Source organism: Eretmochelys imbricata, chromosome 9 (assembly GCF_965152235.1).
Source record: "Eretmochelys imbricata isolate rEreImb1 chromosome 9, rEreImb1.hap1, whole genome shotgun sequence".
NCBI classification, from domain to species: Eukaryota; Metazoa; Chordata; order Testudines; family Cheloniidae; genus Eretmochelys; species Eretmochelys imbricata.
Window position 1 is genome coordinate 58,246,564 of NC_135580.1, and position 71,524 is coordinate 58,318,087.

The 71,524-nt window shown below is 47.0% G+C and overlaps 1 protein-coding gene across 7 annotated transcripts; it reads left to right on the plus strand.

Moving 5' to 3' along the window:
• Nucleotides 1-4,789: 4,789 nt before the first annotated feature.
• On the plus strand, nucleotides 4,790-32,715 carry LOC144270565 (interferon alpha/beta receptor 2-like). 7 transcript variants are annotated; one of them, XM_077827130.1, is made up of 10 exons: nucleotides 4,790-4,961; nucleotides 6,215-6,343; nucleotides 15,234-15,354; nucleotides 16,516-16,691; nucleotides 23,225-23,403; nucleotides 25,724-25,868; nucleotides 26,797-26,927; nucleotides 30,070-30,394; nucleotides 32,429-32,577; nucleotides 32,684-32,715. In XM_077827130.1, exons 2-9 carry the CDS (start codon nucleotides 6,289-6,291, stop codon nucleotides 32,539-32,541), a joined length of 1,245 nt encoding a protein of 414 aa, XP_077683256.1. In that variant the 5' UTR covers nucleotides 4,790-4,961; nucleotides 6,215-6,288; the 3' UTR covers nucleotides 32,542-32,577; nucleotides 32,684-32,715. The 7 variants fall into 7 exon arrangements, with proteins under 7 accessions (XP_077683256.1, XP_077683255.1, XP_077683249.1 ...); XM_077827129.1 differs by having other exon boundaries at nucleotides 32,429-32,709; XM_077827123.1 differs by lacking the exons at nucleotides 32,429-32,577; nucleotides 32,684-32,715 and having other exon boundaries at nucleotides 30,070-31,433.
• Nucleotides 32,716-71,524: the final 38,809 nt, after the last annotated feature.

Consider the following 71,524-nt stretch of genomic DNA (forward strand, 5'->3'; position numbering starts at 1 on the left):
TGAGTTGCAGGGGAGTGAAGACAAATCATGATGTCACTTCCCCACCTTATATAGTCACTGTCTATGGCAGGAACCCTTTGTCCAAGCTAAGTTCTCAGCCCAGTCTGTGGAAAAATACAGGTACCAAAATGGAGTTCAGTGTCATGTGGTCTGGTCACATGCCCTTGCATGCCTTGCTGAGTCATAGCACCCATTATTCATAGGCTGGCTGAAGGGTACCCAGGCGAGCACAAACCTTTTCCATGGTCCATTGTCTTTGCTGATGGGCTATTAGCACTGTCTAGCTCAGGGGTGGGCAAACTTTTTGGCCTGAGGGCCACATCTGGGTGGGGAAATTGCATGCAGGGCCATGAATGTAGGGCTAGGGCAGGGGGTTGGGGTGCGGGAGGGAGTGTGGGTGCAGGAAGGGGCTTAGGGCAAAGGGTTGGGGCAGAGGAGGGGTGTGAGGTTTACGAGGGGGTTCAGGGAAGGGAGTGCAAAGTGCAGGAGGTGGCTCAGGGCAGTGGTGCAGGGAGGGATGCAGAGTGTGGGAGGGGGCTCAGGGCAGGAGGTTGAGGTGCAGGAGGGGTGCGGAGTGTGTGGGGGCTCAGGGAAGGGGTTGTAGGGTGCAGCAAGAGGCTCAGGGCAAGAGGTTGGGGTGCAGGAGGGGTGTGGGGTGCACCAGGGGGGTGGGGTGCAGGCAGGGGGCTCAGGGCAGGGGGTTGGGGTGTGGGGTGCACTAGGGGGTTGGGGTGCAGGCAGGGTGTGGCAGGGGGCTCAGGGCAGGGAGTTGGGGTATGGGGTGCAGGAGGGGTTCGGGGTGCGGGCTGTGGCCTGGCGCCATTTACCTGGAGTGGCTCCGGGGTGGCAGCGGTGCGCACCAGGGTAAGGCAGCCTCCCTGCCTGCCCTGGTCCCAGCCCCGCACTGCTCTGGGAATCGGCTGGCACCACATCCCTGCGGCCCCCGGGGGAGAGGGCTCCGCGCGCTGCCTTTGCCTGTGGGTACCTCCCCCGAAGCACCCATTGGCCGTGGTGCCATGGGGGTGGCAATCCCACGGGGCAGATCCAAAGCCCTGAGGGGTTGGATCCGGCCCGTGGGCCATAGTTTTCCTACCCCTGGTCTAGCTTCTTCATTGTTGTACCTGAAAGGCTTATTGTGGGTGTTTCCAACTTCACAACATCTTTCAGTAACATACACTGTGACGTTGCACTCCATATGCTTTATGAAAATATGCTTATGAATGTGAATATGACATAACTGGAATATGCTTTATGCTAAATACCCATTGTAAGGTATCATTAGAAAGCTTGTAATCTACTGTGTGTGTTCATTCTATTTGTTTGCATGTATTATTTCTATGTCTGAATTAAGAAACATAAGATATAAACTTGTATTACTGATGTAAACATATTAAGTGGAAGCCATTAAGGATGCTTCAGAATCAATGAACTGTGAATGGGTTTATTTACCTGCAAGCCTTCCTGTGTACGTGTGGGCCAGCCTGTGGGTAATGAAGAATGAGGTCTCACCATGTCACCTGGTACTGAAATCCATCTTAAATCTTGTACTTTTCCATTTAGAAGGAGGGGTGGGGGCCAAGCGCATACAAAAGATCCTCGCCTTGTGCCAAAGCTATGAAAGGGGGTGGAGCAGGACAAAGAGGCTGTCAGTCATAAGAAAACCCCTACTCACCACCTGAGATGTCTGCTGGAACTAACAAGGACAGTACCGGGGAAAGGATTGGGCCCAGACTAGGAAGGAGTCTGGTCTGTGAAAGAAGCTTATTGGAACATCTATGATGGTGAAATATTACCTGTAATCAGTTTCTTAATGTATAAGGCTTAGACTTGTGTGTGTTTGCTTTATTTTGCTTGGTGACTTACTTTGTTCTGTCTGTTATTACTTGAAACCACTTAAATCCTACTTTTTATATTTAATAAAATCACTTTTGTTTGTTAATGAACCCAGAGTAAGTGATTAATACCTGGGGGAGCAAACAGCTGTGCATATCTCTATCAGTCTTAAAGAGGGCGGACAATTTATGAGTTTACCCTGTTTGAGCTTTATACAGAGTAAAACTGATTTATTTGGGGTTTGGATCCCATTGGGAACTGGGTGTTTGGGTGCTGGAGAGGTAACCTGCTGAGCTGTTTTTGGTTAAAGTCTGCAGCTTTGGAGGCGTGGACCAGACCTGGGTCTGTGTTGCAGCAGGCTGGCATGTCTGGCTCAACAAGGCAGGGTTCTGGAGTCCCAAGCTGGCACAGAAAATGGGCCTAGAAGTAATTTCAGCACATCAAGTGACCGTCCCAAGGGGATCTCCTGTAACTGAACCCATCACACACACATAGCAAAACTTCACATACAATAATAACACATACAAGTCAATGAGAAATTAACGTTTAGAGGATCAAAACTTTTAGAATGATACCCCACAAGACATACTTTGTACAAAACATATCCTAATTACATGACAGTGCTGAATATGGGGGCACCAGGCTATTGCTTTGGGGCACAGAGTCTCACAATAGAAACTTCTTGGGTTCTGCTTGTTCCACCTATTGTAGAAAAATCATGCCATTGTTTAATGACCTCGAAAGAAAACCCCTAGACAAGGCAGATATTGTGATATCTCTGCAAAATTCTACCCCAAGGCCAGTGGAACAGCTTTTTTCCCCCTTATACAAGTCATCATGTTAAATGTGTAGGCTCATAAGTTTTCATGACAAGTTTTCAAGGCTATAGTAACTCCATTTTTAAAAAAATCATGCTTATTGATTTGAAAGTCAGGACTATACAGAAGGATCCCAAAGCATTAGTGCAAATTCTCATTGTGAAACTGGCAAGGTTTTTAGATGCAAACTGGGGAGGCTGCTTGCCCTCAGGGTACAGTAATCAAGCTATGGTTTATGGTCCTGTAATGATGCCAATAAATCCGGTACCATTAATACGACTCTGGGAAGCTCTTTGAACTCTTTGAATAAGAGCAGAGATGAGTGGGTATTACTGTGCTAATAATGGGGTCTCGTACTGAAGGAGTCCCCTGAAAGTCGGAGGCGGTCAGCCAAATGGTGCCCCACCTTCAGAGGTGTCCTACAGCGGGGAGGGTGTAGGAAGCTTTCCTGCCCTTTGGTTCTGTCTAAAGGGGAGAGGGAGTGGAGGGGCCATGCCTGGGTGGGATGTGGGTGCAGATAGGATCCTTTGTCCATGGGTAGTGCTGGCCAGACCTGTTGGTCAAGTGTAGCAATAGGCACATCCCAGCACACTGCCCTCAGTGATCAGACAGTGTTATGCCTTGCTAAGCTATAATGCCTGCTGACCATCTCCACTGGGCTGTTAGACCACCTACTCCCCTCCACAGCATGGCTTAGCCTCACAAAGGGATAGCTGAGCCCTGTGAATATATAGGGATTCCTCAGTATTGCTGAAATGCCATCTGTGATGAAGTTGGGGATTTTTGTCGTGTTTTACATGAATATCATGCGTGTGCCGCAGCTTCCCTGTGTGCTGCATGTTTTAACAAGGTGGTGGGAGAAGGCTTGTTGTTGTAGAGGACCAGATGTTACCTCGCCTAGCAACTGGGACCCCCGGACAATGGCCTGGCTATGGAGAACCCTAACAACCGGTGACCTGGTGACAAAGAGGCCCACCCTAGCTTGGCAGTCAGCTAGTTCTGGCCAGTGGGAGGACAAAGGGATGAGGAGAGAGGACCCTGGTGACCTGACCAACCAGTTGGAGCCAGAGGGGAACAAAGGATGGAAGAGAGGGACCCAGCGACCTGTTTACTTGGGATGGAAGACAAAGGACAGGGGAGGAGCTGTTGGGGCCCCTGATATTGGATGCCCAGCTGGAAAGTGCAGGGTTTCGGGACTGGAGGGAGAGAGAGCAGGCAGAGCCTACCTGAATGCAGGGGAGACTTAGATGTACTGTGGTGTGGGAGGCCAGGTCTGAGGGCCCTGAGAGTTTCCTATGCTGGGTTCAGATGCTCAATAAACCCTCCTGTTTTAAGTTGGCTGAGAGTCACTCCGATCTAGAGATCAGGGTTCCATTATTCCCTCTGGGAGTGGAGGCCCCAGGGGTCCAGAGCAAGTGGACTCCCCGAGGGGGCCCACAGTGAGAGACAGGCGTGCTAAGGCTCGGAGTGGTGTGGTTCCAGGAGGCGGAGGGGCTTCACCCCTGAGAGAGAGTGGACCCCCAGGAGGGGCTGTCACACTGAAGGGGGTTCCCCCCAGGGACCGTATGGGGCCAAGAATGGGCACGACCTGTGAGTCCGTGACACAGCCATCTCTGGGGTGGAACAGGGCAGCAACACCATACAGCAAATTTTAAGGGCAAAAAATGTTGGACAGCTCTTAGAATGGTTTTGGCCAGGAATCACAAGCAAGGTATTGTAAACTCTTCACTGGTCCAACTGAAAACTCTCTGTCTTGTTAAACACACACATTTAATAAAATAAAAAAATGTCGTTTACCTTTAGAATGAAGATGCATTTCCAAATGAATGCCTGCTTGGACACATTCAAGCACGCTCAAGTGTTAGGCAGTATTAAAGAGTTAATAGACTGAGGATTTGCTGTGCTGTAGCCTTCTGCATGTGCCATAAATATTTGCTTTGACCTTACAGTGCTATTGAGAGGTGTGCCAGATTAGCAAGTGAAACTGGCAGCCACCATTGGATTTGACAAATACAACAAAGAATGTTAGGCTAGGCTGTATTGATTCACCACCTCCTGAGGGCGCTGCTGACCCAAAAGAGGGAGGCAATGGTGTGGATAGAATTAGCACTCTGTCCGCCTGAGCCGTGCATGAAACCATCAACAAGGAAGGAAGAAAAGAAGAGAGACGAAACCAGGAAAAGGACATGAACCGCAAAAGTCACTCGGTGCAGTTGTGGCAAGTTGTCGCCCAAAGCCTCTCAGAGCCCAGCCGTGGGGGCTGCTCGCTTGGAAGAGAGACAGATGAGACAGAGAAGGATCTGTCCTCAGGTATGTGAGGGGAGGGAGGGAGCCAGATGTAAAGGACTGTCTTGCCAGTAACTCAGGTCCTGCTTTGACAGAGCTGTTTTTGTTCTCCAAAGACCTGGGGAAATGTGTGTAGTACATACTGCAGGGGCATAGGTGCGGGGGGTGAGGTGGGAGGGTGCTGCCAAACCCCCTGGCTTGAAGTGGTTTCTTTGCTTTCGCACTGTGTGGTGTAAACAGCCTAATCCCTTTTCCAAAGTGTGTCGCTGCACCAGGGGATGTGTCATGAAGCCATCACAGGGCTGGGGGTCTCATATCTTTATTCCCTCCCCCTTAGCTCTGCTCTGCCTTTGAACCATCACTTCGGCAAGGAGGAAGCAATTTCCCCAGCACATGCCCAGATCACTGCAGACTCGCATCCCCGTCACAGGACTGGTTCTGCTGAGTTTGCAGCAATGGTGATTAGAGCTTCAGGCCCCAGCATGCTAAATCATGGGGAATGTGGTTGCTCAAGGCTCCTCTCTGCTGCAGGGATCCAGCTCAGCAGCCAGAGCCCCAGCTGCATACAACAGTATCTTCCCTGCTGCACTCCACTCTCCACCCCCTATTTCTAGCTTTGGCAGGTCCTGAGAGAGAAACCTTTGGTTTGTAACATTGTTATGTATGGGAAAGCCTTAGCTCTGCCCAACCCTGAGCTGCTTGGGAATTCCTCTCTGCTATAACTATTTGCAGTCCACCTGGAGAAGTTTGTTGAGGATTGTCATGCTACCTCACACCTGACTCAGCAGCAGCCCAGACTCCACACTGCTCGTCTCTTCCTTAGGATACACTTTCTGTCCTATGGGCAGCTCTAGGGAGACAGGAGCAGGCTCCACGTAGCAAATCACAAAGGTGAGGGCTGGAATGTGTCTGGCCTCACATCAGCCATCCCTGGGCCCGTGTGGCTTGAAGGCTAGCCTGCCTCTGGGTGACACACAGCAGCAAGGGTGCTTGCTGCAGACCTGTGTGTGTGACTCACGGCAAGCCAGTCGGTGAGTCACTCACCACCAGTGGTTGCTTCCTCACCATGGCTTGCTGGTTTGTGAGCCCTGTGCCTGCAGGGGGTAGGTGGCAACCACAGACACAGAGGCACGTGACATGGGCATGCCTTCCCCAGCCGTCTTGCTCTTTTCTGGCTGTGTTTCACTAGTCCTGGTTTCCAGTCCTCTCAGCTATTTGCATTTGGCACGAGTAACCAAGTGAGTGTTGTGCTCTTCTCTCTCCATTCCTCCCTGCAGGTGACTGGCTCCAGGACGCACATGTAGGACACAGGGACAGATGGACGTGGCTGTGCCAATAGCAGTGAAGGACCATGCGTGTTGTACTGAGTGTGCTTCTGCTCCTCTTTCGTCAGATCCTCCTACTGGGTAAGCTCCCTTGTGACACTGTGACCTGGCAAGAAGAGGGTGGCTATGGGGCACTAAAGGATTCACAATCCTTGGCAAAAATGTTTATGTAGCCTCGGGACAGCTGTGCAGTGCTGGCCCCATAGGATCTCCGGCTGTCAAATACCTGGAAAACCTAAAAGTAAAAGCCCAGTGAACAGTGCAGTGGCTTTGCTACTGAAGAGTCCAAGTAAAGGCCGACCTTTGCTATAAGCAAAACAAAAGATTTCTGACAGCCTGCCTTGTTAATATCCTAACAGGACAAGTCATTCAAAAGTCTGCATAGCTTAGAGCCTTGTTACTGATAAGCTACTGAGAATTTATTAGGAAAAAAATGCTTCGGTGAAAGCATGTGGCTGATGAGATAAAGAACCCAAACATCACAGTCCATGGGCCGTTTGAAACTATAATTAAACACCCGTGTGGGAAGCAGAAAGGAGAAACTGAATAACAATAGAGTCCTCTGTGTACATATGGATTATATACGTTATAGGGTGTGCCTACATGCATGATGTGTACACAGTGAAATCTTTTCCCACCTCCATAAAGAGATGACAGAATTTTTTTTGTCAAACTGGGTTTTTTTTCTTGTGCAAAATAACTTTTTGACCAACACACATTTCCTTTGGATTGAAATTTTTGATTGGTTGAAATTTTGCAGGTTTTTTGGCCACAAAACTAAAAAAATCATTTTTTTCATTTTGGGGGTTTTACTTTCCTTTCTCTCCTATTTTTCCACCTTTTTCCAGTGGTAGAAAAAGATAAAGATAAAGGAGGTTTTTTTTAAAAAAGAGAAAAAAAGAAAACCTACAATTTTTGTTGGTTTTCAGGTTTTAATTTTGCTGGGAAAAATTAAAAGTTCTGCAAAAAAATTCAAACGAAATGCATGTTTTATACTTTGATCTATATTTTTAACACAAAACTTATAGCATTTTTCGAACAGCTCTAATTCTAGGCAGACTGTGCACTAGGTTCCCCCCCACACACACTTCTAGTTCATTGTGCAGGCCAGCAAAGCAAGGCCAGGAAGCAGGGACACTGCTCTAGACTGAGATGTTGTTTACACTGGCACTTTGTTGGCAAAACTTTTGTCGTTCAGGGGTGTTAAAACCTTCCCCCCACTCCGAACAACAAAATTTTACTGACGAAAAGTGCCTCTGTGAACAGCGCTTTGTGGCAGGAGCGCTCTCCTACTGACAAAGCCGCTGCCACTTGTGGGGGGTGGAAGTTTTTTGTTTGCAAGACAGCTCTCTCCTGCCAACAAACAGCAGCTACACTGTGCACCTTTTAGCGGCACGGCTGTAGCGGCACAGCCATGTTGCTAAAAGTTGCGTAGTGTAGCCATTGCCTAAGACTGGTCTGAACACTGCAGGTTTGTCTAATCCCTCTGAGTGCCTTTGGGCACAATAGAATATTAGGTTGCTTGAACTTCAGCTTGAACCAAAATTAGGTCGAATTTATAGAAGTCAATTTTTAGAAAGCGATTTTATACAGTCGATTGTGTGTGTGTCCTCACTAAGCGCATTAAGTTAGTGGAGTGCGTCCACAGTACCGAGGCTAGCGTCAACTTTTGGAGGATTGCACTGTGGGTAGCTATCCCACAGTTCCTGCAGTCTCCGCCGCCCACTGGAATTCTGGGTTAAGCTCCCAATGTCTGATGGGGCAAAAACATTGTTGTGGGTGGTTTTGGGTACCTGTGGTCAGTCGCCCCTCCCTCAGTGAAAGCAACGGCAGACAATCGTTTTGCACTTTTTTCCATGCGGGCACCATACTGCTTTCAGCAGACGGTGCAGTAGGACTGCTAACCATCATCATTGAACGACCGCTTCCGCTGCCACTCTCCTCTCCTGCTCTCTTGGTGGTCTCGCAGGGCTGCTTCCGCTGCAACTCTGCTCGGCTGCTCTTGTCTCGCCATAATACAGCAAACATGCAGCCCGCTCAGCTGTTGTGTCCTGGCAGCAGACAGTGCAGTAGGTCTGCAAACCATCATCATTGAACGACCGCTTCCGCTGCCACTCTGCTCTCCTGCTCTCCTGCAGACGCCATACCATGGCAAGCATGGAGCCCGCTCAGATCACCGTGGCAGTTATGAGCATTGTAAGTACCTCGTGCATTATCATGCAGTATATGCAGTACCAGAACCTGCAAAAGCAGGCGAGGAGGCGATGGCAGTGTGGTGAGGAGAGTGATGAGGACATGGACACAGACTTCTCTCAAAGCACGGGCCCCGGCAATTTGGCCATCCTGGTGGCAATGGGGCAGGCTCATGCCATGGAACACCGATTATGGGCCTGGCAAACAAGCACAGACTGGTGGGACCACATAGTGTTGCAGGTCTGGGATGATTCCCAGTGGCTGCGAAACTTTCACATACATAAGGGCACTTTTATGAAACCTTTTGACTTGCTTTCCCCTGCCCTGAAGTGCAAGAATACCAAGATGAGAGCAGCCCTCACAGTTCACAAGCGAGTGGCGATAGCCCTCTGGAAGCTTGCAACGCCAGACAGCTACTGGTCAGTCGGGAATCAAAGTGGAGTGGGCAAATCTACTGTGGGGGTTGCTGTGATGCAAGTAGCCAACACAATCACTGAGCTGCTGCTATCAAGGGCAGTGAGTCTGGGAAATGTGCAGGTCATAGTGGATGGCTTTGCTGCAATGGGATTCCCTAACTGTGGTGGGGTGCTAGACGGAACCCATATCCCTATCTTGGGACCGGAGCACCAAGGCAGCCAGAACATAAACCGAAAGGGGTACTTTTCAATGGTGCTGCAAGCACTGGTGGATCACAAGGGACGGTTCACCAACATCAACGTGGGATGGCCGGGAAAGGTACATGATGCTCGCATCTTCAGGAACTCTGGTCTGTATGAACAGCTGCAGCAAGGGACTTACTTTCCAGACCAGAAAATGACCATTGGGGATGTTGAAATGCCTACAGTTATCCTTGGGGACCCAGCCTACCCTTTAGTGCCATGGCTCATGAAGCCATACACAGGCAGCCTGGACAGTAGTCAGGAGCTGTTCAACTATAGACTGAGCAAGTGCAGAATGGTGGTAGAATGTGCATTTGGACGTTTAAAAGCGTGCTGGCGCAGTTTACTGACTCGGTTAGACCTCAGCGAAACCAATATTCCCATTGTTATTACTGCTTGCTGTGTGCTCCACAATATCTGTGAGAGTAAGGGGGAGACGTTTATGTTGGGGTGGAAGTTGAGGCAAATCGCCTGGCCGCTGATTACGTGCAGCCAGACACGAGGGCGGTTAGAAGAGCACAGCAGGGTGTGCTGCACATCAGAGAAGCTTTGAAAACCAATTTCATGACTGGCCAGGCTACGGTGTGACAGTTCTGTTTGTTTCTCCTTGATGAAAACCCGCCCCCTTGGTTCATTCTACTTCCCTGTAAGCCAACCGCTCTCCCCTCCCCACTTTGATCACCGCTTGCAGAGGCAATAAAGTAATTGTTTTAAATTCATGCATTTTTTATTAATTCGTCACACAAAGAGGGGGATAACTGCCAAGGTAGCCCAGGAGGGATGGGGGAGGAGGGAAGCACCGGGTGGGGTGGGGCAGGGGAGGAGGGAAGGACAAGGCCACACTGCACTTCAAAACTTATTGAATGCCAGCCTTCTGTTGCTTGGGCAGTCCTCTGGGGTGGAGTGGTTGGGTGCCTGGAGGGCCCTCCCCTGCCCCGTGTTCTTGGGTGTCTGGGTGAGGAGGCTATGGAACTTGGGGAAGAGGATGGTTGATTACACAGGGGCTGCAGTGGCAGTCTGTGCCTTTCCCGCACCTCAACCATAAGCCAGAGCACATCAGTTTGATCCTCCAGTAGCCTCAGCATTGCATCCTGCCTCCTCTCATCATGCTGCCGCCACCTCTCCTGTTGCTCCAGCCATCTATCCTCTCGCGCGTCCCTCCTGTCCTCACGTTCATTTTGTGCTTTCCTGGACTCTGACATTGTCTGCCTCAACGCATTCTGCTGGGCTCTTTCAGTGCAGGAGGACTGCATGAGCTCAGAAAACATTTCATCGTGAGTGCATTTTTTCCGCCTTCTTATCTACGCTAGCCTCTGGGACGGAGATGCTAGTGGCAGCATTGAAACATTTGCAGCTGTGGGAGGAAAAAAAGGGAGATTAAAATTGAAAAAGACACACTGGCCTTTTAAAAGGAGGGGCTGATGTTTTCGGTTTAACATGCAGTACAAACCCAACTAACCCCCCACCACACCCAATTCTCTGGGATGATCGCTTCACCCGTCCTCCCACCATGTGGCTAATAGTGAGGATGATTTCTTTTCAGCCACAGGCAAACAGCCTAGCAGGAACGGCCACCTCTGAATGTCCTCTGAATAGAATTCCCCTATTTCAACCAGGTGACCATGAATGATATCACTCTCCTGAGGATAACACAGAGAGATAAAGAATGGATGTTACTTAAATGCCAGCAAACACTGGGACCACACGCTGCCATGCTTTCTTATGCAATGATTCCAGACTACGTGGGAAAGCGGGATACCCGGAGGAAGCACAGGCAGGAATGTCTGTGAGGGGAGGGCTCCTGCCTCATACTGAGAATGAGGGGCGATCAGCAGGTTATCTCAAGTGCTTATATACGAATGCACAAAGCCTTGGAAACAAGCAGGGAGAACTGGAGGTCCTGGTGATGTCAAGGAATTATGACGTGATTGGAATAACAGAGACTTGGTGGGATAACTCACATGACTGGAGTACTGTCATGGATGGTTATAAACTGTTCAGGAAGGACAGGCAGGGCAGAAAAGGTGGAGGAGTAGCACTGTATGTAAGGGAGCAGTATGACTGCTCAGAGCTCCGGTACGAAACTGCAGAAAAACCTGAGTGTCTCTGGATTAAGTTTAGAAGTGTGAGCAGCAAGAGTAATGTAGTGGTGGGAGTCTGCTATAGACCACCGGACCAAGGGGGTGAGGTGGACGAGGCTTTCTTCCGGCAGCTCGCAGAAGCTACTAGATCGCACGCCCTGGTTCTCATGGGTGACTTTAATTTTCCTGATATCTGCTGGGAGAGCAATACAGCGGTGCATAGACAATCCAGGAAGTTTTTGGAAAGCGTAGGGGACAATTTCCTGGCGCAAGTGCTAGAGGAGCCAACTGCGGGGGAGCTTTTCTTGACCTGCTGCTCACAAACTGGGAAGAATTAGTGGGGGAAGCAAAAGTGGATGGGAATCTGGGAGGCAGTGACCATGAGTTGGTTGAGTTCAGGATCCTGACACAGGGAAGAAAGGTAAGCAGCAGGATACGGACCCTGGACTTCAGGAAAGCAGACTTCGACTCCCTCAGGGAACGGATGGCCAGGATCCCCTGGGGGACTAACATGAAGGGGAAAGGATTCCAGGAGAGCTGGCTGTATTTCAAGGAATCCCTGTTGAGGTTACAGGGACAAACCATCCCGATGAGTCGAAAGAATAGTAAATATGGCAGGCGACCAGCTTGGCTTAACGGTGAAATCCTAGCGGATCTTAAACATAAAAAAGAAGCTTACAAGAAGTGGAAGGTTGGACATATGACCAGGTAAGTGTATAAAAATATTGCTCAGGCATGTAGGAATGAAATCAGGAGGGCCAAATCGCACCGGGAGCTGCAGCTAGCAAGAGATGTCAAGAGTAACAAGAAGGGTTTCTTCAGGTATGTTGGCAACAAGAAGAAAGCCAAGAAAGTGTGGGCCCCTTAACGAATGAGGGAGGCAACCTAGTGACAGAGGATGTGGAAAAAGCTAATGTGCTCAATGCTTTTTTTGTCTCTGTCTTCACGAACAAGGTCAGCTTCCAGACTGCTGCGCTGGGCATCACAACATGGGGAATAGATGGCCAGCCCTCTGTGGAGAAAGAGGTGGTTAGGGACTATTTAGAAAAGTTGGACGTGCACAAGTCCATGGGGCCGGACGAGTTGCATCTGAGAGTGCTAAAGGAATTGGCGGCTGTGATTGCAGAGCCATTGGCCATTATCTTTGAAAACTCGTGGCGAACGGGGGAAGTCCCGGATGACTGGAAAAAGGCTAATGTAGTGCCCATCTTTAAAAAAGGGAAGAAGGAGGATCCTGGGAACTACAGGCCAGTCAGCCTCACCTCAGTCCCTGGAAAAATCATGGAGCAGGTCCTCAAAGAATCAATCCTGAAGCACTTACATGAGAGGAAAGTGATCAGGAACAGTCAGCATGGATTCACCAAGGGAAGGTCATGCCTGACTAATCTAATCGCCTTCTATGATGAGATTACTGGTTCTGTGGATGAAGGGAAAGCAGTGGATGTGTTGTTTCTTGACTTTAGCAAAGCTTTTGACACGGTCTCCCACAGTATTCTTGTCAGCAAGTTAAAGAAGTATGGGCTGGATGAATGCACTACAAGGTGGGTAGAAAGTTGGCTACATTGTCGGGCTCAACGGGTGGTGATCAATGACTCCATGTCTAGTTGGCAGCTGGTGTCAAGTGGAGTGCTCCAGGGGTCGGTCCTGGGGCCGGTTTTGTTCAATATCTTCATAAATGATCTGGAGGATGGTGTGGATTGCACCCTCAGCAAATTTGCGGATGATACTAAACTGGGAGGAGTGGTAGATACGTTGGAGGGCAGGGATAGGATACAGAGGGACCTAGACAAATTGGAGGATTGGGCCAAAAGAAATCTGATGAGGTTCAATAAGGATAAGTGCAGGGTCCTGCACTTAGGACGGAAGAACCCAATGCACAGCTACAGACTAGGGACCGAATGGCTAGGCAGCAGTTCTGCGGAAAAGGACCTAGGGGTGACAGTGGACGAGAAGCTGGATATGAGTTAGCAGTGTGCTCTTGTTGCCAAGAAAGCCAATGGCATTTTGGGATGTATAAGTAGGGGCATAGCGAGCAGATCGAGGGACATGATCATCCCCTTCTATTCGACATTGGTGAGGCCTCATCTGGAGTACTGTGTCCAGTTTTGGGCCCCGCACCACAAGAAGGATGTGGATAAATTGGAGAGAGTCCAGCGAAGGGCAACAAAAATGATTAGGGGTCTGGAACACATGACTTATGAGGAGAGGCTGAGGGAACTGGGATTGTTTAGTCTGCGGAAGAGAAGAATGAGGGGGAATTTGATAGCTGCTTTCAACTACCTGAGAGGTGGTTCCAGAGAGGATGGTTCTAGACTATTCTCAGTGGTAGAAGAGGACAGGACAAGGAGTAATGGTCTCAAGTTGCAGTGGGGGAGGTTTAGGTTGGATATTAGGAAAAACTTTTTCACTAGGAGGGTGGTGAAACACTGGAATGCGTTACCTAGGGAGGTGGTAGAATCTCCTTCCTTAGAAGTTTTTAAGGTCAGGCTTGACAAAGCCCTGGCTGGGATGATTTAATTGGGGATTGGTCCTGCTTTGAGCAGGGGGTTGGACTAGATGACCTCCTGAGGTCCCTTCCAACCCTGATATTCTATGATTCTATGATTCTACGTGCTACTGGCCTGCCGTGGTAAAGTGTCCATGGAGAACGCAATAAAGCTGCCCTCCCCAGAAACCTTTTGCAAAGGCTTTGGGAGTACCTCCAGGAGAGCTTCATTGAGATGTCCCTGGAGGATTTCTGCCCCATCCCCAGATACGTTAACTGACTTTTCCAGTAGCTGTACTGGCTGCGAATGCATCGCAAGTCTTCTGGGCAAAGTAATCATTAAACATGCTTGCTTTGAAACCATGTATTATATTTACAAAGGTACACTCACCAGAGCTGCCTTCTCCGCCTTCAAGGTCCGGGAGCCCAGGTTGGGAGGGTATTGGATCCAGAGTGATAAACAATTCCTGGCTGTTGGGGAGAACACTTTCTCCGTTTGCCTGGTGTGCGCTGTCTTCAACCTCCCCCTCCTCATCATCTTCCTCGTCCCCCAAATCCTCATCCCTGTTGCGTGAGACCCCCCACGTTGCAGGAGTCCACGTACAGGGGTGGGGCAGTGGTAGGGGCACCCTCTAGAATTGCATGCAGCTCATCATAGAAGCGGCATGTCTGGGGCTCTGACCCTGAGCGGGCATTTGCCTCTTGGGTTTTTCGGTAGGCTTGCATAAGCTCCTTATGTTTCATGTGGCACTGCTTCGGGTCCCTGTGATAGCCTCTGTCCTTCATGCCCTTGGAGATTTTTTCAAATATTTTGGCGTTTCATCTTTTGGAACGGAGTTCTGATAGCATGGATTCATCTCCCCATACAGCGATCAGATCCAGTATCTCCCGTTCGGTCCATGCTGGAGCTCTTTTGCGATTCTGAGACTCCATGGTCACCTCTGCTGATGAAATCTGCATGGTCACCTGTGCTGATCAGCTTGCCACGGTGGCCAAACAGGAAATGAAATTCAAAAGTTCATGGGGCTTTTCCTGTCTACCTGGCCAGTGCATCCGAGTTCAAAGTGCTGTCCAGAGCGGTCACAATGGAGTACGGTGGGATAGCTCCCAGAGGCCAATGCCATGGAATTGCATCCACACTAACCCAAATTCGACCTGGCAATGTTGATTTCAGCGCTAATCCCCTCGTGGGGGAGGAGTACAGAAATTGATTTTAAGAGCCCATTAAGTCGACAAAAATGGCTTTGTTGTGTGGACGGGTGCAGGGTTAAGTTGATCTAACACTGCTAAATTCGACCTAAACTCGTAGTGTAGACCAGGGCTCAGATTGCATGGGTATAACCAAGAGCAGAACTAATGCTAAGTACTGTTGTTGCTGAGGAAATAAGACAATTGTGCAGGATAAATCCACATGCTGCAATGACATCCTTAGATGCTGAAATGTTATACTTTGGGCATCCTTCATATGCTGCAGCTGACCAATAGGAAAGCAGCACTCTCTTCTTGTAGGGTTATAATGCTATGGATCTGCTTTCCTCTGTTTTCATTTCAAGGGATGCTGTCTCCTCCACAGAATGTGACGCTAACATGTGAAAATTTCCATATTCTCTTGGTGTGGGAGCCCGGTTCCGGCTCAGGCAATGGCACCCAATACGAGGTTCAAAGTTACCAGCGGTATGTTACAGCGGTGAGCAGACTGACTCTTTTCCAGCCAGTTTTGTGTATTCCTAGGCCCATCTTTAACCTCTCTGCATTCTAGGGTTCTAGTTTCTTAACAGTCAGGTTATCCACCCTTCTGGACCCTTGCCTGGCTTCCCTCTTTTACCTGGGCAAATAACTGATTTTTAGGTTCCATGGCAGTTTTGAAAAATCAAACAAGAATTCAGTTAAATCCAAACCGAATCCAGGATTGCGATCATTTTCTACAAAATTGAAAAAAATCCATTTTGGGTCAAATGAGACATGTTTCATTTGACCCAAAATGTATATTTTCAAACATTTTTGAAGGGCTAGATTCACAACCTGGAGAGTGGTGGTGCCCTTCTCATAATGTGTAGGGTATGCACCTGGGATGTCCCCAGGTTCAAGTCTGTCCTCCATGGCTAATTATTTATTCAAAGTGGAACAGCTTCAACAGGAGAGACTTGCCCCAGATTATCCCAGAGCCCAGTGGTTAGAGCATTCTCCTGGAGACGCAAGTTCAAATCCCACTGCCTGAGGTGGAGAAGGAGGAATTAAACCTGGGTCTCCCATATCCCAGGTGAGTGTACTAACCACGGGGCTGAAGTTTATAAGGAGGGCACCACCAGCAGCCATTTTCTGAATGGCGTCTGAGTCCTGAATAACAAACTTTGGGCAGAAACCATTCAGACAGTTGTGTCCAATTTGGAAAATAATTTCAGGTTGACTGGAACTTCATTTTTCAGTGAATGAACTATTCGTCTGAAACATTTTGCCCAAGTCTAATATGGCCCAAGCAGCCCGACCAACAGCAGACATGTGAACCTCCCACCAGAAAGGGAGGAACTGAGCAGGAAGTGGAGGGCACTATGGCAGCCAGAGGGTTGTTTTTTAATTAAGTAAAAATATAAGCATATTTTCTATCCCTTTCCACGGGCCAAGATGGCAGTGGATGGGGTGGAGGTGGAGCAGAGGATCAGTCTTGGCTGCTCCCTCTTCAGTCCACAAGATTCCCACCTGACTCACCTGAGCAAGGTCTTTCCTTCTGGAGTCTCCCTGTCTGAGGGGGGATTAAATGGAGCTGGGAGGAGGTGGTGGGTAAGGGGTGCTGATGGCTCCTTCTTGTTGCATTACTGTGGCTACTTCCATGTGCAGCTCTTCTAACTGGACCAAAGTGGACACCTGTTGGAGGAACAGCACCAAATCATCGCACACATGCAAACTGTACTTCGAAGACATACACAAAATGTACTGGGCCAGAGTGAGAGCCATGGATGGAACCTGGGTGTCCAAATGGACCATTTCCAATGAACTGCAACCTTACAGAGACAGTAAGAACCTTTGGGAGCCCAAGGGCAGGAGGAGGGGCATAGCAGTGACTGTGTGGAGGGAGATTCCCCATGGGTTTGAGTTTCTGGAGATGGGTTCCTGTGCTCACTGGGGGAGCAAGATGGGAAAGGATTATGGGATGGTCAACACTGATGGGGAAGACAACGGGGTTCCAAGAAGGTAGGAATGATCTACCAGGGTGGAAGAGGATAGTGATTTAGGTCGCAGTGTTTTGAATAGGGCCTGGGGAGTACAGGAAAGATGAAATCCAACTTTTGGGAGAAATTTTGAGGCTTCTGTGTGTGTGTGTTCGGGGTGGGGAGGTTGGGCTGGATGGTGGTGGTGGTCACAATCACACCTGGCCTTGGAATCTGTGAATCTCCCTGTTCATCCCATTCTTTCATGGGCCATGCAGAGAAGAGGATTGCCTAATTGCTCATAACACTTCGACAATCATTACAATCTAATCTCATGCTTCAGGGCTTCAGCTGGTTGCCTGCAGGAGTTGGGAAGGAATTTTTTTCTTTGATGCACAGTTGTGTTCTGGTTGTTGTTTTTTCCCCACCTTCCTCTGAAGCATCAGAGATCAGTCATGGCTAGAGACAGGATACTGGTTGGGGTGGACCAGTGCTCTGAGGTGGTACAGAGAATCCTCTGTCTTAGATGCCTGGCTGGTGTGTCTTGATCACATACTCAAGATCTAACTTATCATCAGACTAGGGGTCAGGAAAGAATTTTGCCCCTGGTCATACTGGCAAGGATCTTGGGGTTTTTTGCCTTCCGCTGCAGCATGGGGCAATGTCTCACCTGATCAACTCCCTGCCATGGAAGGGCCTCAGGCACTGGTGGCATCTTGTTCTTTCCTGGTGCCTGGCCTCACAATGGTTTAGTCTCCTGAGGACTGAAATGCTTTGGTTTGACTGAAGTTGTTGGACTCAATACAGTGTATTTGGGTGGAATTTAATGGCCTGTGCTATTCAGGAGGTCAGATTGGATGGTGTAATGGTCCCAGCTGGCCTTACACTCTTTGAAGTTATGCAAGGGGATGATGGGGCAGTAGTGAGAGTGGATGGAGTGGTCAGAGGAGGGCAGGTGAAATGGGGACATGTTGAAGCCCTGCACGCAAGAGATTGAAAATAGAGGGAGAGAGAAGGGCTGAGAGTGGAGCTTGAGAAGTGAGAAGGAGATGGAGTCAAGGGGGCAAGGTTTACAGATTAAAAGTGGATAGTGAAAAATACCCCTCTGAGTCAGAGACAGGGGTGGAGAAGGAGGGAGCTTGGGCAAGTGGGGAGGAGAAGGCTGGGAGGGAGAAGGTTCTTGCTAGCTGGGTGTCTTGTCCTTGATGAATCCCATGAGATCCTGGGGAGGGGAGGGGTGAGAGTCCATGGCGGGGAACATTTTCTCTGGAAAGATGGGGATGCCTCTCTCTAAACTAATGCAGATTCACATTTTGAGTGTGACTGAAAGTGCTGAGATGCCCCCATGGTGACCAGAGCAGACAGCTAGACAGGGACACAAAAAACAGCTGCTGGGCAGGGGTAGACCTAGGAGTCCACGCAGAGTCATCCTGCCAGAAAGGAGCTAGCTGCTAGCAGAACTATGCAGAGTCCCAGTCAGAGAAAAGGACCAAGTGTCTTCCAAGCCATACTTCTGTGTCCCAGAGCGTCTCCCACACCCTACAAGGATATCACGGTGGAGGAGTGAACGAGGAGGGTTTGTACATAGCAGGTTGCCTGAGTCACAGCAGGAGAGGCTGGGGGAGGAGTTTTTTTCTGATTCTTCCTTGTAACTGCCTTTTGTTGTTTGTAATCCTCTCTGAGGTCACAACCTGCTCATATCTCACTGTCAATTCTGGGAGAGCTGGTTACTCCAGCCATTCTCTCCAGGTGCTTTCCTGTTTGTAGCCATTCTGCTGTGCCAGCTCTCTCAGGGAAGGCATGTATCTCAGGTGTTCCTCTAGGTGCATTTGAGGGCCAGCCAGAGGTGAATTGGGGCATTTTTGAACATGGATTCACCTTGCATGGCTTCATTCTCTGACTGCAGAGAAGTAAATTAGAGGTAGAGAACTGCCCAGCAAAAATGCTTTCACTGTAACCTGTAGGGAGCCCATTGAAGGGTGAAAGGTTAGTTCAGTTCCATGCCCATTCATTCCTTGGCCATTTGCTGATATTGCTGTTTGGAATGGTGGATTTACATTGTTGACGTATGTCCCACCATTAGGACCTGGACTGAGACTACCTCCTCATATCATATGGGCTGTTCATCAACTGTCAAATGATAACCTCTGTCACCAACTGTCAACCTGATCCTGATTTGAAAACAGCAACCTGGATGAGACAGGGTGCAAGCCATTTCCAATCCTAGAGAGACAAGGTGGGCGAGGTGACATCTTTTATTGGACCAACTTCTGTTGGTGAGAGAGACAAGCTTTTTGAGCTCCGTAGAGCTTGTGTTCAGGTCCTGAAGAAGATGAGCTCTGTGTAGTTTGGAAGCTTGTCTCTTTTGCCAACAGAAGTTGGTCCAATAAGAGATGTTACCTCACCAACTTTGTCTCTTCAATATCCTGGGAACAGCACAGCTAACAACACTGCAAATTACCAATCCTGTAACCCCGGACAGCTAACTTCTGATTCCAGAAGCTTTGTAGGTGATAGTATATCAAGTAGATGGAGACACCTTGGTTTTCAGATACTAGGTGAATATGTAGAGTTAGCAGCCATAATACTCTAATTTTTACCTTTTAATCTGAGTAAATTTAACATGGGAGTGAGAGTCTGGAGTTGCCACTTGAGGGATTTTGTCTGACAGTAGAAAAACTCAGCTGCTGTCATGATGTAGTGAGGCACATTGCAGTGAAACATGATGGTTTGTTGTATCATCACGTTGACATCATCATGGCTGGATGCAGGGAGAATGTCATCCTGTGACACAGCGTTGCAACAACATGGCCTTTCGTGGGCCTCAAAAGTGACTTCAGGATTTGTGAATGCTGGCAGGTCATCCAGAAGGCTTTCTGAAAATGTGCGGAAGCGGGTGCCACCCTTTGGTGCCAGGTGCCATATTTGTGTGGAGAAGTGCCTCTCTATTTTCTAGACAGAGTTGGAACAGGAAACTATCTGGGGCGGTAAAAGGAGCTCTTGAAGACCATAAGGTTGGAATTTATGGCTTCAACTATCTTTAAAGGAAAGGGCATAGGAATCCCGGCAATAGAGGATGATGCCCTTGGAGTCTAGCTGGAGAAGAAGATTGGGCAACCTGCAGTGTCTTTTCTGTGTCCAGTCTAGACAGAATTAGATATGGCCAATCTTCCTGCAAATCCTTGACTGACTTAGATTGTAACCTCTTTGGGGCCCAGACCAATTTTCCATTATGTACAGTGTAACCCACACACCTCCAGGGTGTGGTGTTCCATCCACTCTAGTGGCATCGAGACCACTTGGAGAGAGAGAAAGAGATGAATGAGTCTGCTCTACAGCCTTAGCTAAGAGCCAGTTGGCTTTTAGCTCATGCTGTAGAGGCTCATGCACTAACCTATAGAGGTCACAAGTTTGATCCCGCCTACCGGGGTCTGTCAGTGTTACAACAGTGCCTAGAACAATGAGGCCCCAATCCCAGAATAGAGCATCTGAGCACTGTAGTAATACCAATAATAATTAATAAATCCTGGGCACAAATACCTATAAAAATTATGAACTTGTGAATCTCAGTGAAAGGGAAGTGTTATGGTACTTAGCAGAAAATGTTTCAGAGAACACTGCCAAGCAGAATCAGGGACATCTCTGGACTAGAGCCATTTCTTAGCATTTAAAAAAATTCTTGTGTTTTTAATCTCTCCAGTGGCTTTTGAGTGTGCAGTTTCCATGTCCCGCATTATGTTCCCATTGGTTGGTTTTGGTTAAGACATTAGCAAAAGCTGAAACACAGTGGTTAGCACTGCAGTTGCCACTCTTGCTGTATATTTGCACTGAGCACGCTCACATTGTTGCATGTTGGTTGCTATGTGTAGTGTGTGTAAAGGCTGCATATTGAATAGGACTGATTAACTGAGGACAGGGGCATCACTGTTTGGGAAGGAATGGCAAAAGGATTGGGGTTTAAAAGTGGTTGGTGCCACTATTAACCGGGTTAATGCCTCTTTCCTTTGTTCCAAGCTTTCTACTATTGTACTCTGAGTGTCTCTGATGTTCAAGTGAAACAAAAGTGTAGTCGCTTTGGGAACTTCTTGTTTCATTGTAAAACTCATGACTTAATAGGGAAAAAGAGCTGGAATAAATGGACTGAAACACACTGGCTGAAAATAACCCAGTTAAAGGATTCTGTTACTGACTGAAACGCCTACTGAGCTTTGACAATGGTGCAAGGGAGTGCGAGATGGAGAGCTAGATTCGCTCCCCTTTCAACGGTGCTGGGTTGAACTCTCCAGATCAACCAAAGCTAAGAGCAGTGAGGGAGCCATAGAGACTGGATCTTCTGCCGGCCACGCAGTCCTTCCACATGATTTGTGGAATAGCCCAGGATGGGATAACAGTATGAAGTCCTAGGTAGGATGGAACAGAATAGCACAGAATAGACTCAGGGATTGGATTTCCCCCTTAGGAGCATTTGCTCAGGACAAGGCTGGAATTCATTGGTGGAGTAATGGAGGTACTGAATGATTACCCAGACTGAGTAAATTCCCCTCTTGCTCCAAGGCTGAGGATTTGTGACTGACACAGTGAATGAACACAAAGATGGAATTCTAGATACAATTTAAAGTTTTCTATTGCAAAAGGCTAGGGTTAGGGTTAGTCCAATTGAAAATAGCTTTTTGATGAACTGACAGTTTTTTGCAGACATTTCTAGTTTGGGATTATCAGTTTTCCTACCAAAATCTGAAAAAAAATGTAGAAAAATTTCAATGAAAATGGGGGAAAAAATCAATTTCATTGAAATGATACACTGGGGAAAAAATTATTTCCTAAGCTACTCTATTGAAATCCTGTCATCCCAGGAGCTGGGTGTCTCTTCAGGATTGAGCAGTCCTGAAGACCAAGTCCCATCTCAGGTGTCTATGTGCAGCCAGAGTTTGAGCCTTGGCTCTACTTGAAGATTTAATTCATACTATAACTCCAAGTCTGAGTTGTAGATTCCTGCTGGGAAAAGCCAGCCCATCTGGCTCTTGAGATAAAATGCACTTAACCCTTCCACCCAGCAAGGCCATGAGCTACAGCAGTGGTCTGAAACCTTTTTACACCCAAGATCACTTTTGGAATCTAAGGGCAACCCAGAATCTACCCCGCCCCTTCCCCGAAGCCCTGCCCCTTCCCAAAGCCCCGTCTCGCTCACTCCATCCCCCCACTCTCCGTCGCTCGCTCTCCCCCACCCTCACTCACTTTCACCGGGCTGGGGCAGGGGGTTGGGGTTCAGGATGGGGTGCAGGCTCTGGGCTGGGGCCGAGGGGTTTGCAGTGTGGGAGAGGGCTCTGGGCTGAGCCTGGGCAGGGTGCTGGGGTGCAGGAGGGGGTGAGGGATGCAAGCTCTAGGAGGCAGTTTGGGTGCAGGAGGGGGTTCTGGGCTGGGGCAGAGTGTTGGTTACAGGAGGGGGTACAATGGAACTGGCTCTGGGAGGGGGGGTCAGGGCTGGGGCTTGGGGCACAGGAGGGGGTTTGGGGTGCTGGCTTTGGGAGGGGGTTCAGAGTGGGACTTGGGGTGCAGGAGGGGGTATGGGATACTGGCTCCGGGAAAAGGCTCAGGGCTGGGGGTTGGTATGCAGCCTTTCGCTGGGCAGCACTTATTTCTGGCGGCTCCAGGTCGGGGGCGGGCGCAGCAAGGCTAAGGCAGGCTCCCTGCCTACCCTGGCCCCACACTGCTCCCAGAAGGTGTGGCCCCTGGGGGGGGGCATGGCAGGGGCATGTGGCTCTATGCACCACTCCTCTCTACAAGCACCGCCCCCGCAGCTCTCCCAGCCAATGGGAGCTGTGGGGGAGGTGCTTGCAGGCAGGACCAGCACGAGGAGGGAGACCCTGCCCCCCCACCTCTGGGGCCACGGGGCTGACCGCTTCTGGGAGCAGCGTGGGGCCAGGGTAGGCAGGGAGTCTGCCTTAGCGGTAGCCCCACTCAACTGCCAGAGATCGCATTTGACTGGGAGATCCTCTTGGATTGACCAGTCAATCGCGATTGAGCGGTTGGTGGCCACTGAGCTACAGAGTTCCAGTGGAATATTCAAAAATTCCTTGGAGACTTAAATTCCTTGGACTTTCAGGCTGCTTAGAGGCAGCAGTAGGCTTAATGAGGCCTGAGATGCGTGTAACCTGAGAAGCACAGAGTAGGTTAGCAAGAAACAGGTGCTAATGGGCGGTAGCCAACTGAAAATTTGCGATAGTTTCTGTAGCTTCCAGACATCGCATATGTCACCACCAGACAGCACTACTGCCAGACCTACCATGACAGCGGATGAACTTACCAAACTCTAGGACAGGAATCTACAAAAAGAAGGTGATTGGTTCTAAGGAAACAAGTAGCCTGACAGTTGTGCCTTTTCTCTTTGATTTTTACAGCGATTGTGGGTCCCCCTAACCTGACTCTTATATTGGTGAATGAGAATCTGACTGTAAATCTGTCCATGCCACTCACCCCTTACCGCAGGAGAAATGGCACTTACAAGTCAGTCCAGAAAGTGCTACCGAACTGGAAGTACCGGGTCAGCCTTTCCGAAAAGGGCATTCACATCAACAATGTAAGCAACATTCACAGTGTGACGGGAGGAGAAGAGGAGGTTACACACTTCTGCGTGATGTGAGGTTGGGCAGAGTGGTGGGTGATATCAGATATCGTACTGGGTGAACCTCACAAGGGGCAGGGGTTGGGTTTGGTTTGGTTTGGCTAGAAGAATGTCAAAGTTTGGATGCTTATTTGAGCTTCCTGAGTCAGCAAAATTGGGTTGGAAATCTTACGGGATCAGGATTACTGGTCCTTCAACTTCTGATCCCAGCTGGCACCCAGGGCCATCCCAAGCAAAAAATTTGCCGTCCCAAGCTCTGAGAGCGCAACTGTCCAAGGGGGGGAAAAAAGGGTGGCTGGAATGCCACCCCTGGAATTGTGCCACCCCAAACACGTGCTGCTTTCCTGGTGGACTAGAGCTGGTCCTGCTGGCACCCTTCCTGGTGGTGGTTTGCTACCTCTAGTTCTGGGACCCAGATGTTTGGAGATGGGCAAGAAACTACTCCTGCGAACATTTCAAAAGGGATTGAGTTTGTTTCTAGGACTGGGTTCTAGCAAAGGCTTGAGGATTGGGGTGGTTTCTTATTTTTCCAAACTAGTTCACCCATCCCTAATCAGGAGACGGAGAGGGAACTCTTGTAAGTGAAGGGCAGAGAGAGTGGAATGCCTTAGAAGCCATTAAATGGCATGTGTAAAGTGGGAAGACATCAAGAACAGAAATGCGGACTGAACTATGGATTAGGTATGGAAAGTACTTATTAGAGGTGATTAAAGACCCCTGAGTGATGGTGTAACACAATCTGCACTGGAACTAGCTGACAGGTAGCTGCAGAGAGCAAAATGCAGTCAGGAAAGGTCCAGAGAAAGGCAATGAAGAGAGACTGACAGAGCAGGAGTAGTTAAGTCAGAGAAGAGTCGTGGAAGAGGGGATGTGACGGAGATACATAAAGTAATGAATGAGAGGGACTGATAAATCAGACACTTCTATTTTCTCTTTCTCCTAATGCAAAGGGGACACTAAGTGGAATGAAAAGGCAGCAAGTTTCAAACTGACATAAAAAAGGCTTTTTTGCATAATGAACATATTGGATTCCTTGCCACAAGATACTGAAGCTAACAGCTCGACAGCATTCCAGAAAAGCATTAGACATTGTGCTACTGTGTTCATGGATAAGAAAAATGACTGAAATTACATTAGCTAAGATAAAAATGCACATGGATATTAACCTGCATAAACCAGCCACTAACTACCTCTTCTTAGGAAGAAACTGATCCCACAGCCATGTTATTGTGGAATTATCCATTGGGGAGGTTTTAGACCAGGGTTGGGCAAACTTTTTGCTTTTTTGCCCTTTTGTCCATTGGGGAGGTTTTAGACCGGGGGAGGGGCACATCAGGGACTAGAAATTGTATAGCGGGCCATGAATGCTCACAAAATTGGGGCGGGAGGTGGTGTGGGCTCTGGGGATCAGGAGTTTGGGGTGTAGGAGGGTGCTCTGGGCTGGGACCAAGGGGTTCGGAGGGTGGAAGGGGGATCTGGGCTGGGGCAGGTGTGCGGGAAGGGGTGCAGGTTCTGGCTGGGGGTATGGACTCTGGGGTGGGGCTGGGAATGAGAGGTTTGGGGTGCAGGAGTGTGCTCCGGGCTGGGATTGAGGGGTTTGGAGAGCGGGAGGGGGATCAGGGCTGGGGCAGGCTCCGAGCAGCACTTACCTCAAGCGGTTCCCGGAAGCAGTGGCATGTCCCTTCTCCGGCTCCTATGCAGAGGCATGGCCAGGCATCTCTGCACACTGCCCCATCCACAGGCACCACCCCTGCAGCTTTCATTGGCGTGCATAGGAGCTGGAGTGGGGCCGTACCGTGGCTTCCAGGAGCTGCACGGTGCGGCCCCAGCCAGTGCACTGGAGGGGGACTGAGCCGTGTGGTGCAGTCCCCAACCCAGTGCCCCGGCTGGAGCATCGGAGCAGGACCAAGCCTCAAGGTGCGGCCCCCAAGCCAGAGCCCCGGCCGGAGCATCGGAGCACGGCTGAGCTGCATGGTGAGGCTCGCGGTCCAGATCCAGCCCATGGGCCATAGTTTGCTCACCCCTGTTTTAGACCTTCTTTGGAAGCATCTGGTACTAGTCCCTGGATATTGGGTTAGATGGATCCCCTGGTCTGATCTATTTTGGCAATCCCTCTGTTTTTAAAATGACAGTAGCTTTCTGCTGAAGGATGTGTCATATGCCTCAGGAGTCAGGAAACATAGACACCTCACAAGGGTGACATGAGAGAATTTTTGCTCCATGGTGCAGTTGTTAGGCAGGTGCTATCATGGCAATGTCTCCCTCTCTCCTTAAGGTGTCCCTTCAGCCAGAGGGCAAGATAACTTCGCACACATTTGAGTTCCTGAAACCAAACACCAATTACTGTGTCACAGCCCGTGTGGTCCGACAGCAAAGCAAGGTGTCTGTGCAATGTATCAAGACTCCAGACAGTCCAGCAGGTAAGATAGCTTCAGGGCAGTGCCACTGCTGTATTCCCTGTTCAGACTTCTGGCTTAGATCTGGGGATGGATTGACTGGTCAGGGCCGTGGCCATCAAGGACAACAGAGATAGAGAGCCGAGTCTGTGAGAGGAGGGTGACCTGATAAGCTGCGTGATTGAATTTGGTGAATCTGCAGAGCCACATGAGCATAGAAAGTCATTGCTCCCACGGTGTAACATGGCTGGAGTTTTGCTAAGCATTCCAAACTATGTTGTTTCTGAGGGTAGCCACTTAGAGATGATAAGGAGTTAACTACAGATGGCATGTTGTGCCCCTCTTACCTGGATTGCAAAGAGCACTCAGGTGCTAATGTCCTCCCACCCATCCTGTAGCATGTCTGCCATTGAACAAGACCCAGCTGTGGGTGTGTTCCGGTAGCCTCCGCAAAGGAAAGCAAAGTGTGCTGATGCAAGAGTGACTTGCAGACACAAAGAGGAGCACAGCTCTCATGAAGGACTTGCCTATGGCTCAGCCACTAGAGCTGCTTTGGACCAGTTGCTCTCGTTGGAGATGGGGTTGGAGGTGCACATTGCTACATCTGCTCAGAGAACCTGGACACCAGTGAACTGGTACATGTCCAGAATTAAAATAATGAGGAGCAGGGGGAGTGCAGTTCTCCCTCTCCCCTCATTCTTCACAGCCCGCCCCCCCTCCAGCACCCCCGGTGGTGCAGCAAGGGCACCCTTTCAGTCACTGACCAGGCCCCAGCTGGCTGACGAGAGGGCGCAGGTAGCACCTCCTTTGGTGTAAGTGATGGGGGTGACTCGCACCGATTGGTAAGACCTCCATGTGGCATGTAGCAGTCCAGATGATCAGGCCCCGAAAGGTGGGTCAGTGTGAGCATTTCTCTCTCCCCCCTGCTTGAACTGTTCTTAATTCTTTTCAGATTTCCTTTGGGACCTTGTTCTTGCTCTGGTTGCCCTCCTCCTGCTGCTTCTGCTGAGCGCCATTGGCTTCTATTTCCTCAAGCTCTACATGTATTCAAGCGTCTCAGAAATGCCCTTCCCCAAAACACTGGTGAGTGAGCAACAACTCCTGTCAAGCATCAGTAAATGGCACTTTATTGTTACACTGCTGAGGCCATGCAGCAGTTAGGCTGTGCACTGGCTGGACATCCCAAGCCCTCTAATTCTTACAGAGCATGCCTCCTGCTCTGGAACTGGCAGCTCTTCGTTCTCTCTGCTGGGCTGTGAGTTTACACAGATACGTTTGGTCGAGATGAACAGTGATTGACTAGAGAATCACTGAGTGAATGCCATACCTAACGGAGAGCACTGGAGGGAGCTTCGGGAAGGAGACACGAGGGGAAGAGGTTTCAGAGTGGTAGCCATGTTAGTCTGTATCAGCAAAAACAACGAGGAGTCCTTGTGGCACCTTACAGACTAACAAATTTATTTGGGCATAAGCTTTCGTGGGCTAAAACCCACTTCATCAGATGCATGGAGTGGAACACACAGTAGGGAGGTATACATACACAGCATATGAAAAGATGGGAGTTTCCTTACCAAGTGGGGGGTCAGTGCTAACGAGCCAATTCAAGAGGGGAAGAGTGGAGAACAACAAAGAGGGTGAAGCTGAGATATTTCCTAAGTAGGGCTGTCAATTAATCACAGTTAACTCATGCGATTAACTCAAAACAAATTAATTCATTTAAAAAAGTTAATTGCAATTAATTACAGTTTTAATCACACTGTTAAATAATAATAGAATACCAACTGAAATTTATTATAAATGTTTTGGATAGTTTTTCTACATTTTCAAATATATATTGATTTCAATTGCAACACAGAATACAAAGTGTACAGTGCTCACTTTATATTATTATTCTTGATTACAAATATTTTCACTGTAAAAAGATAAACAAAAGAAATACTATTTTTTCAATTCACCTCATACAAGTACTGTAGTGCAATCTCTTTATTGTGAAAGTGCAATTTGCAAATGTAGATTTTTTGTTACATAACTGCACTCAATAACAAAACAATGTAAAACTTTAGAGCCTACAAGTCCACTCAGTCCTACTTCTTGTTCAGACAATAGCTAAAACAAACAAGTTTGTTTACATTTACAGGAGGTAATGCTGCCTGATACTTATTTACAATGTCACCTGAAAGTGAGAACAGGCGTTCGCATGGCACTGTTGAAGCTGGCACTGTAAGGTACTTACGAGCCAGATTATGCTAAACATTTGTATGCCTCTTCATGCTTTGGTTTGAAGATTGCACTATCTTTTGGTTTTTTACAGTGCAAAAATTTGTAATAAAAGTAATTATATAAAGTGAGCACTCTACTCTTTGTATTCTGTGCTGTAACTGAAATCAATATATTTGAAAATGTAGAAAAACATCCAAAAATATTTATACCAAATTTCAATTGGTATTCTATTATTGTTTAACAGTGTGATTAAAATTGTGATTAATCACAATTAATTTTTTAATTGAGTTAATTGCTTGAGTTAACTGTGATTAATTGACAGCCCTAGTGCTAACTACTTATGTTAAACATTTGTAAATTGCACTTTCATGATAGAGATTGCACTACAGTACTTGTATGAAGTGAATTGAAAAGTACTATCGCTTTTGTTTATCACTCACCATGGCCAACAAAATGGCAGATGACATTCAGTGTTGATAAATGCAAAGTAATGCACATTGGAAAACATAATCCCAACTATACATACAAAATGATGGGCTCTAAATTAGCTGTTACCACTCAAGAAGGAGATCTTGGAGTCATTGCGGATAGTTCTCTGAAAACATCCAGTCAATGTGCAGCGGTAGTCAAAAAAGCGAACAAAATGTTGGGAATCATTAGGAAAGGGATACATAATAAGACAGAAAATATTATAATGCCTCTATCTAAATCCATGGTACGCCCACACCTTGAATACCTCATGCAGTTCTGGTTGCCCCTTCAAAAAAAAAATTAGAATTGGAAAAGGTAGAGAGAATGGCAACAAAAATGATTAGGGATATGGAACAGCTTCCATATGAGGAGAGATTAGTAAGACTGGGACTTTTCATCTCAGAAAAGAGATGACTAAGGGGGGATATGATAGAGGTCTATAAAATCATGACTGGTGTGGAGAAAGTGAATAAGGACGTGTTATTCACTCCTTCACATAACAGAAGAACCAGGGGTCACCCAATGAAATTAATAGGCAGCAGGTTTATAACAAACAAAAGGAAGTACTTCTTCACACTGTACGGTCAACCTGTGGAACTCAATGCCAGGGGATATTGTGAAGGCCAAGACTATAATGGGTTCAAAAAAAGATTTAGTAAATTCATGGAGGATAGCTCCATCAGTGGCTATTAGCCAGGATGAGCAGGGATGCAACCCCATGCTCTTGGTGTGCATTAGCCTCTGACTGCCAGAAGCTGGAACTGGATATAGGTCTAGTTGGATGTCTATATTGGGGGAAGGGGGGCAGCTTCAGCCAGGACAACAGGACCTGGAGTGAGGGGCAAATTCCACACCTGCCCTGAGGCTTGCAGTTGGGGAGGGGGCAATACCCCCCCAACCCCCTCCTCAAACTGCATCCATGCTGGATGACAGGGGATGGATCACTCGATAGTTGCCCTGTTCTGAACATTCCCTCTGAGGCACCTGGCACTGGCCACTGTCAGAAGACAGGACACTGGGCTAGATGGACCATTGGTATGACCCAGTATGGCCGTTCTTACGTTTATGTTAGTGACAAGAGTGGTGTAAATGACTAGGCAGGAGGACAGGTTCACCCATGCCTCATTTTGAGACAGTCCCTTACAGAGGACAGTGTCAGATTGTTTTCCTGTTCCCTGCCAGTTTATGTACTGGAAGTTATTGTTGCAGTCATTTGTGTCTGCTGGAAAGTAGAGTCTTTTTAGCTGAAACTGATACATGTGTAGTAACTAGGAAAAGGGGAATGAGAATGAATTGCTGTGGCTGTTACTGGTGCTAACCATGAGAGAATCACTTTAGCAAACAAACCACTCCAAAAGGTTTCTCTTGTGGTTTATGATTTAACTGAGCAGTCCCTCACGGGATTGTTCCCTTCTCTACAGTTGGAGGTACTGAACATTATTCATGTGTTGATGAGCATGTCTGTGGTGCTCATTGCCATCATATGTGAGTCTCTGTTATTGCTTTGTATTGATTTGTTGTTCATTTTTGGCAGGCTATTCTGAATGAAGAGCTAAATGTGAATCTCTGGAACAAGTCACTTGCCCATGACCTCGAGGGTACCTCTGTCACTCTGATCTCAGTGGCTGGGCTTGCCTTCAATGATAACTCCCCAGTGGAGCAAGAAAAACTCCAAATCCAGCTACTTCCAGAAGGCTGCCAGGCCTGGGAGGAGGAAGACTACTGTGCCAATGGGTTTGGACCAGACTACTGTGAAAACATGGTCTCTTCCAGTTCCTCGGGCCAGCTGGAGTTTGCTGGCACTGTAGACTCTGAAGCCCCCTTGTCATCAGCAGGACAGATGAAGGATGTATATACAGGTGAGGGGAACTACAGGACTGCACTGGAGGTCCAGCTTCCTGTGGGCCAGTTGGTGTTTTCTGAGCAGCTATCTCCAGTGTCAGCAGGACTGTCCAGAGATGGTTATATGAGTGACAGGGGCTTCCGGACTTGCTCAGAGATTCAGATTCCTCTGCATCTCCAGGTTTATTGCAAGTACTCACCTTCAGTATCAGAAACCTGCAGTCTTTCACCATCAACCTTCAGCCTCAGAGACCTTAAAAAGAACACTGATGGCAAGAGGAGAGGGTGGCCACTCACGGACTGGGTTGATATTCCTCTCAGCTCCGTGAAACTGCAGGTCAATGGAGAAACACGAGACCACCTTGCTCCTTTTCCCACGCACTTGTACAGTCACACTGCTGATAAGACAATGAAGGACCACAAAGCAGATTTGGCAAGGTTGGGTCAGAGTGATGTAAAGCAGCAGGAATACCTACCTATGAGCCAAGAGCAGCATGGCTTCCCAGAGCGCACAGAGCTTAGCAATGACCCCAGTGGGGAGCTGTACCCAAAGGCTGATGACACTAAGATCACGACTTTCTCTAGCTATGAATTACACCCTCAAGTGCTTGTCCTGTAGCTAATGATACTGGAGCTGGGAAGAAGACATTAGTGTACAGGGAGATTTCCCATATGTTTATCCGCGTGCAGGGGATCTGATTCTGGACTCACTTGTAGTGGTGTGAATCAAGATTGACACCACTGAAGTGTTATATACATAAAACCAGTGAGATCAGACTTGGAACTGGGCCGAAACCAAAACCCTAGCTCCAAATCCAGGAACCTTCACCCCTGAACAGCAGCCCCTCAGTTGGAAGTTCACTGCCAGGGTGATTGGACTTGGCCATGTGGCCAATAGAGATAGTTTGACCTGTAAATTTAGATACAACCTTTTGGTTCAGGCCCACCTGCAGTAGAAACCAGTGAGACTCATGGTTTTGACTGAGTTTCAGTGTGAGTTTGTGGGTCCATCTGAACATGAAACTTAAGGAAAACATCGACACAAAGCAAAAACAAGGGAAAGGCTCTGAGTGGTTCCTGAGACCTGATTGAATCACATTTCTCATACAGCTTTAGTGACAGACAAACTGAGGGGGTGACTTTCTCTCTAGTATATGTATATATCTGATGTGAAGCTGGAAACGTTGAATGTACATTGTAAGTATCTCTTTCTTAGAACACTAATTTATTATGGAAATGTCTCTCTTCCATGCTCTGTCTTCTGCATCACACAAGACCAGTCCAGCTTTGCATACATTACACAAAGCTATAATATGCTGCAGCAAATGTATGAGAAATATACTAGGAAAATTGGGGGTTTCCCTATGGGGAAAGGGAGCCACTTGCTTTTCAGAACCTGCTTTATGTGTTGCCATCACCTGTAAAAAGATAGTTGTTTCAATAGCTGTTTTATAATAACGGTTGGTTGGTTTTTATTCCCTTCCCTCCTCCATAATTTTGGGATTATTTTAGGTTACAGTAATGGGTTCTGTTATCATCTTTTGCTGACTATCTGATCTGCTTCTGAGGTTGCACTCCAGATTAGATACATGGGGTGAAATCCTTGCTCCCTTGAAGTCAGATTTCACCCATGTTATATGCAATATGAACACTGATAGATTGTAAGCCCCAGAGCATAGTAAAGAGATACCTGCCAACTCCAGGCTGGTCGGGGAAAATCCAACAAGGCTCTGTGGAAGAAGGGGGTAGGGTAGAAATGGTATCAGAAAACAGGGGAAAAAGAGAAAAATCCTGGCTGTTGTGCATTTTGTTAACACCCTTGTTTTGATGAGAGTTTGGTGACTGATGCATGACTCTTCCCCAATATTTGAGGTGACAAAAGCACACTCCTTCTCCATAACCCTCTGTAGGAGCTTTGGGTGAAAACACCATCTCAGCATTAGGCACAGGGGCATTCCCAAGATGCTATACTAATTGATTCATCATCCTGCTCTCTGGCTTTCTCTTCTGCTCCGTCTGCCCCCTCCTCTCTGAAAACCCTTTGTTCACAGATGTACAAATGGCACCCGGCTATGTGGTTGGAATGCCCTTTTCCACTGATCCCCACAGCATCGATACCAGACCTCATTTCATTCTGAAATCTGGGGTTAGTTGCTTCATCTGAAGAACATATCGCAGCACAGTGTAATTATTCTAGCAGGTGAGATCTTGAAGACAGGGAAAGGGGGCTACCCAAAGGGGTCCTTCCTGACTCAACATCAGAAACAGAAGATGAAATCATCAAGTACTTTACCTTCCCTTGCCAGGTTTTCACAGCACTTCCATCAGCAAGTGCGAGACATGGGGCCCATCTTCTGGAAGTGAATTGCACTTGGGACACGTGCTAGGCACAATCTCCTTAGGTGAGAGTCTCAAAGAGACCTAAAGGAATCAGGAACCCATTTCCTTTAGACCCCATTGAAAATCCAGTCCCCATGGTGTCATGGTTTCCTAAGGCTACATCTGCACTGAAACCCCCCCACCTCCGGCAGCAGCGAGTAGGGGGTGTGAGAAAGAGTCATCCAGGTAGAGGGGAAAATACCAAAGAAACCTACCACAATAGCATTTAACTACAAAAAGGGGACCTACACAACAGTGAGGAAGCTATTTAAATGGAAAATAAAAGGAACAGTCACAAGAGTGAAATGCTTGCAAGCTGCACGGAAACTTTAAAAACAGAAAGAAGCTCAAACTAAATGTATATTGTCAAGCTTCCTTCCCCACTCTGAACTCTAGGGTACAGATGTGGGGAACTGCATGAAAGACCCCCTAAGCTTATTCTTACCAGCTTAGGTTAAAAACTTCCCCAAGGTACAAACTTTGCCTTGTCCTTGAACTGTATGCTGCCACCACCAAGCATTTTAAACAAAGAACAGAGAAAGAGCCCACTTGAAGACGTCTTCCCCCAAAATATCCCCCCAAACCCTATACCCCCTTTCCTGGGGAAGGCTTGATAAGAATCCTCACCAATTTGTACAGGGGAACACAGACCCAAACCCTTGGATCTTAAGAACAATGAAAAATCAATCAGGTTCTTAAAAGAAGAATTTTAATTAAAGAAAAGGTAAAAGAATCACCTCTGTAAAATCAGGATGGTAAATACCTTACAGGGTGATCAGATTCAAAACACAGAGAATCCTCCTAGGCAAAACCTTAAGTTACAAAAAGACACAAAAACAGGAATATACATTCCATCCAGCACAGCTTATTTTACCAGCCATTAAACAAAAGGAAATCTAACGCATTTCTAGCTAGATTACTTACTAATTTAACAGGAGTTGTAAGGCTGCGTTCCTGATCTGTTCCCGGCAAAAGCATCACACAGACAGACCAACCCTTTGTTCCCCCCGGGCAGATTTGAAAGTATCTTGTCCTCTCATTGGTCATTTTGGGTCAGGTGTCAGCTAGGTTACCTTAGCTTCTTAACCTTTTACAGGTCAAAGGGTTTTGCCTCTGGCCAGGAGGGATTTTACAGCACTGTAAAATACAGAAAGATTGTTACCATTCCCTTTATATTTATGACACACACCCCCAAATCACAGATAGGATGAAACACTGGCTGTGATTTCTTGCTGGAGCTCTAGGGGAAAACAGAGTTAATAAGACACATGCATCTCTGAATATACTACTAACTGTATAAAGACTGACAATATTTTCCACATCTTAAGGACGATTTGGACCAGTTGATTCTGGGAAACTTTCATGGGAGAGTGCATCAGCCACTTTGTTAGAAGCTCCTGAGATGTGTTGTATGTCGAAATCAAAATCGTGGAGAGCTAAACTCCACCGAATATGTTTTTTGTTATTTCCCTTGGTGGTATGAAGCCACTGTAGTGAAGCATGGTCGGTTTGCAGGTGGAAACGCCGTTCCCAAACATATGGGCGTAGCTTTTCCAGAGCGTAGACAATGGTGTAACATTCCTTTTCACTGATTGACCAGTGGCTTTCCCTCTCAGACAGCTTCTTGCTGAGAAACACGACAGGATGGAACTCTTGATTCAGTCCTTCCTGCATTAAGACTGCTCCTACACCACACTCGGACACATCTGTGGTTACTAAGAATGGTTTGTCAAAGTCTGGGGCCCTTAGTACAAGGTCAGACATGAGTGTCGCTTGAAGCTGGTTAAAGGCCTTCTGACACTCTTCAGTCCACTGAACTGCATTTGGCTGTTTCTTTTTGGTTAGGTCTGTCAGTGGGGTGGCGATTTGGCTGTATTGCGGTACAAATCGCCTGTAATATCCGGCCAAGCCTAAGAAGGATTGGACCTGTTTCTTTGACTTTGGGACAGGCCACTTTTGGATAACATCCACTTTGGCCTGTAGGGGGTTGATAGTTCCTTGACCCATCTGGTGTCCAAGGTAAGTCACTCTGTTTAGGCCTATTTGACACTTCTTAGCCTTAACAGTTAGTCCTGCCTCCCTTATGTGCTCGAAGACTTTTTGTAGATGTTCCAGGTGTTCTGCCCAGGAATCCGAAAATATGGCCACATCATCACAGTAGGCGACTGCATATTCTCCCAATCCAGCTAGGAGAACATCTAAAAGTTTTTGGAAGGTGGTGGGTGCTTTCCGCAGCCCGAAAGGGAGCACATTAAATTCATACAGCCCGACATGTGTGATAAAGGCTGACCTTTCCTTGGCGGATTCATCTAGCGGTACCTGCCAGGACCCCTTGGTTAAGTCCAAGGTAGAGATGAACTGAGCCCGTCCCAATTTCTCCAATAGTTCATCTGTGCGTGGCATTGGATAGTTGTCTGGGCAAGTTATAGCATTTAGCTTACAGTAGTCCACGCAAAAACGTACCTCCCCATCTGGTTTGGGAACTAGAACCACTGGAGATACACTGGCACTGCCAGAGGGGCGGATTACACCCATCTGTAGCATATCCTGGATCTCCTGTTATATAGCAGTTTTAGCTTGAGGAGACACCCAGTAAGGTTGGGCTCTAATTGGGTGAGCATTACCTGTGTCAATGGAGTGGTATGCCCATTCAGTCAGTCCTGGATTGGCTGAGAACATCAGCATGTAGCTAGTGCACAGCTCCTGGATCTGCTGTCGCTGCATACACCCAAGGGTCATGGAGAGGTTTACCTCTTCCACACCACCATCACTTTTCCCTTCACAGTAGACACCTTCAGGCCACTCGGCATCATCTCCTCCCTGGGCTGTAAACTGTCAAACCTTTAATTCTCTGGAATAAAAGGGCTTTAGAGAATTAATATGGTACACCTTAGGCTTTCAGTTTGAGGTGGGGAATGCTATGAGATAATTAACAGCTCCCAGGTGCTCTTGGACCGTGAATGGCCCTTTCCATGATGCTTCCATTTTTTGGGTCTGGAGCACCTTTAAGACCATGACCTGGTCCCCTACTTTGAAGGAACACTCTTTGTGTTATGGTATGTTTATCATACCAGGCTTTTTGCTCTTTTTGAGCATCCTTTAGGTTTTCTTTAGCAAGGGCTAAAGAGGTTCGGAGGTGTTCTGTAGGTTGGTTACAAAGTCCAGAATGTTAGTTCCTGGAGAAGGTGTAAATCTCTCCCATTGCTGCTTCACCAACTGTAATGGCCCCTTAACCTCGCGGCCATATACAAGTTCAAATGGTGAAAACCCTAAACTGGGATGGAGTACAGCTCTGTAGGCAAAGAGTAACTGCTGCAACACTAGGTCCCAATCATTGGCACGCTCATTTACGAATTTATGTATCATGGCCCTCAAAGTTCCATTAAACTTCTCCACCAAGCCATTTGTTTGATGATGGTAAGGGGTGGCAACCAAGGGATTCACCCCATGAGCTTCCCAAAGGCTTTCCATAGTTCCTCCCAGCAAATTAGTTCCTGAATCTGTAAGGATGTCAGAGGGCCAACCAACATTGGCAAAAATATCCGTTAGTGCCTGACACACACTTTTAGCCTTGGTGTTGCTTAGAGCTACTGCTTCTGGCCATCAGGTGGCAAAATCCATGAAAGTCAGTATGTACTGCTTTCCTCTGGGTGTCTTTTTCAGAAAAGGACCCAGAATACCCACAGCTACTCGCTGAAATGGAATCTCAATGATGGGGAGTGACTGGAGAGGGGCTTTGACCTGGTCTTGGGGTTTTCCCACTCTTTGGCACACCTCATAAGACCGGACATAGGTAGAAACATCTTTGCCCATTCCCTCCCAGTGGAACAACTTTCCCAAATGGTCTTTGGTTCTGTTCACCCCAGCATGGCCACTAGGATGATCATGGGCTAAGCTTAAAAGCTTTACTCTGTACTTAGTTGGAACTACCAACTGTCTCTGAGGGTGCCTGTCTTCCTGGCGTCCACCAGAAAGAGTTTTCTTGTATAAAAATCCTCTTTCTACAAAAAACCTGGATTGATTAGAAGAGCTGAGAGGTGGTGGGTTGCTCTGTGCCGCCATCCAAGTTCCCTGGAGGCTTTCATCTGCTTTCTGCTCAGCCTGGAACTGTTCCCTTGATGCTGGAGACATCAGTTCCTCATTGGATTGTGGACCTGGGCTTGGTCCCTCTGGAAGTGATGGTTGTTTCCGTTGACTGTGAATGGCTCTCCGCTGGTGCACTATGTTGGGGTTCAGGCTCTGGCTGAACCTCTTGTGTAGGGTTATCTGCTGCTGCCGGTGCAGGTTCAGTGGGGCCCTCTGGTGTTGGGGTTGAAAGTACTGGATTCAGTGCTGGCAATGGTTCTGGTGCTGGTTGTTCCGCCGGTTCTGGTTTTGAGACTAGCTCTGTCTGGGTCTCTGTGACTGGATCCACTACTGCTGTTGCAGATGTTGGCATGGGGTCCAGTTCCATAACCTCTGACCGGGTCCTGGTAGAAGTTTCCGGAACAGAGCTAGGTGTGACAGCTTGTTTAGCCTGGCTGTGGGTGACCATTCCCACCCTCTTGGCTAGCTTCACATGATTGGCCAAGTCTTCTCCCAACAGCATGGGGATGGGATAATCATCATAGACTGCAAAAGTCCACGTTCCTGACCAGCCCTTGTACCGGACCGGCAACTTGGCTGTAGGCAAGTCAAAAGAGTTTGACTTGAAGGGTTGAATCATCACTTGGACCTCTGGGTTGATTAAATTGGGGTCCACTAAGGAAGCATGGATAGCTGACACTTGTGGTGTCCCTCCACGCGGTGACCTTCTTCCCGCCCACACTCACAGTTTCCCTCCACTCTGAGGAGGTATCTGGGAGGTATCTGGGCCTGAGGACCTCTGGTGTGATTCTGTTGGGTTTCTTGGGGCAGTTGGCCTTTACATGCCCCGGCTCGTGACATTTAAAACATTGTCCAGCTGATGGGTCACTGGGGCGAGGTGGGTTGCTGGAGAACGGTGTGGCGAGACGATAAGGTGTCTGGAGTGTTCCTTGGCGTGTAGTTGGGGCCTTGGGCTGCTCCCGGTAGTACAGTGTGGTCTGAGGGTGTCCCTTCTGATATCTGCTCCAACTGTGACCAGGGTTGTTCCTCTCTCCCCCCTCCACCCATTTTGTTCCGGTTTTCCCTGCCTCTCTGGAGGTCTGGGGCTGCTCGTATTGATCAGCATAAGAAGCAACATTTTCTCCTGAGTCCATTTTCTTATCACATAAACGCTGTTTTATATCCTCCTTGGACATATTCAGGAATTGCTCCTGAGTCGTCAAATCACACATTCCTTCAAGACTAGTTACACCCCTTCCTTTGCCCCATTTATCTAACAGATCCTTCATCTGGTTTAGATAAGCCACATTACTTAGTCCAGGTCCTCTCCTAAGGGCTCTAAATTTTACTCTGTAAGTTTCAGGTGTAACTTTAAATTGCTTTAAAACCAAATCCTTAAATTTACCCTAGTCAGAAGCCTCCTCAATAGGCATTTTATTGAATATGTCCAGAGCTCTTCCAGTCAATTTTGCAACCAATGTGGTCATCTTGTGAGCTCCAGGAATTTGATGGAGTGTGCACAGTCTCTCAAAGGTGAGAAAATATTCAGCAATATCACTGGATTCATCATACTGTGGACATAGTTGCTCCCATTTGTGGATTGTTGGGGAAGGATTGTTTGGGTTATTCGGTATATTCTGCTGAGCCTTTGCCTTCTCCATCTCCAGTGCATGCTTCCTCTCTTTTTTCTTCTCCTCCTTTTCTTTTTCCTTTGCCTCCATAGCTCTCCTGTAGGCATCCTCCCTTTCTTTTTCTTTGGCTGCCATTTCTTTTTTTTTTTTTTTTGCCTCCATTTCCATCTTTCTGAGTTCTACCCGTCTTTCATGTTCCTTTTGTTTTTCCTCAGCCTCAAATCTGGCTAATTCCAACTTCTGTTGAACAGTGCAGTCTGTCATCCTAACCTCTCTGTTTTTAACTAACTTTACACCCGAGAGTTAGAAAGAAAACAAAACAAAACAAAAACTGGCTTGTAAAATTTTGCTGTGCTATAACCATTTTTTTTTCTTTTCTGATAGCTGTTCTCAGCCTACAGAAAAATCCTTTTGTTATGCCTGCTGCTCTGTCCCCCAGGTGGAGAGACAGAATCGACAGCTGCAATCACTTTTACAAAACCTTTAAATATCCTGCTGTGCTTCTGGTTCAAAATGATCTCAAAATGATCCCACCACTCTGCCACCATGTCAAGGTTCCTTCTGAACTCTAGGGTACAGATGTAGGGACCTGCATGAAAGACCCCCTAAGCTTATTCTTACCAGCTTAGGTTAAAAACTTCCCCAAGGTACAAACTTTGCCTTGTCCTTGAACTGTATGCTGCCACCACCAAGCGTTTTAAATAAAGAACAGAGGAAGAGCCCACTTAAAGATGTCTTCCCCCAAAATATCCCCCCAAACCCTATACCCCCTTTCCTGGGGAAGGCTTGATAAGAATCCTCACCAATTTGTACAGGTGAACACAGACCCAAACCCTTGGATCTTAAGAACATGAAAAATCAATCAGGTTCTTAAAAGAAGAATTTTAATTAAAGAAAAGGTAAAAGAATCACCTCTGTAAAATCAGGATGGTAAATACCTTACAGGGTAATCAGATTCAAAACACAGAGAATCCCTCTAGGCAAAACCTTAAGTTACAAAAAGACACAAAAACAGGAATATACATTCCATCCAGCACAGCTTATTTTACCAGCCATTAAACAAAAGGAAATCTAACGCATTTCTAGCTAGATTACTTACTAATTTAACAGGAGTTGTAAGGCTGCATTCCTGATCTGTTCCCAGCAAAAGCATCGCACAGACAGACCAACCCTTTGTTCCCCCCGGGCAGATTTGAAAGTATCTTGTCCTCTCATTGGTCATTTTGGGTCAGGTGTCAGCTAGGTTACCTTAGCTTCTTAACTCTTTACAGGTGAAAGGGTTTTGCCTCTGGCCAGGAGGGATTTTACAGCACTGTAAAATACAGAAAGGTGGTTCCCTTCCCTTTATATTTATGACATATACCTCAAATAAAACAAAAAATTATGAGAACCAAAAAAAATGCCACTATGGCTACACAACAGAGTAAAAGAGCGATACAGAAAAACAGCTTTTAAAATTGGAAGTCAAATCCTACTGAGGAAAAGAGAAAGCAGCATAAATTCTGGCAAGTCAAGTTTAAAACTATAATTAGTCAGGCCAAAAAATATTCAAAGAGCAACTAGCAAAAGAAACAAAAACTAACGGCATTTTTGTTTAGTACATCAGAAGCAGGAAGCCTGCCAGACAATCAGTAGGGCCACTGGACAACTGAGATGCTAAAGGATCACTCAAGGAAGACAAGCCTGTTGCCAAGAAGCTAAATGAATTCTTTGCATTGGTCCTCACTGCAGAGGATGTGAGGGAGATTCCCATATCGGAGCTATTCTTTTTATGTGACAAATCAGAGGAACTGTCCCAGATTGAGGTGTCATTACAGGAGGTTTGGGAACAAACTAATAAATTAAACAGTACTAAGTCACCAGGACCAGATGGGATTCACCCAAGTTCTGAAGGAACTCAAATGTGAAATTGCAGAACTACTAACTGTGGTCTGTAACCTACTGTTTAAATCAGCCTCCATTCCAGATTACTGGCAGAAGGTAATGTGATCCCATTTTTAAAAAAGTGCTTCAGAGGCAATCCTCGCAACTACAGGCTGATAAGCCTAACTTCAGTATCAGGCAAATAGATTGAAATTATAGTAAACAACAGAATTATCAGACACACAGATTAACATAATTTGTTGGGGAAGAGTCAACATGGCCTTTGTAAAGGAAAATCATGCCTCATCAATCTATTCAAATTCCTTGAGGGGATCAGCAAACGTGGACAAGTGGATCTAGTGAACTTGAATTTTCAGAAAGCCTTTGACAAGGTCCCTCACCAAAGGTTCTTAAGCAAAGTAAGCAGTCATGGGATAAGAGGGGAGGACCTCTCATTGATCAGTAACTGGTTAAAAGATAAGAAACAAAGGGTAGGAATAAATGGTCAGTTTTCAGAATGGAAAGAGGTAAATAACAGGGTTCCCCAAGTATCTGTACTGGAACCAGTGCTGTTCAACATATCCATAAATGATGTGGGAAAAGGAGTAAATATTGATATGGCAAAGTTTGCAGAGGATACTAAATTAATCAAGATAGTTAAATCCAAAGCAGACTGTGAAGAGTTAAAAAGGAATCTTACAGAACTGGGTGACTGGACAAGCATATGGCAGATGAAATTTAGTGTTGATAAATGTGAAGTAATGCACATTGGAAAACATAATCCCAACTATACATACAAAATGATGGACTCTAAATTAGTTGTTACCACTCAAGAAGGAGACCTTGGTGTCATCATGGATAGTTCTCTGAAAAAATCCATTCAGTGTGCAGAAACAGTCAAAAAAGCAAACAAAATGTTAGGAACCATTGGGAAAGGGATAGAAAATAAGACAGAAAATATCTAAATGCCACTATATAAATCCACAATATGCCCACACCTTGAACACGGTGTGCAGTTCTGGTGGCCCCATCTCAAAAAAGATTTATTAGAATTTGGAAAAGCTATAGAGAAGAGAAACAAAAATGTTTAGGGGTATAGAACAGCTTCCATATGAGGAGAGATTAAAAAGACTTGGAGTTTTCAGTTTGGAAAAGAGGCAACTAAGGATATGATAGAGGTCTATGAAATCATGCATGATATGGAGAAAGTGAATAAAGAAGTGTTATTTACCCCTTCACATAACAAAAGATCCAGGGCTCACCCAGTGAAATTTAATAGGCAGCAGGTTTAAAAAAAACATAAGGAAGTACTCCTTCCCACAACCTGTGGGACTCATTGCTGGGGGGTGTTGGGAAGTCTAAAACTATAATGGGGTTCAAAAAAGAATTAGATAAGTTCGTGGAGGATACGTCTATCACTGGCTGTTAGCCAAGATAGTCAGGGAGGCAACCCCATGCTCTGGGTGTCTCTAAATCAGCAATAGTCAATAGATGGACCGTGGGCCAAATCCGAACCACGAGATGCTTTTGAATGGACCCCAAAATCTTTTTATTTACTTATTGTCATTGTTATTTTTTAAAATTATTTTCTCTGGAGCCTGAACCTTGATTATACTTTGACCAAGAAATTTGGACCTTGACAAAAAATAATTGACTATCCCTGCACTAAGCCTCTGACTGCTAGAAGCTGGGACTGGAGGATGAAGTGGATCACTCGATAATTGCCCTGTTAAATCCCTCTGAAGCACCTGGCATTGGCCACTGTCAGAGACAGGCTACTGGGCTAGATGGACCATTGATCTGACCCAGTATGTCTGTTCTTATGTTCTTGAGTCTGTAAGTACGCATCAACTGACTCAGGCTTGCACTGTGGGGTTAAAAAGAGCAGCATATAGACATTCCTGCTTGGGCTCTGAGAGCCAGTGAGGGAGGAAGATCTCAAAGCCCTGGCTCCAGCCCAAGCGGGAACATCTACGCTGGTTTTTTTTAGCCCCATAGTGTAAGCCTGTCATCCCAGGTCTGAAACTTGCTGCCACAGAGTGTGTTTTTTGGTGGGTTTTTTTTGCAGTGTAGATGTACCTTAAGTGATTAATAAGCACTGAGTCACACATAAGAATACCATTGGTTAGGTAGCTGGTGATGCCTCTGTTGAGGTGTTCTGCCCCTGTGTACAGAGTGGATTACCTGTGAAATATAGTACATTATGAAGAATAGAAGTGCATAGGGAAAGCCACATTGGCCAGACCTATGGTCCCTCTACTCCAGTATCCTTTTTCCAACAGTTGCCAATGCTGGGTGCTTCATAGATTCAGCAAGTCCAAGGCCAGAAGGGCCCACTGGGATCATCTAGTCTGCCCTCCTGTGTGACAGACCAGAGACTTGCCCCACGGTAATTCCTAGGGCAGAGCTTTTAGAAAAACAGCCCATCTTGATTGAAAACTTGTCAGACAAAGGTACTGGAAACCTCTCAACACCTTTAATTGTGCAAGACCATAGAATGGCGCGGAGCGGGGCGGGGAGGGGGGGAGATTTATTTATATAGAAGCTTGTTAGCTTTTTTATTTAAATTATACTAAAAAGCTACATAATTAAATATATGTATATATGACCGTAACCAGATAACATCAATAGATGCATAACGGACTGTGAAGTCATTATAGAGCAGTTTTCAGAACAGAGAAACTTTATTCAGGTTCTTATCTTGTCCATCCCTGTGGTATCGGAACATCTTGCTGAGATACATTAAAGGGGTGTTTAGTAGCTGTCGTGTGGTTCTCTCTCTCCCCCTGGGGAAAAGCCATGTGAGGACTTTTGAAATACTGAATTATGCCTGATGTGCTCTTGTGCTTCTGTGAGTGAGGCTGGCTGGAGACATGCTCTTTGCAGGTGGAACGGAACCTGGCAATGTCTGTGATGGTTGTTAGATTCCCCTCACAGCAAGCTCCATACCTTTGGGCTAGTCCCTGAGAAAGCTCAAATAGGCTTTACCGTTGTGAAAGACAACTCTGTCATGCAGAAGAGTGCAGTAGTAGGCAATGGGCCTCGTCTCAGAGTGGGAGAGCTCTTGGGCCCAGATCATTAAGGGTCTTGAAGTTCTGTTTTGCTGAGACCATTGCCCCGCATGCTGACCAATATTGTCATTGTTTCCTTCCAGGCCCCCGCGGGATGTCTGCATCCATCTGTTGTCTCTTGTCTTATGCTTAGATAGTCAATTCTTTGGTGGCAGAAGCTGTCTTGTTATACAGTGTTTCTACAGTGCCTAGCACAACAGGGTCCTGGTCCATCACTGCGCCTCCTGGGTATACGATAATACCAATAACAAGTAATAATAACCTTAAGATAAAGACATGGCAAATGATCTAAATGCAGACATAATGCAGAAAAAGGGCATTTCTCCAATTAACACAGTCAGGGCTCTGTGTGCCATAGACCTAAGGAAACCCAGCCCCAAGTAATATTAACAATTGTTATTATAGCGGAACCTAGAGACGCTAGTGAGCGGAAGCCCAGTTGTGCTAGGTGCTGTGCAAACACATAGTAGCAGATGTTGTCAGTTGGCGTGCGTGTAGGCTCTCGCCGTGTGCTGTACCAGCCCTGCAGATAACCTGCTCTGCGGAGAGCTGGCTCTGCAGACATCGATCGCACTACTCAGAAAGACCGCAGACTCGGTTTATTGGTGAAGGTGCTCAGCCAGATTCATTGTCATTGAGGCCTTGCCCTAGAGCCCCGTGAGCGCTATAGGCACACTAACGCACGTGCCCGCGATCAGTGGACCAGCTCAGTCAGCGGCAGGATTTCTGCTGCTCCCTCAGCTGGACAAACGTGCCCCTCCTGTGATTGCTCTTTTATACGACGATACAAACAAGTTACATATCACAGTCCTGACGTGGTTAGTTACTCACCCTACACCTTGAACCTGCTGGTATGAACAAAACATCCCCAGTCATCAGGGGTGAAACTAACTCAGGACCCTTACTGGGGCGGGGTCTTGGGTGGAAGGGGCGGGGCTGGGGGGTCAGCATCACTCAGCCAGCCCAGCCCTTCCAGGCCAGCTGGCCTGCACTGCCTGGGGCTCCCATGGTGATTTAAAGGGCCCGGGGCTCCAGGTGGCGTCTGGAGTCCTGGAACTTTTTAAATTGCCGGTCCCAGGGCAGCTGCTTCCTTTGCCCCCACCCCTCCCCACCTGTCGGCGGCCGAGGGAGGGAGCAAAAGGGGCAGGGGCGTTAAAGCACTTTAATGTGGGCTGGGTACGGGCCAGTGCAGGTTCTTACCGGTACGCTGTACCAGCCCATGCCAGCTCACTTTCACCCCTGCCAGTCATTACCCTGTCCTCCCATCCTTGTGTGGCTCGGGGTCAGTGTGTTCCTGTGCAGTTGCCCAGGATTGTGTTTATGCTGTTACTTGAGAACTCTAGGGTGGGACGTGCCTGTGCTAGCCCTCTGGAATGTGTTTACACGAATACTCAGTGCCTAGCGCCTCGTCGGAGTGCCTGTGTTTTAGCAACGCTGAACCGTTCTTTGCCAAGTTCATGTACTGGTCAGTGAACTTGTGAGCAAGCGTCTGCTCTATGACAGGGCCTGACTTTGGCTCCTAGCATGGCCTGGCTTTGCTGACTGTGGTTCAGGCAGGCCCTGTGCTCCAGGCTTTCTCTCATTACGATAGCAGACAGTCCACGACCCAGGGAGCCTTCACTCTAGATCGACAAGACCAACATGGGGTAATAAGGGAGACACAGGCCGGACTCATTCAAGGCCATATAACAGGTCAGATACCAAGTCAGGAATGGAATCCAATTCTCCTGGCAGTGCCCTATCCACTAGCCTACACTGCCTATCATGCTGCCTGAAGCCTGTCCCCTGCTCCCGCTGGGGTAGAACAGTATGACTGATTGTCTCATTTCTTCTTAAGGAAACCTAGAGAACCACATTCTCCGAACATAAAATTGACGTTCATTATATTTTCCCCATCTAATTAAATTTCCCCAGCCCACGCTGCCAGAGTGAGATTGCCAGGGCATAGAACTTAAAATGAGGTAAGAAGAAAAACAGAGATAGCTTGGAAGGAGAGAAACACTTTCCTTTTAGCTCATCATTTCAAGTCAATCTCTACAGAAGTCAAGTGCATACAGTGGCACCTAAGAATGTGTTACAGCAAAACAAAGGACAGGATTTAAATATTAAGATATAATGGTCCAGCAACAGCCTTATTAGAATCTACAAGCTAAATTCACCCTGGGTGCTACTCTATCAAAGTTAGTGGATCCACCAGTAAGGAATCTGCCCCTATGTGATCTCTATGGAGCTGTGTTATATCATCCTTTAGCTTTTTCTAACAGGCAGGAAACCAATTTTGTGTCCCTAAACACATCTTTCTTGGGGGGATGGGACTCCTCAGTTTTGCTAAAATGAGACAAAATGCCTCTATCCCCTTTGCTCAGCAGGATTTCTTCATGTCTGGAAACACCCAGCCCTGAACTAATCTACAAATCACAACGAAAAGCTGATGGAGGCACCTTCCCAGAGGCCCCAGGTTGTGGTTTATTAGCTGCAGTTGTGAGATGGCAATTTAACAAGGTTTCTTTCCTGTCCTTGATCAGAATTTCTGTATGAACTGACAGAGGCTAGTTTAAAACACACACACTAAGTGCTTGGGTGCGCACAGACATACACCTGCTCTAACTCTCTCAAACAGAAGGGCGTTTGAGGATAGCTGATCTAGTGTCTATTATTATTGTTTGTTTTTTTGTATTGGTGGAGTGTCTGCAGGAACCCAGGCCGAGATCAGGGCCCCATTATGCTAGACTCTGCACAGATACCGAACAAAAAGGTAGTCCTTGCCCTGGGGAGATTACAATCAATATTTCTCCACATCACAAAGTCACCATCCAGGACAGCATGATTGGCCATATCTGCCCCGCCCTGACAATGACAAGAAAACAAGGTGCTGCAAGTCAGGACTGAGGTGCAGTAGCAGAACTGTGTGAGGCCCAGGGCAGGATGAGTAGGGGTGCTGCAGATCACAATGGATGCCAGGGAAATAATAAACATGTTGCAGGTGACTGTTCTATTTCTGCCTGGGAATACAGATCTACCCTGGATACCACTTAGAGCATGCTGTGTAGCCACATCTCCAATGCCTTTGCTCAGGGGCTGAGCAGGGCGAGAGCACTGGTGCTGTTGGCTGGGATCCACTCCAGGACAGATGTGTAGGAAGCTGCTCTGATGTGTGTGCTGGCAAAGGGAGCCCCAGGTTCTCTGCACTCTGAGAAAAGTTTCCAGCAGCAAACTGAAACCCTGAGTTCCATTTCCCCTTCATGAGCACAGGCATAGTCATTTCTGAGCTGCTAAATCTGGCGAGAGTTATTCTCACTCACCAGCTCTGTTATATGATTTGGGGGTGGCCATTGCTCTGTCTGTGGCTGTCATTCTGAAACTCTTTTTTGGAGACTGTGCTGCAAACAATACTCATCCTTCTCCTGTAAATGTCTGTTTTCTTCCATTCTGGATTGGCAACTAAGGGCCACATTTTGCTCTCATTGAAGTCAATGACAAAATTCCGATGAACTTCTGTGGCAAGAGACTTGGGACCTAAAATAATTTTATTCCAAAAAAAAAAAAAAAAGGCAAGAAGAACTTTCAGCGGATCTCATCCTCTCTTGCCTCATTAGAATGAAATATTACAGCTGGATGAGTACTGCAGAACACACCAGCGTACGCCTTTTGTACCACTTATGGATGCACCACTGAAGCCCAAAGGGTCAAATTTTCAAGAATAAAGAGCCAGTTTTTCAAATGTTCAGCACCCACAGTTGATGCCAGATTTTCTAAAGAGCTCCGCACCCAACAGCCGCCTGACATGTTGAGCACTTCTGAAAATCTGTTCCTGATTTGGGATGCAGAGCTCTTCTGAAAAAACTGGGCAGCGTTTGCTCACGTGTCAGTGACTTTGCTTTGGCCGTGTACATGCCCCATTTGTGTCGACTCTGCCAGCGATCATTCTGTCAAGTGTTACTTATTATGCAAACCAACTTCCAGGAGCATTAGATGAGCATCTGACAAGGCCCTGCTCCCTCCTCATGTCCTGGCCACCTGGCCAGTGGCTTGGCATGAGCAACTCTAAGGCTGGTAATTATGATAACAACCTTGCAGAACCTCTGTGTGTGTGTGTGTGTGTGTGTATGAAAGAATGTGTGAATAAATATGAAATTGAATGGAATGTTATAGCTATAACTAACTGCTTACTATGATTCTTTCTGTATTCACAATAAATGTGGCATTTTGCCTTTTCCCCTTTAATAACATCCTGCTGGTTTTTATTTTATTGGTATAACATGGGTATGGGCTGAGAGGATGCAAGGCAGTGTCAGTGTTGTGAGTGTCATTCTGATGGTGGAAAGACCTTTCTGAACTGCTCAGAGATGATTAAACTCACCAACAATGCCCATTACTAACCTTGGAATAACCAATGCATTTGACGAAAATCACGAGCTGCCCACAGACAGTCGATGAGCAGGAAACAAGTCAGGTTCTGGTCTTAGTTACACCCATGTAAATTTGGAGTAACTCTACTGAGGTCAGTGTGATTTACACAAGTCCCACTGAAATCAGAGAGGCTCAAATCTTCTGAAAAATAGTTTGCTCGGAATTAATCATGCTGCTCTAGAAATCAGCCTGGGCTGAAGCCAGATGTATGTCTTGTGCTGGGTGAGACAGTAATTAAAAAGCTTTTTTTTAAATAGCATTGGTTTTCGTTCAGTCATCAGAGGGGATTGTGACAGGTTTGGTCACAGAAACTCCCTCAAGACTGTCACTAGATGTGCTGGGATATCACTGAGAACAAACCCCCCTGCCAGAGAAGGCTTTCCTCCACTCCCATCTTGCTGAATTTAACACTCCAGTCAGCTTCAGCACAGACCCAGAGGTTGGGCCACACCTCTCTGCAATTCACTGGAACTAAGTTTCACTTAGCTCAGGGGCTTCTCAGTTAACAGTGACTTTCCCAGCACCCAGTATTCAGTATTTCTGGAAGTCTAAATCCCAAATGAATCCATTTTACTCTGTATAAATCTTATACAGGGTAAACTTATAAATTGTCTGCCCTCTGTAACACGGATAGAGAGATATGCACAGCTGTTTGCTCCCCCAGGTATTAATTACTTACTCTGGATTAATTAATAAGCAAAAGTGATTTTATTAAATATAAAAAGTAGGATTTAAGTGGTTCCAAGTAATAACAGACAGAACAAAGTAAGTTACTAAGCAAAATAAAACAATACACACAAGTCTAAGCCTAATACATTAGGAAACTGAATACAGGTAAATCTCACCCTCAGAGATGTCCCAATAAGCTTTTTTCACAGACTAGACTCCTTCCTAGTCTGGGTCCAGTCCTTTTCAGACCAACATTGTGGCTTATGGCCTGGGTCAGTAATCACGCACACCCCCTGTAGTTACAGTCCTTTGTTCCAGTTTCTTTCAGGCATCTCTTTGGGGTGGAGAGGGAGTGTGGGCTACATAGCTGGAGAGCAAGTGATTGCAAATCAGGACTCATGAGTTCAGTGTCTGGCTCAGCTACTGACTTGCTGTGTGAGCCTAGGCAAGGCACGTAACCTCTTTATGCCTCCATATAGACCCAGTCCACAGGCTTATTCTGAGGTTTGATTAATCCTGAGGGCAGCATTCTGAGATCCTCTGAGGAAGGGTTCAATATGAGTTTGAAGTATTAGAATGTTCAGCAGGTCCTGGAGATGGAGTCCATCCCAAGTGGCTATAGTTGCAGCATGGAGCGTGCACCACATAGCACAATTCTCTGGCTCCTTTTCAGCAGAGAGCTGGTAGTTGCCTTTATGTGCTACATGCCCACTGGAGCTCCTGACAGCTACTCAGGCAGCGTTGTCCCTACACTCAGATTTTCAGTCCTGCACCTTCATCTTCCAATTTCAGATTGGTTGGTTCCAGGGGATCCACCAGGTACAACACTGAGTGCCTTTATCAGTGTGCCAGTGTGCACAGGCACTTTCTGAGGTTACCTGTAAAATTGCAGCAGGGTGGAATGTGATGGCTGTGGTATCAAATGGATGATCAGATCTGTGGGTTTCTCTCAAGTGATGGATGTGTGTGAGCTGTACCTGATTCTGGTCTCACTTGTACCAGTGAAAACGAGAAGAAATGCTGAAGCCAATGTACTTCCGGTGTCAGGGAGATCAGAATCTGGGCCTCTATGTTTGACAATTGTACAATAATTTATCTGTGAGATGAGAGTCAATGGGACTTAGGCACTTCAACGTTCTGCCAGTATAACTACTGATCTGAGGTTTTTATGTGTTGCCCCATCAGGGTAGTATCAGAGCGCCTCACAATCTCCAACAGCCTCATAACCCCGGTGAGGCAGGGCAGGGCTCTTACCCCATTGTACAGATGGGCAGCTGAGGCACAGAGAGGCTAAGTGTTTTGAACATGGTCACACAGGATGTGGCAGAGCCAGGGATTGAACCCAGCCCAGAATATCTAATCACTGGAGCATCCTTCCTGTGTCAGTTAGGGTGTCATTTTTCTAATGAAATAGTTATACTGTTACAAGCTGTAGTGTGGGTGCCTTATCCTGACACAGCTTATTCCCCTGCCTTGATGGGAGTAGCTCTACCAGTGTAAAGCACCTTTTCACCAGTGCAGCTGCATCCACACCAGGGGGCTGTACCACTTTAACTATATAACTCATTAAAGTGAGACAACCTTCTAGAGTAGGCAAGATGTCAGGCTTCTAAATCACTTGGGTGTGTTTGCAACTGTTACTCAGTGGATTTAAATCTCCCAATCTGTCACCAGATGTATTTTCAGTCCTGAAGTAGAAACCAGAAGAATAGGCATGGTGGCTGCTGTCTCCAGACATTTATCTTCACCTGAAGAGGAGGACAGGCTGACTGAAAGAAAAATGAATGGCATAACAGAGACCAGCCACCAAGGGTTGTCATAGACTTTATGCTGCAGACTTAGAGTCTGATGGGGATATTTCCATTGCCCATTAGGGAATGACAGCTAAATATATGACCAATACAGGAAGCAACTCAACAACTTTAGAAGTCAAGGTGAAAGTACTATCTAAAATTCAGACTTAAAACATCCAGCCAATCAGGTCTCTGCCCTGCCTAACCATACCTAACCCTTGATATCAACTCAGATTAAGAATTAAAACTGAATTCAGGTGCAGCAAGAATAGCTGGTTGCAAGCAAGCAAAACTAAAACAAAAAAAAGTCAACTCTTGGCATCTTGCCAGGATACAAAATGGCTGGTCTATAAGCAAAAGAAAAAAGACATTAACATACAGATTTGGTAGTTAATAGAGGTGTGTGAAAAATGTGAGTAAACACATTTCCCAACAAGAAAAGGAGTACTTGTGGCACCTTAGAGACGAACAAATTTATTTGAGCATAAGCTTTCGTGAGCTACAGCTCACTTCATCGGATGCATTCAGTGGAAAATACAGTGAGGAGATTTATATACACAGAGAACATGAAACAATGGGTGTTACCATACACACTGTAACCAGAGTGATCACTTGAGGTGAGCTATTACCAGCAGGAGAGCGGCGGAGGGAGCGGGGGGGACCTTTTGTAGTAATAATCAAGGTGGGCCATTTCCAGCAGTTAACAAGAACGTCTGAGGAACAGTGGGGGGTGAGGGTGAGGGGGATAAACATGGGGAAATAGTTTTACTTTGTGTAATGACCCATCCACTCCCAATCTCTATTCAAGCCTAAGTTAATTGTACCCAGTTTGCAAATTAATTCCAATTCAGCAGTCTCCCATTGGAGTCTGTTTTTGGAGTTTTTTTATTGAAGTATTGCCACTTTTAGGTCTGTAATCAAGTGACCAGAGAGACTGAAGTGTTCTCCAACTGGTTTTTGAATGTTATAATTCTTGATGTCTGATTTGTGTCCATTTATTCTTTTATGTAGAGACTGTCCAGTTTGACCAATGTACACGGCAGAGGGGCATTGCTGGCACATGATGGCATATATCACAATGATATATCACAATGGCCCACCTTGATTATCACTACAAAAGGTTTCCACCCGCACCCTCCCGCTCTCCTGCTGGTAATAGCTCACCTTAAGTGATCACTCTGGTTACAGTGTGTATGGTAACACCCATTGTTTCGTGTTCTCTATGTATATAAATCTCCCCACTGTATTTTCCACTGAATGCATCCGATGAAGTGAGCTGTAGCTCACGAAAGCTTATGCTCAAATAAATTGGTTAGTCTCTAAGGTGCCACAAGTACTCCTTTTCTTTTTGCAGATACAGACTAATACGGCTGCTACTCTGAAACCTGACATTTCCCAACGTTTCTGAATTTTGTTCCCTGTGTTTTTTTTTTAAATTAAAATTTGCAATGTTGATGATATTTTTCATTCACAAAGTAGAATGCAGAAATTTTCCACCAGCTCTGTGTTGCACTCTTGAGTCCATGTTTATCATTGCTGTTTGGTGGGTTATTTAAGTGCCCAGCTGAATGTTAGAAAAAAATAATATTAAAAGATGGGGATGGAGAGAGATGAGCAGTGCAAGAAAGAGGCACTCTCTCTTTCTCCCTGCATAATCTGTTTGCAGAGAAGCTAGTGCAGAGAGAGCTAGGTGAGATGCTAATGTGATCTATTTCTCTAGCACCTTCTGTATGCAGAGCTCAAAGCAACTTAGACACATTAAAGAATTAATCCCCAAAGCCTGCTACCTGTGGGCTAAATCCATATTATTATCCCCATTTTGCAGCTAGGGAAACTGAGGCACAGATCATTTTATGTGACCTGCCCAGGCTCATACAGTGTTTCAGTAGCAGAACTGGGTATAGACCCTAGATCCCTTGATGCTCAGTTCTGGGCTTTAACAACTAATGTGTCTCATTTGGGAAGCTGGCACATGCATGGATCTCTCGCTGATGGAAATTCGGATGGATTACTCACAAGAGCTGGGGAATTACCCGAGCCCTATGCTCACTATATAGACGAGGTAGCTAATGGTGTGTGTGCTTTATTCAACAGAAGCATTAACAATGGAAAAAAGACAAAAGGCTGATGACATTTCAGTGTAACCTTTGAAGAGCCAAAGTTTCCGAGGAGATGTATAGGCTTTCTCACTTTCTCAAGCTGCATCCATGCTGCGCTCAGTTAGAAGCACGCTGCGCTGCACAGAATTTTCCAGCAGCTGTAAGATTAGTGACAACAGTAAAATGAGGCATGCATGGTGCCAGTGATTAATAACAGTTGTGCCTAGCACTGTGAGACAGATAGCAGCTGCCAAGGTTCCTGTGGTTTTATTCAAATGGGGTGCTGAGGTTGTAGGGGAGGTTTCTTTATATCCAGTCTCAGCAGCCGCATGTTTCCAGGACTTAGCGTGTCAGTGTGTGGCGAATTTACCTGTAGGCCAGGGGTCTGTCTGAGGAGGCTGGTCCAACTGCCCCAGAGCTCTGTGTCTGTGCTGCAGGGATGCTGTGTGTATTACAGAAGGCATCAGATCTGCAAGGTTGAATGGGATCATCACATGTGACTGCTGATACAGGGTCTGAGACGTTGCAAAGGAGCATCGATACCAATCCTGCTGAAACATGGCAGCAGCTCTGCTGGTACTTGGGCTCAGGGCTGGGGTAAGGCAATTCAGGGCCCTCGCTGCACCATGATGTGGGGGGGTTCCATGGCTTCACTGTGTCACCCTATGTCATTGTCCCCCTCCCCACATCTGCAGGGGTAGTGGCCTTCCTCCCTCCCACCAGAGCCCTCTTCTCCCCCTAGGAACATCAGCAGGGTCACCTGCCCCTCACAGAGAGGCAGGCCCCCAGTACTTAGCCCAGCAGCTGGAGTGCTTCTCCAGGCCCAGCCACACACACAGTCCTCTCTTGGACTGCTGTTTGCTGACCCATCACCATGTCTGAGTGTCATTAATATGCCTTTGAGAGGCTAGGGCTGTTCACACCCCTCAGCGCTCACACCTCTGAGAGCTCTCAGTTCACACTGATCCAAGCTATCAGCTTTGGGTTCACACCACACAGAGCTCTGGGTTCATGCCTCTCAGAGCTACTGGCCCTGGGTTCATGTCCTTCAGAGCTAGCAGCTCTCGGTTCACTTCTCTCAGAGCTACCGGGTCTCAGTTCACACCCCTCAAAGCTACCGATTCTTGGTTCATGCCTCTCAAAGCTACTGGTTCTGGATTCACGCCTCTCAGAGCTACCGGCTATGGATTCATGCCTCTCAGAGCTACCGGGTCTTGGTTCATGTCTCTCAGAGCTACTGGCTCTTGGTTCATGCCTCTCTGATCTGTGGGCTCGGGATTCATGCCTCTCAGAGCTATCGGCTTTGGGTTCACGCCTCTCTGAGCTACTGGCTCAGGGTTCATGCCTCACAGAGCTACCGATTCTCACCCAGACATGGGCAGTGATTAAAGTGAGGGCTCTCACAGGGGATCGCAGACCCAGACTGTGGGTTGTTTTTTTATGTTTGAGACAGATGGAAGCTGCCTTGTACTGCTCCACTCAGTGAGTCAGTTCTGCTTCCCCATTAACACAGGCTTTGTCTTCACCACACACCACCCAGCCCCAGGTACTGTCTCCCCACTGTCTGACTGTCTGGGGGCTGGGAGTACTCCAGGTTCGGGTGAGGCCCCCCAACAGTGGCACCCCCTCCACCAGTGGGGAGGGAGTAACCAGAGCTGGGTGGCTTGGGATGGAGCCAGAGTCTGTGTCAATGAGGAACAACACAGGAGCCCATGCACCAGGTCACAAAACCACTCATTGGTCCCACCACCTCTCCGTTACTGAAGGTGGGGTGGGTTGGGGCGCACCTCTGCCAATGGGGATGCAGTAACCAGAGCTGGCAGTATAATGGTGGCGCCCCTTCCCTGCTGGCATGACAGAGGAGTAGCCAGGCCAAATTTGAATGGTATTGGACCTGGCGCATGGGGTCATGCTGTGCCCAGTCTCTGTCTCTGCTCCCTCAGGGATTACTTTTGGCTAAGTGGATTGACACACACATAACATCTTCTCAAATGGTAGGTGTTTTAGACAGAAACAGCTTTGAAAAATAATCCAGTAGCACAACACACATTGCAGCAGAAGAAATTATGATAAAAGACAGGACAGTAAGTTAAAAACCTCAGTAAATATTAGTAATTCCAGCCATGCAGAAACAACTACCCAAGTGTTTAGGACTGCATATTATATTTCAAAAATAAAGTGACTTTTGCTGATCATCCAAAACTAGTAGTATTCAAGAGGCTAATGGAATTGAAATAGGTAGAGTTCTGCAAAGCAACATGATGCTGTAAACATTATTGGTCATATTGCTCTAGAAATAAAAAAGAAACTTGTTAGCCACATAAGGAAAGGAAAGGAATTATCTATAAGGAAAGGAACTATCTATTTTGATGAAAAGAAAGCATGGCCATCAATAATGTCTCTTCTACGCTGATTATTTATCTGTGTGGCCTATTTGGAAATGAAGATAATCCAATAACTATATTATTTGGTTTGGTTGAGCTTAGTGAAATGACAGTTGAGGATATCAAAGGTTACCTCCTGGCATATTTTGAAAGTTGTGGTACAGAGAAATCTCTTCTTCAAGAAATCTGGCTAGGAACGTGTTTTGATGGAGCTTACATAATGTTGGGGATAAATAGTAGTCTGGTGAAGCTAGAATTAATCATCTTGGTTGTTACCTGGCATTGTTTGGCTCACTGACTTGAGTGGCTATTGAAGATACAGTTAATGAAACTTCTGGTGTCAACCACTTCATATTTTTGGTAGGATCTCTGTATTTACTTTACAGCCTGTCACCAAAAGACAAAAGAGCCCTTGAAAGATATGACAGTGAAACTGGATCTGAATTGCCAAAGATTGGCAAAATTCTTGACACCCATTGGGTGGCATTAAGTTTTAGGTTTCCGAGTAACAGCCGTGTTAGTCTGTATTTGCAAAAAGAAAAGGAATACTTGTGGCACCTTAGAGACTAACCAATTTATTTGAGCATAAGCTTTCGTGAGCTACAGCTCACTTCATCGGATGCATACTGTGGAAACTGCAGAAGACATTATATACACAGAGGCCATGAAACAATACCAGCAGGAGAGTGGGGTGGGAGGAGGTATTGTTTCATGGCCTCTGTGTATATAATGTCTTCTGCAGTTTCCACAGTATGCATCCGATGAAGTGAGCTGTAGCTCACGAAAGCTTATGCTCAAATAAATTGGTTAGTCTCTAAGGTGCCACAAGTACTCCGTTTCTTTTTATTAAGTTTTAGAACCACGAATGCCACCTGGAACTCCTATTCAGCTTCATGTAGGCGCTTTGAAGAAACCCCCCAAGACATGTCTCAAGACAATAGAGAGAGAAGCAAGTATGATGGCCTTAAGACAAAGATAACATCTAATGCAGTTTTGAAAGACTTGGGAATGTTGAATGATACTCATCTAGAATGCACGGAACTAGCAGAGGTTTACAGAAGACTGATGTAAGTATTGTGACTGCACACAAGTTGTTACTTAAGCAAGTAGACATTTTTAAAGCCATGAAAGAACAACCAGGTGATTATTTATTCAAAGCACAGAAAGTAGCAGACACACTATGTATCAATAAATGCCATGCAATATTACCAATAGTTTCCATCAACATAAAGAAACAATTTGCCCCAGAGACGGACAGAGAGCTCATAGCCAGTATAAATGTTCTCGATCCAGTATTCTGGCCAACTGGAGAACAAAGTGGTTTGCACGGAGAAAAGGAAATAAAGGAACTCTGCTGTCAGTTTCAGCTGTATGTTCATGAGATTTTGCAAGCCTCCTGAACTTGCAAAGATTTTGGAGTGAAACTATGTCTTGATGCTCTGAATAGCCTTTTAATTTGTGTGAAATTACTGCCTGCCATCAGTGAATGTGGATTTAGTGCTATCAACAACTACTTCTTCAAGATCATCAATTCATGTTGGCATACTGACATCCTGCAGGTGACTCAAGCTTAATGGTCCTCCTGTAGCATGCTTTCAACCACGTCTGGCAAAAGGAAGACATTCTGCAGCTCAGAAGAACTGTATGAAATGGAAGAATACATCAGACAATAATGCTATTCATGAAGAATTTTCGAAGTTGTTTTGTTAGGTTATGTTGGACAATCGCCACTGTTAGCAAGAACAGGTTAAAATTTAAAAATCTAAACTAGTTATCACCTCATTGCAGGGTGGATTGATTTAAGCTGAAGACATTTGAATCACCAATTTTAATAATGATTTTAATCAGCAAGTAGGAAACCTTGATTTAAATAAATATTTTAATTTTATTTTGTATTTGTACTTTTTAGTTATTTTTCTAACAAAAGGTTAATTCTCATTGGTTGGTAAGCATTAAAATATAATGATTTGCAACTAAATATAGCCTTAACACTAAATTTGATGCTTCTTTTGCTACGCAGGAGTGTATACTATATCTATACACATTTATTTAAGAAATTATATAACTTAACTTACACTTATTCAGATTCTTATTTTTCACATTTTTTATAATGTTACAAAATGTGATGCATTTCTTATTTACTAGATGATGATTAATTTTTTACTTGTGTTTTCTATCAAAATCTATTTGGATGGAAATTGAAATTCAATTAGAAATGTTAAATAAAACTCTTAAATGTGTTGGACACAAAAGAATAAAACATTTATCAAAACATGTTTTGCATTTAAAACTTACTGATTTATTAAACAAAATATTATCTATAGCTAGGGAATTTAACTGAATTTTCTGCTCACCCTGCCTCAGTGGAAATTCTGGTGCCCATCTCTCTCTGCATTTAAAATCAATAAAAATAAATAGGTATGAATTTTTTCATGCAGTAAAAATTGAATGTGATTCTTATGTAATAAATGTATGCATACAATTGTGAATTATCTGTATCAAGTGCATAAAAATGTATTTTGGCTGGGATCATGACAGGCCTCCCACATTTTTCAGGCCACTCTAACAGTATTGCTAACCCCAGAAGTTCAAAAATCAAGAGATTGGTCCCAAATTCAGGAAATTTTAAAAAACCTGATTATATTGTGATTTTTTGGGGATTTGTCATTTGATATCTGAACTTGTCCTGCCTATCCTCTGTGCATGTGAGCATCCATGTATGTGTGCGTGCGTGACAATCCCTACTGCCCACTCTCCCACATTTATTGGACAGGCTGATTTGGCCCTTGCTGAAGGAGTTCTCACCCCACATAGTTCCCCCTCCTTCCCAGCTGTCTCAGAGCTCGGTTCCTATATTGCCCGCAGTGGGAAATCCAACTCCCCCCCCGCCCTTCTCTGTTTGCATTTTGGCTGACATCTCCCTCTGCATGTTTGGAGTCACTGGGGGAGTTTGATTCACCTGCTCTGCCCTTCCCAGAGAAAAAGCTGGATTTGGTTTAAAGTAACACAACCCAAAATACAGGCTTGCACATTCCCACAGTCAGAATCCCAGAGCCATCTGTGGTGGCCATATTGACTCAGGCCACAGGCAGAGTGCTGGGGTACACCACATCCACACCTGTTTGCCTGCTAGCCCTGGTAGGGTACCGTCTCCATGTCCTTCCTCCCAGCTCCCAGGGTATGCCTTGACCTTATTCTCCTGTGTGAGCCAGAGGCCTTTGTCCTGGGCACCAAGCTTCTATGGCTCCAGGCCTGCCTCCTGCACAAGCAGCCTTCTCCACATAGCCTTCATGTCTCTGGACCTCTAACCAGTGACCACCGTGGCTACCACTGCTGGACTGTTTGCATGGTACTGTCTCCTCAGCCCCCAACACACCCTGTAGGAGGAAAAGGGAGCTTTCCTTGCTCCTTGTCTGGAGGGGCTACCCCATCCCCCCTCAGATCAGATAAGCGCAGCATAGCCACCACCTCCGATTGGTGCTCTTTCTGCAGTGGTTCCTAATTCCTGCTCCTGTCTCTCTTGTTGCTAATCTTTTTTCTTGAAAAGATTTGAGACACTTGTCTCTATGCTTTTCCTTCCACAGAACTTGCTGTCACTGCTGTTGGCACTTATTCACACTGTCACAGATCCCACACACACTACTACCATATTAGAATAATAGAATCATAGAAGATTAGGGTTGGAAGAGACCTCAGGAGGTCATCTAGTCCAATCCCCTGCTCAAAGCAGGACCGATCCCCAGTTAAATCATCCCAGCCAGGGCTTTGTCAAGCCGGGCCTTAAAAACCGCTAAGGATGGAGATTCCACCACCTCCCTAGGTAACTCATTCCAGTGCTTCACCACCCTCCTAGTGAAAGAGTGTTTCCTAATATCCAACCTAAACCTCCCCCACTGCAACTTGAGACCATTACTCCTTGTTCTGTCATCTGCCACCACTGAGAACAGCCTAGCTCCATCCTCTTTGGAACCCTCCTTCAGGTAGTTGAAGGCTGCTATCAAATCCCCCCTCACTCTTCTCTTCTGCAGACTAAATAAGCCCAGTTCCCTCAGCCTCTCCTTGTAAGTTGTGTCCCAGCCCCCTAATAATTTTCGTTGCCCTCTGCTGGACTCTCTCCAATTTGTTCACATCCTTTCTGTAGCAGGGGGGGCAAAATTGGACGCAATACTCCAGATGTGGCCTCACCAGTGCCAAATAGAGGGGAATAATCACTTCCCTTGATCTGCTGGCAATGCTCCTACTAATGCAGCCCAATATGCTGTTAGCCTTCTTGGCAACAAGGGTACACTGTTGATTCATATCCAGCTTCTCATCCACTGTAATCCCCAGCCCCTTTTCTGCAAGAACTGCCATTTAGCCAGTTGGTCCCTGGCCTGTAGCATTGCATGGAATTCTTCCATCCTAAGTGCAGAACTCTCCACTTGTTGAACCGCATCAGATTTCTTTTGGCTAAATCCTCCAATTTGTCTAGGTCACTCTGGACCCTATCCTTATCCTCCAGCATATCTACATCTCCCCCCAGCTGAGTGTCATCTGCAAACTTGCTGAGGGTGCAATGCATCCCATCATCCAGATAATTAATGAAGATGTTGAACAAAACCGGCCCCAGGACCAACCCGTGGGGCACTCCACTTGATACCGGCTGCCAACTAGACATCAACCCATTGAGCCTGACAATTTAGCCATCTTTCTATCCACATTATAATCCATTAATCCAATCCATACTTCTTTAACTTGCTGGCAAGAATTCTGTGGGAGACCATATCAAAAGCTTTGCTAAAGTCAAGGTATATCACGTCCACTGCTTTCCCCATATCCACAGAGCCAGTTATCTCATCATAGAAGGCAATCAGGTTGATCAGGCATGACTTCCCCTTGGTGAATCCATGTTGACTGTTCCCAGTCACCTTCCTCTCCTTCATGTGCTTCAAAATGGATTCCTTGAGGACCTGCTCCATGATTTTTCCAGGGACTGAGGTGAGGCTGACCAGTCTGTAGTTCCCCAGATTCTCCTTCGTCCCCTTTTTAAAGATGGGCACTATATTTGCCTTTTTCCAATTGTCCAGGACCTCCCCCAATCATCACAAGTTTTCAGAGATAATGGCCAATGGCTCTGCAATCACATCAGCCAACTCCCTCAGCACCCTCGGATGCATTGCCCCATGGACTTGTGCATGTCCAGCTTTTCTAAATAGTCCTTAACCTGTTCTTTCACCACTGAGGGCTGCTTACCTCCTCCCCATACTGTGTTGCCCAATGCAGCAGTCTGGGAGCTGACCTTGTCTGTGAAGACCGAGGCAAAAAAAGCATTGAATACTTCTGATTTTTCCACATCATCTGTCACTAGGTTGCCGCCCCCGTTCAGTAAGGGTCCCACACTTTCCCTGATCTGCTGCTTGTTGCTAACAACCTGTAGAAACCCTTCTTGTTACCCTTCACATCCCTTGCTAGCTGCAACTCCAATTATGCTTTGGCCTTCCTGATTATACCTCTGCATGCTCAACCAATATTTTTATACTCCTCCCTCGTCATCTGTTGAAATTTCCACTTCTTGTAAGCTTCCTTTTTGTGTTTAAGCTCTTCAAAGATTTCTCTGTTAAGCCAATCTGGTCGCCTGCCATATTTGCTATTCTTTCTGCACATTGGGATGGTTTCTTCCTGTGCCCTCAATAAGGCTTCTTCAAAATACAGCTAGCTCTCCTGGTCTCCTTTGCTACTCATATTAGCCTCCCAAGGAATCCAGCCCATCAGTTTCCAGTTGTTGCAGTTTCAGAGGAACTGCATCTGTCTATGGTCTGCTCCAGGAGTGCTCCATCAGGTCTTGGGTCTCCAGCCATCACCTGTCTCTGGGCAGAGACCCTTTTCCCCCTCCCTTCTGACAGGGGGCTTTAAGGGTGCACAGCTCCTGGCCTTATGCTGTGATATCCCCAGCAAGCCAGTCTGCCCAACGGTCAGGGCCTGTGTGCTGCTTTCTCTCCAAGGGCTATGGACAGTGTATTGCCTGCAGTTACAAGTTACCACTCGGCGCTTTCTAAGCAAGCACATTTATTCTTAAGTTAAATGCATTACAGAGAAAACCTAATAAAAACAACAGAGTTGAACACATGCTAAATATCAAGTTTAAGTTCATGGCCATTATCTTCAAAGTGGTCCGTGGCTTCCTAAAGACCATCTAAAGCTCCAGGATGAAGACTATGGTCGACAGCTTGGTTCCTCTGTCCCAATGGAACTCCCAGCAATAGGAGTGAATCTCGTCTCTGTGTTAGACACAACTTTCTGTGGGGGCCAGTCCAAGACTGTTGTTTGAACTTCCCCAAGGGCTAAGGACCATTGCAAGCCTCCTTCCCTTCTCCTCTCAGGGCAAGGTGCATTTCTTTGACTGTCTTCTCTAACAGAAACACATCGCAACAGTGTATGTAACAAAAAAAACCCATCCCAAACACTCCCACAATGACACATCCCACTCCACATGCTTCTCCCTCTGTGGAGAACAAACAGCACAAGACATTACTTAATGCACTACTAGCGGGCACTCATTACTATGGAGATTACCATGGTCTAAAAACCTATATAGAAAGACAAGAGCAAAGAGTGGAATCAAGTTTGGAGGGATGTTGGGGGCAGGAGATAGGCTGAGTGGGGGTACAGGGAGATGTAGGGATTAGAGGAAGGCTGAGGGGTGCAGGGGAATGAGGAGGTAGGAGGTAGGCTGAGGGAGGCAGTGGTGAGGAAGGGGGGTCCCCTCTGAGCAGGAAGGGTGTAGGGGGCAGTGTTGTCAGCTCCTGTGAACTGATCATACATCATGGGATTTTAGTGCCTGCTGGAGAAGCTGTCACTAATGACATGATGGGACCCTGCGATTTTCAGGGCTGGGCATGCAGGAAGAGTGCTATGTGAGAGCCTTGGGGCTGAGGGCAGAGACTTGCCCTGCCTTCATGTGTGACCCCCAGAGAGGGTCCTGGGGCCACGGGCAGCAGGGAAACGGGGAGTCGGGGAAGTGGTGGTGTTGGGTGCCAGGTAGAGAAGTCCAAAGGAAGGAGGAGGCAGAGGAGTATTGCTGCTGTGTGGGGAATAATGGGGACTGGCCAGCAGTTCTCCTAGTTTAGGGGTGAGGGGAGGGTAAGTGAAGTCTCCATCTGAGCAGTCAGGGAGAGACGTGCACTACAGATGCCTGAAATCCTCCCTCCCCTTCCACACACACACAGGCAGAGGACTAGCAGGGAGTTAAAAAGCCAGGCTGCAAAAACCTGATTTGACTTAATAGTAAAATAAAATAAAAAGTCCTCATGATTTTGGGGGCAAGCTCATGATTTTTGAGTGTCTGACTCTGGATATTTGGTCTCTTGAGGCTTGCAGTACTGTAGGCCCAGGGGACATCTACACAGCAAAAAAAACCCCAGCACCGAGTCTCAGTGTCCGGGTCAACTGACTGGGGCTTCTGCTGCAGGGCTGAAAATAGCAGTGTAGACATTTGGGCTGCAGCCTGGCCTCAGACCTGGCAAGTGGGGTCCCTTAAGCCAGCCCTGGGGTGGCTGTGATTCATTCTGAGCACAGCTCCTGAAACACCAATGTAAGAGACAAATCAGGCTTGTGTGAGCTCTGACTCATCTTAAACCCCTTGGTCTGGCTCTCCATTGCTGTCTGCTCAGTGATCTGCACGTTGACTCCTGCAGCTGCCAGATCAAAGAACATAGGAAAAAGCAGCTGAAGTGAGCCCTTCTCAGAAAAGCTAGCTCAGAAATATTGTACAGGGTATTTTTATTACTAATACTAATTCTGATAAAACCAAATTGCCTGAGTGCCATGAAGCTAATTGTACTGGCCTCGGAGAAAATAGGAAAACGTCCAGGAAGGCAGGGGGCGGCAGCTTTACTAGCAGTGACTGACTAGGAAATAGTTAATCAATATTTAAATCTCTAGAAAGGCTCTAAACGAGCTTGTCTATAAATCACGATGCTGAAGAATTAAGTCTTGCTATCTCACGACCTGTTGGGGTTAGAACAAATGCCTTCACTCACTAGAATGGGAGCCCCTAGTCACTCTCCCTTAGCGCCATTTCTAGCCATGAGGTCTTGTGGTTCATTAGCCCTGTCATTCACCCAGGCCTGAGTACTGCCCATGCTGCACTTCTGGGAGGATCTGCATAATTCACATGAAGGCTTCAGCATGCATCAGTAATGCAGCCATCCTAACCCCAGTCTGCTACAGCCTTGATGCCACCCCCACGTACCCCCATGCTTTGTATCTGCATTGAATTATTTGCTGGGGAGCACGCTGGTGTAGACACTTGAGAGGATAGTCTTCTCCTTCGGCTGGTTCTCAGGTGCTTTGTAAACAAATATGAAACCATGATGGACTAAAACAACCCAACCGACTCCAACTCCTTCCCTGGGCCGTGCAGGCAGCAGCTGTAATACTAACTGCTGGCAGCCTGAGCTGCAGAGCTGTAGCGTGTCGGTGTCACTCTGCTTAGCACTGATTGGTAGGAAGGGTTGTCCAGTGGGGCGAGCACTGTTCTAGGAGTCAGGAGACCTGTGTTCAAGTCACTGCTCTGCCCCAGACTGCCTGTGACCTTGGGCGAGTCACTTAGCTAGTCTGTGCCTCCTCCCGTACAATGAGGACAATGTTTCCCTAGCTCACAGGGGTGTTGTGAGGGTTAATACATTATAGATTGTGAAGCACTCAGATACATCAGCACAATAGATAGATTAATGGAACAAATCCCTGACCTGTTGGGCTTTTGCAGCTCAAAGGGACAGTAGCCACAACAAATCTTTTGCAGATGCTGTTTAATAACGTTTCCACTTCTGAAGTTCCTGGCTTGCCAGCCTGGCAAACAGTCTTTTCATGAGGACAATGGAAAGTCTCCAGCTAACTGTCATACAGCCCCTGCTGCAAATGTCCCCACTGAAAATTTAAATAGAATATTTCCCTTGGTCACAGCTAAGTTGGCCAGGTTTTTACTGCCTTGCTGATTAAAAGCTTCAATGTGCTGTGTTTTTTTCACATTAGAGTGCTACAACTCACATTTCTGTCATGGAGGTCATGAAAGTCATGTATTCCATGACTTTCCGTGACCTCCATGACTTCTGCAGCGGCCAGTGTGGCTGCCCAAGCAGATCAGTCAGCCCCTGGGCCAGCAGCACTGTCTGCTGTTGGGTCATAGAATCATAGAATATCAGGATTGGAAGGGACTTCAGGAGGTCATCTAGTCCAACCCCCTGCTCAAAGCAGGACCGATCCCCAGTTAAATCATCCCAGCCAGGGCTTTGTCAAGTCTGACCTTAAAAACTTCTAAGGAAGGAGATTCCACCACCTCCCTAGCTAACGCATTCCATGTTTTACCACCCTCCTAGTGAAAAAGTTTTTCCTAATATCCAACCTAAATCTCCCCCACTGCAACTTGAGACCATTACTCCTTGTTCTGTCATCTGCTACCACTGAGAACAGTCTAGAGCCATCCTCTTTGGAACCCCCTTTCAGGTAGTTGAACGCAGCTATCAAATCCCCACTCATTCTTCTCTTCCGTAGACTAAACATCCCCAGTTCCCTCAGCCTCTCCTCATAAGTCATGTGTTCCAGTCCCCTAATCATTTTTGTTGCCCTCCGCTGGACTCTTTCCAATTTTTCCACATCCTTCAGTTTGGGGTCAGTTTGGGTGTAGGAAGGGGTTGGGGCTGAGGTGGCAGGTTGAGGTGCATGGCGTGGAGATTCTGTGGAGATTCCCCGGAACCTCTGTGGAGATTCCCCGGAAGCAGCTCGCATGTCCCTGCAGCTCATAGGTAGAGGAGCCAGGGGGCACCGTGCACTGCCCGTGCTCCCAGGCACCGGCCCTGCAGCTCCCATTGGCTGCGATTCCCAGCCAATGGGAGCTGAGGAGCTGGAGCTCATGACAGGGGCATTGCAGGGAGCTCCCCTGGCCTTCCCTATCCCTAGGAGCTGCAGGAACACGCAGAGCCCAGTAGGGAGCCTGACAGCCCCGCCAACTCTCGCCCTCCCCCCAACGCCAGCAGGGGTCCCAGGCCATGCACTGCCACCTGCCCCCCATCAACACCAGTAGGAGTTCTGAGATGCGCGCCACTGCCCGGGCCCCCTCCCCTGGCAGCAGCAGGGGTCCCGGGCCAGGCGCCACCACCCTCCCTCCCTCCCCCAGCACCAGCAGGAGTCCCGGGCAGCACGTTGCCACCCGCCCCCACCAGCACTCGTGGCGCCCCTGGACCATCCCCCCAGAGTACCCATGGCTCAAGTTTTAGTTAGGGGCATATAGTACAAGTCATGAACAGGTCACGGGCTGTGAATTTTTGTTTACTGCCCATGACCTGTCCATGACTTTTACTACAAATACCCGAGACTAAAACGTAGCCTTATTCACACCCCATGGTCCAGACTGCGGCGCCAGGTTAGGATAAGGTAAGACAAATAATAAAATAACACACAAATACGTGTGTGTGTGTGTGTATGTACAATCATTCTCTAAAACACTTTAGTAATAATTAGCTGTATCAGCATGAGGCCCCTTTCTGCTGGTGGGTGAGGGCTGACCAGTGGCTGGCTTTCCTGCCTCTCAGAGCTTCCAGTGGCTGCTTTTCCTGTATCTCAGAGGTGGCAACGCTGGTCACAGCCTGTGATCTCCAGCGCTTGTGGAAGTGAGTCTGAGATTTACTCAGAACAACTATGGGCATTTCAGTTCATTGCATTGACTCTGGTCCAAGCAAACCCTAATGAGCCACTCCCCTGGAGCTGTGGATGGGAGAGCTCTAGCGACCTCTGGTGGGTATGAGAGGCGAAACAGAAAACAGGGAAACAGTGTAGGCTAGTCCTCTGGATTAAGGGGCATTGGCCATGTGCAGTCAACGGGGTGTGGCTAAATCAGCATATCAACCACATTTATTTCCTTTCTTGTGTGTCTCTCTTGCATCCCTCTGCGGTCAGTGGGCTAGGAAAAGGAGACCCCAGACCATGCTGTGCTTGTTGAAAGATTGAGATTGCATTAAATTATTTTTGCAACCCCCCCAGATCCTTGATCTTCTGACACAAGTAAGAGCATCCTCAGGGCAGCTCTATTTTATATTGGCTACCCATGGCCCCCAGGGAGCTGTTCTGACAGCTGGGATAGGCGTGGTCTGCCATGCCCCTTTTTCCCTAGCCACATTCCCTGCATTTCTGTGGAAGAGGAGATGCCACTGGCTACAGAGCATATTAAGGTCGCGCTATGCAATGAGAATTCTGTTGGGATTGCAAGCTGTCACTTTACACCTGGGGGTGGGGAGGAGGGAAGGGCATTTCAGGCTAGGGCCTTCTGTGGTGAAGTGTGTGATCAGAGATTCAGAGTCATTCTGAGAAAAGCTAGATTAGAAGATAATAGAATCAATAGGACTAGAAAATCATAGAATCGTAGGACTCCAGAGGTCTTCTAGTCTAGTCCTCTGCACTCAAGGCAAAACTAACTATTATCTAGACCAGGGGTCTCAAACTCAATTTACCTTAGGGCCAGTGCCAGTCCTCAAATCTTTCCAGTGGGCCAATAATGTCACTGAAGATGGTGTTCAGAAAATAAAACATTTATATTGTATTTTTTATTTAGAATTTCTTAGAAATAATAAAACTGTCATACAACTTTATGCAATTCTTCTCCTGCCAGAGAGTTTTTAGTGTTTGCCAGACACCTGGCAATGCTTCATTTTTGTCAGTTTGTTGATGTTTGGCCTCAGTGACTGAGCAGTTGAAACCTTAAGGATTGCAGCAAGGTGTGCATCAGATAGGTGTGTTCGGTATTTTGACTTGTTTACATTCATTGTGGAAAAAAGTTTCTCACAAATGTAAGTACGGCCAAACAAGGACATGATTTTTCTGAAGGTTTTGCAAAGATTTTGGGAAGATGATGGTAGCTGTCTGAAGAACTCTGTGGCATCCTCGGTTCCTCTGAATTTAGTCTTTAAAGATGTGTTGCACTGCATATCAATAAGTTCCATTTGTAAATCCCATGGTGCTATTTCCAGATCAACAGAAAATGGAAGAGCAAACATATCAAAGCTTTCTTTGTGTTTTCTGAAATCTGCAAACCGCGATCAAATTTTTGCAAAAGCAGGTCAAGCTTAGTAGTGTATTCAGAACCACTGACCTGTATTTCAGAGCCGAGCTCTTCCACAAGTGACTTGCATGTGGGAAATGAGTGACTTGCATGCTGAGAAATGAGTGAGATTCCCCTGAGAAATCTGATTTTTCCACAGTTTTAGTTTAGTTGTGAATGCTCTCACATTAATGTACACTGCTGTCACCAGCTGGCCTGGACCTTGCAGCTTCAGGTTTAGGCTCTTTACAAGCAACCCATGTGTGTGAGTGTGTGTGTGAGAGAGAGAGATATAGGTTATTATCCCTGCACAATGGGTTATTATTATCCCTGTGTGACAGCTGGGAAACTGAGGCCTTGCCCAAGGTCACACAGGACATCACTGGCAGAGGCAGCACCAAGAATAGAAACCTGGTCTCTCAGGGACCACCAAGCACCTTCACCAACACCATCCTACCACGAGGCAGTTCCTGCTCCACTTTCCCACACTCCACGCTCTGCTGACGGCAGGACCTTGCTGGGCTGGGCCTCCCTGGGCACAAAAGTGGCTGAGGAGGAGGCACAGTCATGGTCTGTCCACAGGGGGTGCAGGGGGTGAGGAGCATGGCTACTACCCTAAAGAGATGGGGCAGTGGGTGGTTCTAACCCTCCCTGTGTGTCTGGGATTATGCTCCCATCAGGTTCAGTGCCTCCTGGTGCTCCTGCTGGTGCTCGTCCTACACAACCTACCAACATTACATGGCACAGTGGGTAAAAAACTAAATAAAGGGCCCCATTTCATTATACAGACCTGCAATGCCACCAGCTAGAAAGAACCTCTTTGCTTTCTTCTTATCTTCAACTTATCTTATCTGTACGCACCAGGTACATTGCCTCCGAGCAGGCGCCGTCCCCCGGAGCTCCCATTGGCCACGGAGTCAGCGCTTGGGGAGGGGGGATGGCCTCATGCCGTCCCTGCTGACTCTGCCCAGTGACTAGTGACACTGCCTCAATGGTGGACTCTACCTAGCAACTAATGATGCTGCCTCCATGGCAGACTCTGTCTGGCCACTAGTGATGGTATCTCTGTCTCTCTCCCCCAGCCAATGGGAGCTGAGGCGGGCGGTGCCTGCAGCAGACACAGATAACAGGGTGAGTGTTCTCCTCTCCAGCTCCACCAGCAAGAGCAGGGATAGGGAACTGCTTGCAGGGAGACGAACTACCCGAGGTGAATGGAGCAGTGGGAGCTTGAGACCATGAGACTACTAACAAATATATTGCTGTTCATGCAGGGAGACGACGTGAATAGCAGAAATGTATAAAATAGAGGATGTAATCAGGCAACCACACACAGCACATTCAAACCTGTGATAAATGGGGGGGGGGGGTAGCTCCCTTTTGTGGACACCCAGCCAGCCAGGTTTCAGAGTAACAGCCGTGTTAGTCTGTATTCGCAAAAAGAAAAGGAGGACTTGTGGCACCTTAGAGACTAACCAATTTATTTGAGCATGAGCTTTCGTGAGCTACAGCTCACTTCATCAGATGTCTATAAAATCCCTGTTGATATCTGTTCTCTACTTGCTTTACCTGTAAAGGGTTAAAAAAGCCCATAGGTAAAAAGAAGGGAGTGGGCACCTGACCAAAGGAGCCAATGGGAGGGCTGGAACTTTTTAAAATTGGGAAAAAACTTTCCCTTTGTCTGTTTGTTGTTCTCCAGAGAGAGGAGAGGCAGAGCAGGAACAGGGCTGAACTATGATGTAGGAAGCTTTAAGCCAGGTATGAAAAACCATCAGATCATACCTAGAGATTGCTTCTTTGAAACCCCAGATATGTAAGTAAGTCAGGGAAGGTCTAGGAAGACGCGATTAAGGTTATTTCTTTTATTTCTTATTGGCTTGTGGGCTCCCCTGTGCTAACACCAGGTGCTTTTGTTTTGCTTGTAATCTTTAAGCTAAACCTCAAGAGAGCTACCATGATGCTTAATTGTTGTAATTGTTTTGGGATTTTTTTTTGATTTAGCAAAAAGCCTATGTTTCAGATGTATTTTCTTTCTTTTTGTTTTTAATAAAATTTACGTTTTTTAAGAACAGGATTGGATCTTTGTGTCCTTAAGAGGTTTGTGCATATGTTGTTTAATTAGCTGGTGGCAACAGCTGATTTCCTTTGTTTTCTTTCTCAGCTGTTCTCTGGAGGGGAGGTGAAAGGGCTTGAGGGTACCCCACAGGAAGGAATTCCCAAGTGCGCCTTTCTGGGTTCTCAAAAGGTTTTTTTTTTTTTTGCATTTGGGTGGTGGCAGTATCTACCCATCCAAGGTCAAAGAGAAGCTGTAACATTGGGAGTTTAATACATCCTCAGCTGCTTCTAGTCTGATCTCCTGCACAATGCAGCCCATAGAATCTCACCCACCCACTCCTGTAACAAACCCTACTAACCTAGGTCTGAGCTATTGAAGTCCTCAAATCGTGGTTTAAAGGTGCAGAGAATCCCCCAGCAAGTGACCCGTGCCCCACGCTGTACCCGTGCTCCAAGTCCTGGGCCTCCACAAAGCAATACCAACGCCCTTTCCTCTTGGCCTGCAGCTCTCTGTGCTATTTTAGCCCTGGGCCCCCCTAAATCTCAGTCACTGACTATCAATCCCAACCTGCACCATCTGCCAGCCAGCTGCGCTGTGGTTCTGAGATCTGGGCTAGACTGGGACCAGCAAAGCTATATCACTGATAGGACGTAATCGCCGATCTCTGCACTCACACCACCTTTTTACCTGGCCCTTTGTGACTGTTCTCTGGCTCACTTCTTGGCCCCCGTGCCTGTTTCGTCTGATGACAAGAGTGATGGGTCCCCATCAGGGATATTTAATTTTGTCTCAAGAAATCTGACATCCAGACAGTGGAAACAAATTGGAAATAGAAATGGATTTCATCAGAGGAGAATAGTCTGAGCTGGCTGGCACTTGGGTGGAGGATGGATAAGTGCTGGGCCTCATCAGTCTTATCTAGGCCTTGGCTGATGGGTGATGATGTACAGACAAAGGTAATGATCACTAGTCCAGTCCCTCAAGCTGCTGCATGAAAAATGAGCCTCAATTTAGGAGAGGGAGCAACAGCAAATGCATGTCTAAGAGTCCCCCAACCACGCTGTATCTAATTTGGCTCTTCTCAGCAAGTGGAAGGCAAAATATTTCTTTCTTCCTCAGCCTTTTCCAACCCACAGCCCCTCCAACATCCCTCCTCTCCTCTACTGTTATTTATGGTTTGTAGGAGCGTTGCGCTCAGGAGCCCCATTCATGGAGCAAGACCCTGCTGTGCTAGGTGCTGGGCAGAGACAGAACAAAAGATGGTCCCTGGCCCCCAAAAGCTTAGTCTATGCCAAGACTCTCCCCACCGCTACACACACACACACATACACTATGGGAAAGGCAAGGTGGTCATGATCCCCTGGCACCTATTTGCAACCCTCTTTGGAGTCATGACCCCTTCTTTGAGCAACACTTCTAAGAATCTCTTTTATTGCCAATTACTTTGGAAATATCTTGGTGCAATTTCTAACAAGCCTTTAAATGTGATGTTATGGAATATACACTAGCCCCCATCACAGGTCATGGCTGCCCCATAGTGCTCCCTGCAGGCTGAGCATGATGCAGCTGGCACTGTCAGCCCCAGTTTCCCTCCCTGAGGTTGGTCTCCTTGGCACTGCACACATAGATCTGTGCTGGAGATGTGGCTTAGCCTCCGGCCACATCACAGCAAACAGACCCCTTCTGGGGTAGCAAAATCCAACTAAAAAGTCCCAAACAAGCAAAAAGGTCCCTCTGCCACTGGGGGCTTCTCTTCAACCCATTGTTTAGGCCCTGTCCCTTTCTGGGCTACATCTGAGAGTCTCTCTCTCTCTCTGTGCTCTGGGCTAGACACTGAGCCCAGGCTGATTCCCGTGACATTCCCTTTCCCCTACAGACCCTACCTTGGGCATGAGCTACCGAGCCTATGGTTCCCTCTCTAGTCTGCTCTTGCTCTCAGTCCTTTGATAAGCCCAGGTGTCCATTAATCTGTCACCTGACCCCTCTTAGCCGTGCTTCCTCAGGCTGGAAGCAACTAATTAATTCAGGCACAGGTGTGGCTGGCCCCATTTCCCCTTAGGCAATGTCTACACAGCAACTAGACACCGCAGCTGGCCTGTGCCAGCTGACTTGGGCTCGCAGGCTTGGGCCGTCAGGCTGGTTCATGGCTGTGTAGACTTCTTGGCTCAGGCTGGGGCCCAGGCTCTAGGATCCTGACGGATAGGAAGATCCCAGAGCTTGGGCTCTAGCAACACCACTGATGATGCTTGTTACTGTAAAGTAGTAAACATTACATTTTCCATTCATTAGGCGCCGGGACACCGATGGGGGAGCATGTCCTGGCTGCACAGCAGAGAGGAAGGGGAGTCAGTACCTCACCTATCTCAATAGTTCAACTCAATAGACTCAGTAGATGGTGTGGATGGACTCCAACAAGCCCTGTCCACTCTTCCATGGCAAGGGCTGTGTGCAGAAGCAGATTAAGGTTTCCTGGGGCCCTGGGCCAGAACAAGTAGGGGGCCCTTCCCTACCCCTTCCACCCATAGTCCTGCCCCCGTTCCACCTCTTCCATCTGCAGCCCCACCCTAAGCCCCACTTTCTTTCTGCCCCTTCCCCAGGACCCTGCCCCTGTTCCACCCATGGTCCCCCCCATTCTGCCCACCTCACAACCTGTTTGCTCC

Bases quoted from the DNA above. Each gene is read 5' to 3' on its own strand.
- LOC144270565 (XM_077827123.1), top strand. From the start codon at position 6,289: ATGCGTGTTGTACTGAGTGTGCTTCTGCTCCTCTTTCGTCAGATCCTC. The intron at 15,355-16,515 runs GTATGTTACAGC...TTCCATGTGCAG, and splicing joins GAGGTTCAAAGTTACCAGCG to CTCTTCTAACTGGACCAAAG. The intron at 25,869-26,796 runs GTAAGATAGCTT...AATTCTTTTCAG, and splicing joins GACTCCAGACAGTCCAGCAG to ATTTCCTTTGGGACCTTGTT.